The sequence below is a fragment of the Cherax quadricarinatus genome, chromosome 7 (genome assembly GCF_038502225.1).
Source record: "Cherax quadricarinatus isolate ZL_2023a chromosome 7, ASM3850222v1, whole genome shotgun sequence".
NCBI lineage: Eukaryota > Metazoa > Arthropoda > Malacostraca > Decapoda > Parastacidae > Cherax > Cherax quadricarinatus.
This window is the reverse complement of record NC_091298.1, coordinates 52,244,109-52,316,197: the sequence shown is the minus strand read 5'-3', so window position 1 is coordinate 52,316,197 and position 72,089 is coordinate 52,244,109. Positions and strand designations below refer to the sequence as shown.

At 41.9% G+C, this 72,089-nt stretch overlaps 1 protein-coding gene across 3 annotated transcripts; it reads left to right on the top strand.

Annotated features, from left to right (window-relative positions):
• Positions 1-24,243: 24,243 nt before the first annotated feature.
• On the top strand, positions 24,244-60,732 carry LOC128689449 (arrestin domain-containing protein 17). Of its 3 annotated transcripts, XM_070082446.1 has the most exons (7): positions 24,244-24,500; positions 30,427-30,537; positions 39,551-39,762; positions 51,127-51,309; positions 52,773-52,952; positions 56,637-56,901; positions 56,960-60,729. In XM_070082446.1, exons 1-6 carry the CDS (start codon positions 24,386-24,388, stop codon positions 56,871-56,873), a joined length of 1,038 nt encoding a protein of 345 aa, XP_069938547.1. In that variant the 5' UTR covers positions 24,244-24,385; the 3' UTR covers positions 56,874-56,901; positions 56,960-60,729. The 3 variants fall into 3 exon arrangements, with proteins under 3 accessions (XP_069938547.1, XP_053633733.2, XP_069938549.1); XM_053777758.2 differs by having other exon boundaries at positions 56,637-60,729; XM_070082448.1 differs by lacking the exon at positions 24,244-24,500 and adding an exon at positions 29,995-30,118 and having other exon boundaries at positions 56,637-60,732.
• The last annotated feature ends 11,357 nt before the right edge of the window (positions 60,733-72,089 follow it).

Below are 72,089 nucleotides of genomic sequence, written 5' to 3'. Positions count from 1 at the left end.
CATTTGGTGGGGTATCTGAGCTTGGGATTTTATTGGCAAGGTTTTGTCCTATAGTGGAGAAGAAATCATTGAGTCTGTTTGCTGTTTCTGTTGGTGGGAGTTGGGGTTCATCTGATTTTGCTAATTTTATTTCGCTATTTCGTGATATCTTTTTTGTTCCCAGAATTTCTGATAGGGTTTTCCAGGTCTTTTTTATATCACCTCGTAAGTTGGATAATCTGTTCTCATAATACAATTTTTTTGCCCTTCTTATCAGGCTGGTTAGGATTGACGAGTAACGTTTTGTTTGGTCTCTGGTTATGTGACCCATTTTGTACTGTTTTTCAAATTGGTGTTTTGTATTTATGGATTTGAGAATGCTGGGTGTTAGCAGGGACTGTTCAGTCTCTTAGCTGTCATCTGTTTAGTTTTTTTAGGGCAGTGCTTGTTATAGAGGTATTGGGTCTTTTTTAGAAAATTATTAATACATTCGTCAATATCTGTATAGATTTCTAGCTCAGTGTGCCAATCAATGTTTGCTACTGCTGTTGTTAAGTTATTAATGGCTGCCTCATTGTGAAGTCTGAAGGTGACTTTAGTAGTGTCTTGGGGTAGTTTACCAAGAGTTGTTATGAGGAAAGTAGGGTAGTGGTCTGTGGTATTATCTGTAATTATGCCTGATTTTAAAGGGGATATGGTGTTGGTCCAGATGTGGTCAAGTAGGGAAACACTAGTCTCTGTAACTCTTGTAGGTTTTGTTACTGTTGGTAGTAACATACAGTTACTCATTGTGTTTGTGAATTCAGTAAATGCTATGAGGTCATCGTAATGCTTGCTTAAAGATCTGATATTGTAGTTAAAGATAGTTATGTTGTTGTTGGCACTGAGAAGTGCCTTTGATTGTTCTGCAGTGTAGTAATTACAGTAACTGTTTGATTCATTTAAGTCATTAAATAAGAGGTTGGTATCAGGATCAATGCTTGTAATCATAAGATTTGTAGTGAATCTATAGTTAGAATTAAGTATAAAACAAAGTAAATAGTCTTAAGCTAAAAAATAGCACCTGAATTATTTAACAAATGTAAAATAATGAGCTAAGGTAGTTTTTTTTTTTTAAGCTAAAATAAAGGAGACAATATAAAAGGGACTAATACAAATAAAGTGATGATCAAATAATGGAGCTTGGGAATATGATAGTAGGTAGTACTATAAAGGTAATTTTTTAAAGTTAGAATTATAGTATAAAATTATAATATAAAAGGGACTAATATAGGTTGTGGTGAACAATAAAGTGGTAATCAAATAAATGTGCTTTGGAATATAATGGCAAAATTGTGAACTTATTCTACTTTAGCACCTGAGAATAGCACCTTGATTATTTTAACAATTGTGAATATATAAACTAGGGTAGTTATATAAAGCTAAAATAAAGGAGAAAATATATAAGGGACTAAAATTAAGTAATGGTAAACAAAGTTAAATGGACAGATGGTAAGGATTATAATATAAACTTATAATATAAAAATACAATTTGAAATGGTACTTGCAATTGCACTAGAGTCTGGTATAGGTTGTTGACAAGATCAAGATTATAACTAGATTTAAATTGACAAAATAAAATTCACAATTAAAGTACCAAAAGAATAATAGTAAAAAAATAACAATGGTAATGTCTTGGTTATAATATGATAGTAAGATGGTAGACAGGTACACAGGTACAAAGGATAATATAAAGGTTGGGGTTGAATATACAAACTTGAAAATTTGGCAACAAAATGTTATGGGAAGTATAAGATAATGTTTAATGTACAAAAGTAAAATTGACTGGTAGTAAATATGGTGTTTAATAAAATTTTAGTAAGTAATAATGATTACAAAAAAGTGAAAAAGTAATGTTTATTTCATTCAATATTGCACTGGTAGTTATACTTGGTTATATGGCAGTACAAGGTAATTAAGAGTAATCTAAGATAGTAAATGTAGTATTAAAACAGGTAAAGGTAATTAGACAAGTAATGGTTATTAAATGTCAAAAATGTTAAGAGTAAATTGAAATTTTAGTAAAAATGATAATTATTAATTTTAGTAAGTAATATCAATTGATAGTATTTAAAAAAATATGAGGTAGTAATATGAACAGAGAAAGTATCAATTCAGCTAATGTTTAAGCGAACAATAGTAAATAACAAAATCACATAAGGTGACTTATGCTTACTAGTAAAATCACAAAATGAGGTAGTTGATTATTTAATTACTAAGAGATTGCACATTGAAATTTGAACAATAATGGAGCAAAACATACACTACACTACGTAGGCTTTTAAGTTGGACATTGTTTAGTTATTCTCTGTAAGATTAGTATCCCTGAGAAATCGTGATAGATCATTCTCGTTCGTGATTGTGTACAGTTGACCTACATTTGTTTTCCTAACAAGAATTTTCCCATCCCGTGTGAAGCATTGGTGTATTGTGTCGTTATTCTCCCGCTTAAGTTTTCTGACTCTATACAGGAGGTTCTGACGTTTTTTGGTAAGACACTCGTTTATGTATACCTCTTTCTTTACTCTAATAGATGCAATAATTAAGTCTTTTTTCCTGTCATGTGAGTGGAATCTAAGCATAACACTTTTTCTACCATGGGATCCTAGTAACCTGGCTTCTTTTATTTCAGACTCTGGTACAATAACATTTGTTTGGTCCTTTATGATCTGCAGAGTAATTTCTTTACTGTTTGTTTGGTTCATATCACTGGGAAAAAGTGGACTGTTAACTATTACTGCGTCCGATAGTTTATCTTGTTCAGTTTTATCTTCTTGGAGAGCAAACTAGTCACTGAACTGGTTATCTAAGTTGTTCTTCCAGTCTTTTACTGCTTCTTCAACCTTTGTATTAAGAGATATTATTTGTTGGGTATGGCTGTCTATGACTGTCTGGATGGTCTTGCCACAGTTTGTCATTCCTGGTGTTGATAACTTTTGTTCAAGACTGAGGATTTTGTAATAAAGTTGGTAGAATTACCGACAATATGTAAAGTAAAAGGACACAAGTGCAACTAATGTGACATTTATTGTGGCAACGTTTCGCTCTCCAGGAGCTTTATCAAGCCATTACAAACAATACATGGACACAGAGGGTATATAAAGGCTCAGAGTGAGGTGAATACTAGTGAGGTACCATTTCGATGTTCACTAGTGGTAGTAGTAGTAGTAGTAGTAGTAGTAGTGGTAGTGACAAAAGTAATACAATATGGTAGAGCAATTAATTCGTACATGAGTAGAAGGATATAAAAGCTATTACTTGGGTAACATAAAAATAGGTTGGACAAATATATAAACTGGAATGAGGCAGCTTGTTTCAGTGTTCACTCTCTGTGCTTTGTGTAGTATAACAGGAGAGACTATGTGATGGCAGGGTTTACTGTTTTCAGGAGGATTCTTGCTAAGACTTCGGAGATGGTGAAGCTGCCGTTGTTTTGTTTGATTGTATTCGAAACAGCGATCAGTGCTGATTCGAGGCACTTGCGTCTGCGGAAATTAGTTTCTTTGATCACTAATTGGGCGTCTCTGAATTTCATGAGATGATTGGTGGAATTTCGGTGTTGTACACAGGCGTTGTTCAGGTTATCATTCCTACATGCGTAAATGTGTTCATTGAGGCGGGTGTCGAGGTTTCTGGCTGTTTCACCTACGTAAATCTTGTCACAGCCTCCACAGGGTATAGTGTAAACTCCTGCATTGACTGGTTCGTGGTGCTTGGATTTTGTCCTGGTTATATCCTTTATTGAAGTGCTAGAAGCGATGGCGACTCTGGTGTTAGCTTGTGAAAGTGCTTTTGAGACGTTCAGTGCAACCTGACTGTTGGGAAGAATTATAACTTTGCTGGGAGTGGTGTTGATGCGTGGAGAATTTATGATCTGAAGAGCTCTTTTCTTGCAGTCTTTGATGAAAAAAGAAGGAAAATGTAACTTATACATGGAACACCTAGAGTCCGAACACTTCGCCAACATCATCCCTTCAAGCGTCACTTGGTTACGTTACGTGGACGATGTCCTCGTAATAACTCCAAAACGTTTTGATGTACGGGATCTTCAGGCAAGGCTCAACGCAGTTGAACCGGCGATCCAGTTTACACTAGAAGAAGAGCCCAATGACAAGCTACCTTTCCTCGACGTCCTCATTCACAAAGTAGACAACAACCTAAGATTTCAAGTTTATCGGAAACCCACCAATAAAAATGATCTCACACACTTCTATTCCAGTCAAGATACCAAGACCAAAAGAGGCATCATCATCGGGTTTTTCCTAAGAGCATACCGAATTTGTAGTCCTGAGTTTCTTGACGAGGAGTGTACATACATTCACCAAACATTCACAGAGTTACATTTTCCTTCTTTTTTCATCAAAGACTGCAAGAAAAGAGCTCTTCAGATCATAAATTCTCCACGCATCAACACCACTCCCAGCAAAGTTATAATTCTTCCCAACAGTCAGGTTGCACTGAACGTCTCAAAAGCACTTTCACAAGCTAACACCAGAGTCGCCATCGCTTCTAGCACTTCAATAAAGGATATAACCAGGACAAAATCCAAGCACCACGAACCAGTCAATGCAGGAGTTTACACTATACCCTGTGGAGGCTGTGACAAGATTTACGTAGGTGAAACAGCCAGAAACCTCGACACCCGCCTCAATGAACACATTTACGCATGTAGGAACGATAACCTGAACAACGCCTGTGTACAACACCGAAATTCCACCAATCATCTCATGAAATTCAGAGACGCCCAATTAGTGATCAAAGAAACTAATTTCCGCAGACGCAAGTGCCTCGAATCAGCACTGATCGCTGTTTCGAATACAATCAAAAAAAAAACAACGGCAGCTTCACCATCTCCGAAGTCTTAGCAAGAATCCTCCTGAAAACAGTAAACCCTGCCATCACATAGTCTCTCCTGTTATACTACATAAAGCACAGAGAGTGAACACTGAAACAAGCTGCCTCATTCCAGTTTATATATTTGTCCAACCTATTTTTATGTTACCCAAGTAATAGCTTTTATATCCTTTTACTCATGTATGAATTAATCGCTCTACCATATTGTATTACTTTTGTCACTACCACTACTACTACTACTACTACTACTACTACTACTACTACTACCACTAGTGAACATCGAAATGGTACCTCACTAGTATTCACCTCACTCTGAGCCTTTATATACCCTCTGTGTCCATGTATTGTTTGTAATGGCTTGATAAAGCTCCTGGAGAGCGAAACGTTGCCACAATAAATGTCACATTAGTTGCACTTGTGTCCTTTTACTTTACATACTGAGGATTTTGTTCTCGAGTTGTGTCATCCTGGTGTCTTGTTTTGTTAGCGTCTCTCGAAGATTCATATTTTCAATAGCTAAGTTGGAGATGCATGTCTTTAGGGTATCTGGATCGTTGGTCATACCTGAGAGACTACTTGGTAGGTTGAATCCGGGGAAGAGAGGGGAGGATGGGCTGGTGGCAGCCATGTTTGTTGTTATTGTTGTGGTGTCGCCTTGAGTTGTGGTGAGTGGGGTGGTTGCTGGGCCGGCGTCCTCCTGACTACATTTGTTGAATAGTTGATTTTTCGGTGTTTTCTTGCTGGCCTTGGTGCTGTTTCCTCTTAGATTGCGCCTCATAATACTACAGGAATTGTTGTAGTTAAGAAGAAGTTGTAGTATACAAAGCTTAGGGTTACGTTGTTCGGCTGGCAGCGGGGTGTTGCTTTCGGTTTGTGTGCAGTCTTCCTTTGATCTCTATTATTTTCGATTTGTAGGTTTCACTGTTGGTAATCTTTGGTCATTCTGGGTGCTACGTTGGGTAGTGCAGTTTTGATTGTAACTAGGTCATCATAGGAGCATTGGTAGCTCTGGTAGTTGGAGAAAAGTACGGAGCTTGGAAGTCGCTGCTGCCGCTGCCGCTGATTTCTTTCCTCATTTCTTTCCTCAAAGTCTGCCAGAGAGTTAGCACCCTTGGACTTTTCTTCTCTCAGAGAAGAACAGTATAATGTGCCTTTTACACTTCAAGAACTGGAGGCAACACTCTCAGCTTGCCGATCATCGGCAGCTGGGCCCGACGACATTCATATTCGTATGCTACAACATTTACATCAGTCAGCCCTTGCAGTCCTATTACGCCTTTACAATCTTATTTGGTCACAAGGAGTTCTTCCACAGCTGTGGAAATCCGCCATTGTTCTCCCTTTCCGCAAACCAGGCACTACAGGACATGAAACCTCCCACTATCGTCCCATTGCTCTTACCAGTGCAGTTTGCAAAGTAATGGAACGCCTAGTAAATAGACGTTTAGTGTGGTATTTAGAGACACATAGCAGTCTCTCCACTCGTCAATATGGCTTTCGTAAGGGACGTTCTACCATAGACCCCTTACTACGCTTGGATACGTATGTTCGTAATGCCTTTGCGAATAACCACTCAGTTATTGCCATATTTTTTGACCTTGAGAAGGCATATGACACAACTTGGAGGTATAATATTTTAGCCCAAGCCCACTCCTTAGGCCTTTGAGGCAATCTACCATCCTTCCTTAAGAACTTTTTAACTGACAGGCATTTCCGTGTTTGGGTTAATAATGTGCTCTCCCCGGACTTTATCCAAGCTGAAGGTGTCCCCCAGGGATGTGTTCTGAGCACAACACTTTTTCTCCTTGCTATTAATGATTTGGCCTCGAGTCTTCCATCAAATATTTGGTCATTACTCTATGTTGATGACTTCGCTATTGCCTGTGCAGGCGCTGACTGTCACCTCATTACAGTTTCTCTCCAACATGCAGTCGACCGTGTTTCCAATTGGGCCACCACACGCGGGTTTAAATTTTCCAGCACTAAAACCCACCAAATTACTTTCACTAGACGCTCTGTCATCTCCGATCATCCTTTGTACCTCTATGGCTCCCGTATCCCTGAACGTGATACAGTCAAGTTTCTGGGCCTCCTCTTTGATCGTAGGTTATCCTGGAAACCTCACATTACCTCTCTGAAGGCAACTTGTCACAGCCGGCTGAACCTTCTTAAAACCCTTGCTCATCTTTCATTGGGAGCTGATCGTCGAACCCTCCTCCGCCTACATTCCACCCTTATTTTATCGAAACTTGATTATGGTGACCAGATCTATTCAGCGGCATCTCCTGCTACTCTCTCTAGCCTTAACCCCATTCATCACCAAGGATTACGTTTATGCCTTGGTGCTTTTCGCTCTTCCCCTGTCGAGAGCCTCTATACAGAAGCGAACGTTTCATCCTTATCCGATCGCCGTGATGCCCATTGCCTGCGCTACTATGTATGCTCTCATGATCTCCGCAATCCTTCCATTTATAGAATGGTTACTGATATTAGTAGACATTCTTTATTTGTTCGCCGCCCCTGTTTACTCCGTCCCTTCTCTCTTCGCCTTCATTCGCTCTTGTCTTCTCTTCAACTACCACCTTTCTATGTACATGTAGCATCTCACTTTTCCCTACCCCCCTGGGAAGTTCCAGCTGTTCGAGTCTGTTCTTTCTCCCTCCCTTGCTCGAAAGCCCAACTGTCTACGGTCGCTTCCCGCTCTCTTTTTCTTGACCACTTTCACTCTCATTCTCATGCCATTGCTGTGTACACAGATGGCTCTAAGTCTTCTGACGGCGTAGGATTCGCAGCAGTGTTTCCGGACAGCGTCGTACAAGGGCATTTACTATCTTCGGCTAGTATTTTTACTGCTGAATTGTATGCCATCCGTACAGCACTTATCCGTATTGCATTTATGCCTGTGTCATCATTTGTGGTTGTCTCAGACTCCCTTAGTGCTTTACAGGCTATACAAAAATTTGATACACCTCACCCCTTAGTCCTCCGTATCCAACTTTGGCTACGCCGCATCTTTACCAAGCATAAAGATATTGTTTTTTGTTGGGTCCCTGGTCATGTTGACATACAGGGCAATGAACAGGCAGACACTGCTGCGCGGTCAGCAGTACATGACCTACCAGTTTCTTATAGAGGTATTCCATTTACGGACTATTTTGCTGCAATATCTTCCCACCTTCACACCCGTTGGCAACAACATTGGTCTACTATGCTCGGCAACAAACTTCAATCTATTAAACCGAGTATAGGTTACTGGCCGTCATCTTATCACCAGTGTCGAGGTTGGGAGACTACTCTCTCCCGTCTTCGCATTGGCCATACTCGTCTTACTCATGGATATCTCATGGAGAGGCATCCTGCTCCTCTCTGTGAGAATTGCCAAGCTCCATTATCAGTCAGCCACATTCTGTTGGACTGCCCACTTTATCAACGAGCACGCAGAATTTACCTCTGTCGTCGTCTTCGCTCCGCTACTCTCTCTTTACCTTCCCTTCTCGCTGATGGACCCACCTTTCATCCGGACTCTCTCATTGACTTTTTGACAACAACTGACTTACTTCACAAATTCTGATACCTTCAGCCTTTTCTACTTCAATCTCTTGCTACCCTCTACCCCCGTACTGTCCCCTGCCCCGCTGTTTTCTGTAACCTGCTGATCATCCCTCCTCCCTTCTGCCATCCAATACCCTCGCTTCCTTCCCTACCCTGCAGCGCTGTATAGCCCTTGTGGCTTAGCGCTTCTTTTTGATTATAATAATAATAATACGGTGGTCCCGTAAATCACGTTCCCTCACTCTCCACCAGGAACAGTTACGACACTTCCTATTATGAAATGAGGCCTATATTAATCCTTAGGCCGCCGTGAACGCCAATTTCCTGGTTCCATGCTTTCCCAGCCTCCTCACTACATTCAAAACACTCCCGCCTCTCGTGCCCCAGTTCGACCTATACCCCCGCACGTCTGCGCATGCACAGCGGGAACCCAGTTGGTTCCATTCAAAATACAAATACATTTTGACCCAAATCAACACATTAAACACTTAATAGGCACTATAGATGCAGAAATTAAATTTCCACACCTAGTATATCCCATGTAAGGAGGTACTTTGATGCTGGTGAGTGTTCTTGATCCAAGGAATTGGATTTGTCCTTCCATCAAACCTGAATACTTTCCATTCCTCAGGTGTTATATGACCTGTACAGGTTTAGCACTTCCCATTTCAAAATACATAACAGGTATGATAGGCCTTAAGCATAGATTGTAAACCCAGTTCCCTACAAGTTTAGCACTCCCCATATTAATAATGTAAACCCAGTAGGTGACCAGTTGAGTAGGTGGGGGGAAAGGAACGCACGCATGTGTGAGCATGCACACACGGTCCCAGGAGCTGTGAATCGATCCCTGCAAGCACATATAGGAGAGTCTCTCACCCCTCAAGGGAGGTTCCTTGATGCTGGTAAGGGGCTCTTGATCTAGGGAATTGGATCTGTGCTCCGGTTCTCTGAATTGAGACTGAATACCTTCCATCCCCCCCAACATGCGCTGTTAAATCCTACGGGTTTAGCGCTTCCCCATAATTATAATAATCTCTTTCTCTGTATTTACATGAAAATGTATTTACATTCGGATTATTAACCCTGAAGAGTTAGTAACCCAGGATTACCCAACAGAGCCTGCAAGGTGGCTTGTTCTTATTGTAGTTACAAGTCCCCCCCCCCCTCAGGATGCAACCCACAACAGATGACTAGCTCTAAGGTATATACTGACTGCTAAATAAAAAGGAGTAGTAGTAGTAGTAACTTGTATAAAAATTACCCTAGAATAATTAGCAAAATAGATGTCGCCTACAACTGTGTTTGTGAGTTGCTAGCTGGTGTTGCTGAAGTTAAGGCAGACAATGAGGATATCCTCAAGCACCTGAAGCTCGACGAATCATTTACTTCTTTATAGCCCTCAAGGGAGGTGCCTTGATGCTGGTGAGGGGCTCTTGATCTAGGGAATTTGATCTGTGCTCCAGTTCTCTGAATTGAGACTGAATATCTTCCATCCCCTCCCCACGTGCGCTTCTACAATCCTACGGGTTTAGCGCTCTCCCATGATTATATATATATATATATATATATATATATATATATATATATATATATATATATATATATATATATATATATATATATATAATGAGGATATCGTCAATTTACACAGGCCAAAATAGCAAGTCCACCAGGCCTGAACCCTTTCAGAGGATGCCTTGATGTGCAGGTGAAACTCTTGATCCAAGGATGTACATGCACCCATCCCTTCCTTGGATCAAACCCTATTGCGTCGCATTCCCCAGGAGCTGTACGACTCTTACGTGTTATCACTTCCCAATGAATACAATGTGAGTGGGAAGGAAATGGGAGATATTGTGAGTGGACGAGGTGGTGGGAATATTGTATGATAACAGTAAAGGTATATAATACCGACAAACTAATAAATACAAAACGAGTGCGATAACTTCGCATCTTTATTCTGACGACGTTTCGCCAACCAGTAAATTTATCAATTTAATACAGAGGTAAGTGAAGGTGTAGAAACTGGAGTCAATAGAAGACGAAGTTATCAGTGCCCTTCCTCAGCCTATATGAAAGTGTTTCACCACTGTAGTGGTGACCATCATCTTGCATATTCTTCAGATTCATGAAGACTACGTAAGATGAAAATTACACATGTGCAACATCTGGGTATCTTTATTGTAGACGTTTCGCCATCCAGTGGCTTAAAAACACCTTCATCTAGGCTAAGGGATTGATTACATCGTCTTACATTGACCAATTTAAGATAAGATTTTGTTCGGATTTTTAACCCAGAAGGTTAGCCAATCATAACCCAGTAACTCGCTGTGTTATCGGGAACTGTCTTATTTCCACTGGAGTCTTTTAATCATGTCCCCAAGGATGTGACCCCACGAAAGTCGACTAATATCCAGGTACTTAATTACTGCTAGGTGGACAGGGACAACAAGTGTAAGGAAACATGCACAACGTCTTCACCCGGCCGGGGATTGAACCAAGGACACTCAGTATGTAAGCTGGGGTCTGATGGACCCTTTGTGACCTTTGTTGCGCTACCGCTCACAGGATAAGTATGGGGTGCACCATGAACTAGCAGTTCAGGCGACACAACTAAACTGTGGTGGTGGTGGTGATAACAGATTCACAAAGCACCTTCAATTACCTCTGTATTGAACTGATAAAGCCATTGGATGAGGAAACATCTTCAGAATTATGATACCCGGAGATACTGTCAGTGGGCGAGGAAGTGTTGATGGATATTGTGAATGATTTTGTTTTTTTAATAAAAGTATGGTTTAGCGCTTCTTTTTATTATAATAATTTAATAAAAGTAGATACATTAGCAGTGTGTTGCAAGTACTTAAATGAAATTAGTGGGGACCAGGATCAGTTTTAGGCCCATCGTTGTTTATAATTTATATTAATGACCTTGGCGAGGAAATAGCAAATAGTATGAGCAGATTTGCTGAGAACACAAAAACTCAATCAATACCTGACCAGCCGGGTTGTGGGTCGTATGTTAGTGACTCACGAAATCGTAATGACACGATTGCAAACAAACCATACCCCGGCTGGGATTGAACCCGCGGTCAGTCTCTCAAAACGGGCTGGAGTTTTGAGACTCTCTGACCGCGGGTTCAATCCCAGCCGGGGTATGGTTCGTATGTTGGTATACGTGCGGCCAGCAGTAACATCCTCATTGATCAGACCCTGATCCACTGGGAGGCCTGGTCATGAACCGGGCCGCGGGGGCATTGACCCCTCGAGATACCCTCCAGGTATACTCCAGGAAGTGGATACCACTGAACTTTTAAAGATTTAGACATGGTAATGTCGTGGTTAGAAAAATAACTGCTGCCTGGTGGCTAAAGCTCCCGCTTCACACACGGAGGGCCCGGGTTCGATTCCCGGCGGGTGGAAACATTTCGACACATTTCCTTACACCTGTTGTCCTGTTCACCTAGCAGCAAATAGGTACCTGGGTGTTAGTCGACTGGTGTGGGTCGCATCCTGGGGGACAAGATTAAGGACCCCAATGGAAGTAAGTTAGACAGTCCTCGATGACGAACTGACTTTCTTGGGTTATCCTGGGTGGCTAACCCTCCGGGGTTAAAAATCCGAACGAAATCTTATCTTATCAGCTTAGTGTAGATAAATGCAATCCTTTTGATCAGGAATGTAAAAAATCCTAGCACTTATAAACTAAATAATACCGAGCTTGACCAGAAAGAATGTGAAAATGATTTGGGAATCATACTAAGAAGTAATCTGAAGCCAAGACCGCAGTGACTAATTTTGCTGTCTTCAAGGCTCTGGCCCCTCAAGGAAGGTTCCTTGATGTTGGTGAGGGGCTCTTGATTTAGGGAATTGGATCTGTGCTCCAGTTCCCCGAATTAAGCCTGAATGCCTTCCACATCTCCCCCCCCAGGCGCTGTATAATCCTCCGGGTTTAGCGCTTCCCCCTTGATTATTATAATAATAATTCAAGGCTTTGGACAGGCACCTAAAATCAGTACCAGACCAGCCGGGCTGTGGTTCCTACGTCGGTTTACGTGCGGCCAACAGTAACAGCCTGGTTGATAAGGCCTTGATCCACCATGAGGCCTAGTCACAGACTGGACCGTGGGGGCATTGACCCCCGGAACCCTCTCCAGGTATAAGGCTAACATTATTTGGATTTATAGCTGGAAATATATAGTGATAAAAGACACATGTACAATTCAAGACAGTGAGGAAACGCTCTGCCACAAGTCCCTGGACCCATTACATACCTCTGTAATCTGTATATACCTTTGTAACTTGTCATGATTGTGACCAGACCTACTTGGAGTTCATTACCTTTGTAAATTGAGTTCATTACCTTTGTAATTGTGAGTTCATTACCTCTGTAACTTGCTCAGCTATCAAAACTTTGGAGTCCAGTCCCTGGACCAATTATGTACCTCTGTAATATTTTGATTACCACCCACAGGACGGGTGGGGTGCATAATAAACATATTATACTAACACAAGTGACCGTCAGTCCTAATGACTGAGGAACTATGCACGAGTCTTTACATACTGCACGAGTGGAAACTTGAGCATGTTTCCTACACCTGCTGTCCCCTCTTCACCTAATAGTAAGTAGGTACCCGGGTGTTAGCCGAATGTCGTGGATAATATCCTGTGGGACGGTAGCAGGATGGCCGGTATTGTCCCGGCCCGGGTCTTTTACAGATGGTGACCCGGCGCCCTGGGGGGACGAGATTAAAAGGACCACGATGGAAATCAGTGACATTACACAAATAACCCGCACATGGGAGACATAAGCGTGTGACTTGTAAATGGTGCCAGTTGAACTGGAACGTCACCGTAAGCTCTCCACTGTGCTGGTTATTTGTGTATTGTTCCAAGTTACGGTATTGTGCCTTTTTGTTTTTTAGACAGACAGTCCTCGTTGACGTACTGACTTTCTTGGGTTATCCTGGGTGATTAAACCTCCGGGTTGAAAATCTAAGCAATATTTTATCTTGGATTTCTATCAAGAAATAAAAGCAATATACACCTGGAGTTTACCTGGAGAGAGTTTATGGGGTCAACGCCCCCGCGGCCCGGTCTGTGACCAGGCCTCCTGGTGGATCAGAGCCTGATCAACCAGGCTGTTGCTGCTGGCTGCACGCAAACCAACGTACGAGCCACAGCCCGGCTGATCAGGAACTGACTTTAGGTGCTTGTCCAGTGCCAGCTTGAAGACTGCCAGGGGTCTGTTGGTAATCCCTCTTATGTGTGCTGGGAGGCAGTTGAACAGTCTCGGGCCCCTGGCACTTATTGTATGGTCTCTTAACGTGCTAGTGACACCCCTGCTTTTCATTGGGGGGATGGTGCATCGTCTGCCAAGTCTTTTGCTTTCGTAGTGAGTGATTTTCGTGTGCAAGTTCGGTACTAGTCCCTCTAGGATTTTCCAGGTGTATATAATCATGTATCTCTCCCTCCTGCGTTCCAGGGAATACAGGTTTAGGAACCTCAAGCGCTCCCAATAATTGAGGTGTTTTATCTCCGTTATGCGCGCCGTGAATGTTCTCTGTACATTTTCTAGGTCGGCAATTTCACCTGCCTTGAAAGGTGCTGTTAGTGTGCAGCAATATTCCAGCCTAGATAGAACAAGTGACCTGAAGAGTGTCATCATGGGCTTGGCCTCCCTAGTTTTGAAGGTTCTCATTATCCATCCTGTCATTTTTCTACCAGATGCGATTGATACAATGTTATGGTCCTTGAAGGTAAGATCCTCCGACATGATCACTCCCAGGTCTTTGACGTTGGTGTTTCGCTCTATTTTGTGGCCAGAATTTGTTTTGTACTCTGATGAAGATTTAATTTCCTCATGTTTACCATATCTGAGTAATTGAAATTTCTCATCGTTGAACTTCATATTGTTTTCTGCAGCCCACTGAAAGATTTGGTTGATGTCCGCCTGGAGCTTTGCAGTGTCTGCAATGGAAGACACTGTCATGCAGATTCGGGTGTCATCTGCAAAGGAAGACACGGTGCTGTGGCTGACATCCTTGTCTATGTCGGATATGAGGATGAGGAACACCTGGAAAATCCTAGAGGGACTAGTACCGAACTTGCACACGAAAATCACTCACAACGAAAGCAAAAGACTTGGCAGACGATGCAACATCCCCCCAATGAAAAGCAGGGGTGTCACTAGCACGTTAAGAGATAATACAATAAGTGTCAGGGGCCCGAGACTGTTCAACTGCCTCCCAGCATACATAAGGGGAATTACCAATAGACCCCTGGCTGTCTTCAAGCTGGCACTGGACTAACACCTAAAGTCGGTACCTGGCCATCCGGGTTGTGGCTCGTACACAAATAACCCGCACATAAAAGACAGAAGCTTACGACGACGTTTCGGTCCGTCTTGGACCATTGACAAAGTCACACTGTGACTTTGTCAATGGTCCAAGACGGACCGAAACGTCGTCGTAAGCTTCTGTCTTTTATGTGCGGGTTATTTGTGTATCGTTCCAGTCACGGTATTGTGCCTTTTTGTTATTTATTTGTGGCTCGTACGTTGGTTTGCGTGCAGCCAGCAGTAACAGCCTGGTTGATCAGGCTCTGATCCACCAGAAGGCCTGGTCACAGACCGGGCCGCGGGGGCGTTGACCCCCGGAACTCTCTCCAGGTAAACTCCAAGTAATAGGAAGCCTGATTAGTGTGTGACTAGTTAATAGTCCAAATCGGAGCGATACGTCGGGAGTTTCTCCTATTACCTGGAGTTTACCTGGAGAGAGTTCCGGGGATCAACGCCCCCGCGGCCCGGTCTGTGACCAGGCCTCCTGGTGGATCAGAGCCTGATCAACCAGGCTGTTACTGCTGGCTGCACGCAATCTAAAGTACGAGCCACAGCCCGGCTGGTCAGGTACCGACTTTAGGTGCTTGTCTAGTGCCTGCTTGAAGACAGCCAGGGGTAATCCCCCTTATGTATGCTGGGAGGCAGTTGAACAGTCTCGGGCCCCTGACACTTATTGTATTGTCTCTTAACGTGCTAGTGACACCCCTGCTTTTCATCGGGGGGGCTGTTGCATCGTCTGCCAAGTCTTTTGCTTTCGTTGTGAGTGATTTTCGTGTGCAAGTTCGGTACTAGTCCCGGTGAGGGTTATTTGGTTATTTATATAGGGTCATACTGCAGCTGGGGGAAGGAAGGTGGTTGGCGAGGGCAGGGGTGGATGGTAGTTGACGGGGGTTGAGGTGGTGAGAGGGGAAGAGTAGTTGTTGGAGGGGGTAGTTGTGGTGGTGGGAGGGGGAGGGGTGGATGGCAGTTGATGGGCTGGTGATTGTGGGAGGGGGAAGGGGTGGATGGCAGTTTAGGGGCTGGTGATAGGGGGAGAGAGTAGTGGTTGGAGGGGGTAGTTGTGGTGGCGGGAGGGGGAAGGGGTGGATGGTTGTTGATGGGCTGGTGATGTTGGGAGAGAGTAGTGGTTGGAGGAGGTAGTTGTGGTGGTGGGCGGGGGAAGGGGTGGATGGCAGTTGTGTCATGTTGGGTTCGAAACGTGGATGGGGGTAAGAACACTCACGTAGGCTGGTTAGTACGTATAATTATAACGGAAAGTGTGGGAAGTACCATCAGCCGCCCTGCCTTTCTGCTCTCTATCTTAAGACTGACCCACAAGTGCCTAAGGGGTGAGCGGCGTTCAAAAACATGCTATGGTCAGCAGCAACGTGAATAACAGTCAGTGATTCACACACGGTTGGTAGTGATTCATCTACTGGTAACTGGTGCTACTGAGAGTTGATGGACTGGTGATGGTGGGAGGGGGAGGGAGTAGTGGGTGGAGGGGGTAGTCGTGGTGGTGGGCGGGGGAAAGGGTGGATGGCAGTTGATGGGCTGGTGATGGTAGGAGGGGAGAGGGTTGTGGTTGGAGTTGTTGCGGTGGTGGGAGGGGGAAGGGGTGGATGGCAGTTGAGGGGCTGGTGATAGGGGGAGAGAGTAGTGGTTGTTGTGGTGGCGGGAGGGGGAAGGGGTGGATGGTTGTTGATGGGCTGGTGATATTTGAGAGAGTAGTGGTTGGAGAAGGTAGTTGTGGTGCTGGGCGGGGGAAGGAGTGGATGGCAGTTGGACTGGTGATGGTGGGAGGGGGAGAGAGTAGTGGTTCCAGGGGGTAGTTGTGGGAGGGGGAAGGGGTGGATGGCAGTTGAGGGGCTGGTGATAGGGGGAGAGAGTAGTGGTTGGAGGGGGTAATTGTGGTGGTGGGAGGGGAAGAGGTGGATGGCAGTTGGACTGGTGATGGTGGGAGAGGGAGAGAGTAGTTGTTGGAGGTGGTAGTTGTGGTGGTGGGCGGGGAAGAGGTGGATGGCAGTTGGACTGGTGATGGTGGGAGAGGGAGAGAGTAGTTGTTGGAGGTGGTAGTTGTGGTGGTGGGAGGGGGAAGGGGTGGATGGCAGTTGAGCGGGGGAAGGGGTTGATGGGCTGGTGATGGAGGAAGGGGGAGAGAGTAGTGGTTGGAGAGGGTAATGGTGGTGGGAGAGAGTAGTGGTTGGAGAGGGTAGTGGTGGGAGGGGGAGAGAGTAGTGGTTGGAGGGGGGTAGTGGTGGTGGGAGGGGGAGAGAGTAGTGGTGGGAGGGGGAGAGAGTAGTGGTTGGAGGGGGTAGTGGTGGTTGGAGGTGGTAATGGTGGTGGGAGGGGGAGAGAGTAGTGGTTGGAGGGGGTAGTGGTGGTGGGAGGGGGAGAGAGTAGTGGTGGGAGGAGGTAGTGGTGGTGGGAGAGGGAGAGAGAAGTGGTGGGAGGGGGAGAGAGTAGTGGTTGGAGGGGGTAGTGGTGGGAGGGGAGAGAGTAGTGGTTGGAGGGGGTAGTGGTGGTGGGAGGGGGAGAGAGTAGTGGTTGGAGGGGGTAGTGGTGGTGGGAGGGGAGAGAGTAGTGGTTGGAGGGGGGTAGTGGTGGTGGGAGGGGGAGAGAGTAGTGGTTGGAGGGGGTAGTGGTGGTGGGAGGGGGAGAGAGTAGTGGTTGGAGGGGGTAGTGGTGGTGGGAGGGGGAGAGAGTAGTGGTTGGAGTGGGTAGTGGTTGTGGGAGGGGGAGAGAGTAGTGGTTGGAGGGGGTTGTGGTGGTGGGAGGGGGAGAGAGTAGTGGTTAGAGGGGGGTAGTGGTGGTGGGATTGGGAGAGAGTAGTGGTTGGAGGGGGTAGTGGTGGTGGGAGGGGGAGAGGGTAGTGGTGGTGGGAGGGGGAGAGAGTAGTGGTTGGAGGGGGTAGTGGTGGTGGGAGAGGGAGAGAGTAGTGGTTGGAGGGGGTAGTGGTGGTGGGAGGGTGAGAGAGTAGTGGTTGGAGGGGGTAGTGGTGGTGGGAGGGGAGAGAGTAGTGGTTGGAGGGGGTTGTGGTGGTGGGAGGGGGAGAGAGTAGTGGTTGGTGGGGGTTGTGGTGGTGGGAGGGTGAGAGAGTAGTGGTTGGTGGGGGTAGTGGTGGTGGGAGGGGAGAGAGTAGTGGTTGGAGGGGGTAGTGGTGGTGGGAGGGGGAGAGAGTAGTGGTTGGAGGGGGTAGTGGTGATGGGAGGGGGAGAGAGTAGTGGTTGGTGGGGGTCGTGGTGGGTGGGGGAGAGAGTAGTGGTTGGAGGGGGTTGTGGTGGTGGGAGGGGGAGAGAGTAGTGGTTGGAGGGGGGTAGTGGTGGTGGGATTGGGAGAGAGTAGTGGTTGGAGGGGGTAGTGGTGGTGGGAGGGGGAGAGGGTAGTGGTTGGAGGGGGTAGTGGTGGTGGGAGGGGGAGAGAGTAGTGGTTGGAGGGGGTAGTGGTGGTGGGAGGGGGAGAGAGTAGTGGTTGGAGGTGGTAGTGGTGGTGGGAGTGGGAGTGAGTAGTGGTGGGAGGGGGTAGTGGTGGTGGGAGGGGGAGAGAGTAGTGGTTGCAGGGGGTTGTGGTGGTGAGAGAGGGAGAGAGTAGTGGTTGGAGGGGGTAGTGGTGGTGGGAGGGGGAGAGAGTAGTGGTTGGAGGGGGTAGTGGTGGTGGGAAGGGGAGAGAGTATTGGTTGGTGGGGGTTGTGGTGGTGGGAGGGGGAGAGAGTAGTGGTTGGAGGGGGTAGTGGTGGTGGGAGGGGGAGAGAGTAGTGGTTGGAGGGGGTAGTGGTGGTGGGAGGGGGAGAGAGTAGTGGTTGGAGGGGGTAGTGGTGGTGGGAGGGGGATATTGGTTGGAGGGGGTAGTGGTGGTGGGAGGGGGAGAGAGTAGTGGTTGGAGGGGGTAGTGGTGGTGGGAGGGGGAGAGAGTAGTGGTTCGAGGGGGTTGTGGTGGTGGGAGGGGGAGAGAGTCGTGGTTGGAGGGGGTAGTGGTGGTGGGTGGGGGAGAGAGTAGTGGTTGGAGGGGGTAGTGGTGGTGGGAGGGGGAGAGAGTAGTGGTTGGAGGTGGTAGTGGTGGTGGGAGGGGGAGAGAGCAGTGGTTGGAGGGGGTAGTGGTGGGGGGAGGGGGAGAGAATAGTGGTTGGAGGGGGTAGTGGTGGGGGGAGGGGGAGAGTAGTGGTTGGAGGGGGTAGGGGGGGGGGGAGGGGGAGAGAGTAGTGGTTGGAGGTGGTAGTGGTGGTGGGAGGGGGAGAGAGTAGTGGTTGGAGGGGGTAGTGGTGGTGGGAGGGGGAGAGAGTAGTGGTTGGAGGGGGTAGTGGTGGTGGGAGGGGGAGAGAGTTGTGGTTGGAGGGGGTAGTGGTGGGGGGAGGGGGAGAGAGTAGTGGTTGGAGGGGGTAGTGGTGGTGGGAGGGGGAGAGAGTTGTGGTTGGAGGGGGTAGTGGTGGTGGGAGGGGGAGAGAGTAGTGTTTGGGGGGGTAGTGGTGGTGGGAGGGGGAGAGAGTAGTATTTCGGGGGGTAGTGGTGGTGGGAGGGGGAGAGAGTAGTGTTTGGTAAGTAAGTAAGTTTACTCTGGTATACACAAATACAGTTACATAAAATTATCATACATAGCAGCATATGTGTAGAGAACCTAGGATAACCCAAAAAAGTCAGACAGAGTGACTTACTTCCATTGGGGTCCTTTTACCTTATTATTATAGTATAAAGGTTATAATATTTTCTTATTATTCTACAATGAAGATAACATCTTATTATCATACTAAAAAGACTATCTGCTACACCAAGGTCATTAAGACTATCTACAATACGAGGGTCATTACAAGGAATAAGGTAAAATTTACAAGTATGTTAGCTAAAAAATAGAAAATCATTCCCCTTCCTTTCTGTAGCTACATTCATCAGACACCTTTTGGCACTCTTCTTGAACTGGTTCATGCTATGACTGGCTTTGACATGTGCGGGCAGTCTGTTCCATTCCTTTATTGCTGTACAATAAAAGGTGTTTGAAGCGTGGCCACTGACTGTGGGTACTACAAAGTTGTGCTCTCTCCCCCTAGTACTATGATTGCTTTGGTTCCCAACCTTGACAAAATTGACAGCAAGATATTCTGGACATTGTTTGTGAGCAATTTTATAAACATGATTTAGCTTCAGTTGTTTTACTCTGTCTTCAACATTTAGCATATCCAACTGCTGTAATTCATCCTGGCCTACATGTTCTCTTGGTCCCAGCCCCAGGATGAATCTTACGATTTTGTTCTGGGTGATTTGCAGTCTATCTTTCAGTTTTTTTGTCAAGGGGGGGGTAGTGGTGGTGGGAGGGGGAGAGAGTAGTGTTTGGGGGGGTAGTGGTGGTGGGAGGGGGAGAGAGTAGTGGTTGGGGGGGTAGTGGTGGTGGGAGGGGGAGAGAGCAGTGTTTGGGGGGTAGTGGTGGTGGGAGGGGGAGAGAGTAGTGTTTGGAGGGGGTAGTGGTGGTGGGAGGGGGAGAGAGTAGTGGTTGGAGGGGGTAGTGGTGATGGGAGGGGGAGAGAGTAGTGGTTGGAGGGGGTAGTGGTGGTGGGAGGGGGAGAGAGTAGTGGTTGGTGGGGGTTGTGGTGGTGGGAGGGGGAGAGAGTAGTGGTTGGAGGGGGGTAGTGGTGGTGGGATTGGGAGAGAGTAGTGGTTGGAGGGGGTTAGTGGTGGTGGGAGGGGGAGAGGGTAGTGGTTGGAGGGGGTAGTGGTGGTGGGAGGGGGAGAGAGTAGTGGTTGGAGGGGGTAGTGGTGGTGGGAGGGGGAGAGAGTAGTGGTTGGAAGGGGTAGTGGTGGTGGGAAGGGGTGATAGTAGTGGTTGGAGGGGGTAGTGGTGGTGGGAGGGGGAGAGAGTAGTGGTTGGAGGGGGTTGTGGTGGTGAGAGAGGGAGAGAGTAGTGGTTGGAGGGGGTAGTGGTGGTGGGAGGGGGAGAGAGTAGTGGTTGGAGGGGGTAGTGGTGGTGGGAAGGGGTGATAGTATTGGTTGGAGGGGGTTGTGGTGGTGGGAGGGGGAGTGTGTAGTGGTTGGAGGGGGTAGTTGTGGTGGGAGGGGGAGAGAGTAGTGGTTGGAGGGGGTAGTGGTGGTGGGAGGGGGAGAGAGTAGTGGTTGGAGGGGGTAGTGGTGGTGGGAGGGGGATATTGGTGGGTGGGGGTAGTGGTGGTGGGAGGGGGAGAGAGTAGTGGTTGGAGGGGGTAGTGGTGGTGGGAGGGGGAGAGGGTAGTGGTTGGAGGGGGTAGTGGTGGTGGGAGGGGGAGAGAGTAGTGGTTGGAGGGGGTAGTGGTGGTGGGAGGGGGAGAGAGTAGTGGTTGGAAGGGGTAGTGGTGGTGGGAGGGGGAGAGAGTAGTGGTTGGAGGGGGTAGTGGTGGTGGGAGGGGGAGAGAGTAGTGGTTGCAGGGGGTTGTGGTGGTGAGAGAGGGAGAGAGTAGTGGTTGGAGGGGGTAGTGGTGGTGGGAGGGGGAGAGAGTTGTGGTTGGAGGGGGTTGTGGTGGTGGGAGGGGGAGAGAGTATTGGTTGGAGGGGGTTGTGGTGGTGGGAGGGGGAGAGAGTAGTGGTTGGAGGGGGTAGTGGTGGTGGGAGGGGGAGAGAGTAGTGGTTGGAGGGGGTAGTGGTGGTGGGAGGGGGAGAGAGAAGTGGTTGGAGGGGGTAGTGGTGGTGGGAGGGGGATATTGGTTGGAGGGGGTAGTGGTGGTGGGAGGGGGAGAGAGTAGTGGTTGGAGGGGGTAGTGGTGGTGGGAGGGGGAGAGAGTAGTGGTTGGAGGGGGTTGTGGTGGTGGGAGGGGGAGAGAGTAGTGGTTGGAGGGGGTTGTGGTGGTGGGTGGGGGAGAGTGTTGTGGTTGGTGGGGGTAGTGGTGGTGGGTGGGGGAGAGAGTAGTGGTTGGAGGGGGTTGTGGTGGTGGGAGGGGGAGAGAGCAGTGGTTGGAGGGGGTAGTGGTGGGGGGAGGGGGAGAGAATAGTGGTTGGAGGGGGTAGTGGTGGGGGGAGGGGGAGAGTAGTGGTTGGAGGGGGTAGTGGTGGTGGGAGGGGGAGAGAGTAGTGGTTGGAGGTGGTAGTGGTGGTGGGAGGGGGAGAGAGTAGTGGTTGGAGGGGGTAGTGGTGGTGGGAGGGGGAGAGAGCAGTGGTTGGAGGGGGTAGTGGTGGTGGGAGGGGGAGAGAGTTGTGGTTGGAAGGGGTAGTGGTGGTGGGAGGGGGAGAGAGTAGTGGTTGGAGGGGGTAGTGGTGGTGGGAGGGGGAGAGAGTTGTGGTTGGAGGGGGGTAGTGGTGGTGGGAGGGGGAGAGAGTAGTGTTTGGGGGGGTAGTGGTGGTGGGAGGGGGAGAGAGTAGTATTTCGGGGGGTAGTGGTGGTGGGAGGGGGAGAGAGTAGTGTTTGGTAAGTAAGTAAGTTTACTCAGGTATACACAAATACAGTTACATAAAATTATCATACATAGCAGCATATGTGTAGAGAACCTAGGATAACCCAAAAAAGTCAGACAGAGTGACTTACTTCCATTGGGGTCCTTTTACCTTATTATTATAGTATAAAGGTTATAATATTTTCTTATTATTCTACAATGAAGATAACATCTTATTATCATACTAAAAAGACTATCTGCTACACCAAGGTCATTAAGACTATCTACAATACGAGGGTCATTACAAGGAATAAGGTAAAATTTACACGTATGTTAGCTAAAAAATAGAAAATCATTCCCCTTCCTTTCTGTAGCTACATTCATCAGACACCTTTTGGCACTCTTCTTGAACTGGTTCATGCTATGACTGGCTTTGACATGTGCGGGCAGTCTGTTCCATTCCTTTATTGCTGTACAATAAAAGGTGTTTGAAGCGTGGCCACTGACTGTGGGTACTACAAAGTTGTGCTCTCTCCCCCTAGTACTATGATTGCTTTGGTTCCCAACCTTGACAAAATTGACAGCAAGATATTCTGGACATTGTTTGTGAGCAATTTTATAAACATGATTTAGCTTCAGTTGTTTTACTCTGTCTTCAACATTTAGCATATCCAACTGCTGTAATTCATCCTGGCCTACATGTTCTCTTGGTCCCAGCCCCAGGATGAATCTTACGATTTTGTTCTGGGTGATTTGCAGTCTATCTTTCAGTTTTTTTGTCAAGGGGGGGGGTAGTGGTGGTGGGAGGGGGAGAGAGTAGTGTTTGGGGGGGTAGTGGTGGTGGGAGGGGGAGAGAGTAGTGGTTGGGGGGGTAGTGGTGGTGGGAGGGGGAGAGAGCAGTGTTTGGGGGTAGTGGTGGTGGGAGGGGGAGAGAGTAGTGTTTGGAGGGGGTAGTGGTGGTGGGAGGGGGAGAGAGTAGTGGTTGGGGGGGTAGTGGTGGTGGGAGGGGGAGAGAGTAGTGTCTGGGGGGGTAGTGGTGGTGGGAGGGGGAGAGAGTAGTGTATGGGGGGTAGTGGTGGTGGGAGGGGGAGAGAGTAGTGTTTGGGGGGGTAGTGGTGGTGGGAGGGGGAGAGAGTAGTGGTTGGGGGGTAGTGGTGGTGGGAGGGGGAGAGAGCAGTGTTTGGGGGGTAGTGGTGGTGGGAGGGGGAGAGAGTAGTGTTTGGAGGGGGTAGTGGTGGTGGGAGGGGGAGAGAGTAGTGGTTGGGGGGGTAGTGGTGGTGGGAGGGGGAGAGAGTTGTGTCTGGGGGGGTAGTGGTGGTGGGAGGGGGAGAGAGTAGTGGTTGGGGGGGGGTAGTGGTGGTGGGAGGGGGAGAGAGTAGTGTTTGGGGGGGTAGTGGTGGTGGGAGGGGGAGAGAGTAGTGTTTGGGGGGGTAGTGGTGGTGGGAGGGGGAGAGAGTAGTGTTTGGGGGGGGTAGTGGTGGTGGGAGGGGGAGAGAGTAGTGTTTGGGGGGGTAGTGGTGGTGGGAGGGGGAGAGAGTAGTGTTTGGGGGGTAGTGGTGGTGGGAGGGGGGAGAGAGTAGTGTTTGGGGGGGTAGTGGTGGTGGGAGGGGGAGAGAGTAGTGTTTGGGGGGGTAGTGGTGGTGGGAGGGGGAGAGAGTAGTGTTTGGGAGGGGTTGTGGTGGTGGGAGGGGGAGAGAGTAGTGTTTGGGGGGGTGGTGGTGGTGGGAGGGGGAGAGAGTAGTGTTTGGGGGGGTAGTGGTGGTGGGAGGGGGAGAGAGTAGTGTTTGGGGGGGTAGTGGTGGTGGGAGGGGGAGAGAGTAGTGTTTGGGGGGGTAGTGGTGGTGGGAGGGGGAGAGAGTAGTGTTTGGGGGGGTTGTGGTGGTGGGAGGGGGAGAGAGTAGTGTTTGGGGGGGGTAGTGGTGGTGGGAGGGGGAGAGAGTAGTGGTTGGAGGGGGTAGTGGTGGTGGGAGGGGGAGAGAGTAGTGTTTGGGGGGGGTAGTGGTGGTGGGAGGGGGAGAGAGTAGTGTTTGGGGGGGTTGTGGTGGTGGGAGGGGGAGAGAGTAGTGTTTGGGGGGGTAGTGGTGGTGGGAGGGGGAGAGAGTAGTGGTTGGAGGGGGTAGTGGTGGTGGGAGGGGGAGAGAGTAGTGTTTGGGGGGGGTAGTGGTGGTGGGTGTCAACAAAGATCATCTGGTTCTGGTGGGGTGTCACTGCTAACACACGAGGAGCCGCTGCTGCTGCCGCTGCTGGTGCCGCCGCCGCTGCTTCTGCTGCTGGTGCTGCCGCCGCTGCTGCTGCTGCCATCATCTTGCTTCATCCTGATGGGCATTAACAAGTTTGATGTGGTGTTAGAGCCTCAGCAACAAGCTTACACCAGCGGGCAGGATGTGGTGGGCAGGGTCCTGATCAGGGCAGACAGTCTCACCTCATGTCGAGGTAAATACAACCTCCTTAAGACGCTATGTGTATCTATATACATTACGAGTAATTTAATGTCTGTTCTTGATGTAACTGGCCGGTGGTTAGTAACATTATTGACCTTAACAAAGATATATTAACAAGGTCAGCCGTTATTTATGTTCCTGGCTATTATTACGTTCTTCAGGTTGCAGAATGGACCATCAAATATTATTTTACCAGCTTGTCATTAGCACTTCTGATTATTATATTAATAATAATAATAGAAACTTGCCGTACTTCAACAATAATGTATATTAGTAAAAAAGTGTTTGTATTATTTTCTTTTGTTTTCTGCTCTGCCATTAACAAAGAAATTTTGGCATGGGCATTAATAGCTTAAAATTCATTCTGAATTATCTTTTACAGAATTAATAACTGACATATCTCATATAGTAAATATATTTGGAATTTGTTAAATTATGTATATGGCATCTTTCAGTTTTTTTTTTAAAATCTGTGATGATTCCTGGTCTTTTCTTTGTCTCAAAAGAGATGATGTAAATTTTGTAAATTTCTTCAGTATGAAGTTAGTGTCTACTTTTTTGTGTTTCTTAGTAGCTCTTATTCTTAGCATTTCTTTATAATTAAGGTTTAGTTTAAGACCCCAATGGAAATAAGTCACTGTCTTTTTTATGTCATATGACCAGAATCTTCACTAAGACATGGATGGGGGTCACTGATGCCACTACAAAGATTGTCTGGTAGTCTTGGTAATCCAATATCTGTATGAAGAAGACACATATGTAACGGTGGCCTATGGCCTGGTAAGCAATGCTCTCGCTTCACACTCTGAGTGTCCGTGGTTTCGATCCTTGGCAAGAGTAGAAACATTGTGCATGTTTCCTTACACCTGTTGTCCCATTCACCTAACAAGTGGGTACCTGGGTGTTAGTCCACTGACGTGGGTACCTGGGTGTTAGTCCACTGACGTGGGTACCTGGGTGTTAGTCCACTGACGTGGGTCACATCCTGGGGTACAAGATTGAGGACCCCAATGGAAATATGCATGCACTGCCTTTCTTGGGTTATCCTGGGTGGCTAACCCTCCAAGGTTAAAAATCCAAACAAAATCTTATTTCTTATCTTAAATGATTGAATTGAAGCTCCTAGTCAATGAAAATCTAATAAACAGGTTCCCTATACATTGTATCTGCCTTCTTTATACATGTATATTTAATATGTACATTGTGTGATATAAATTCCAGCACCTCTTGATTGTTCCCATCATTCAGAAAGCTTACCTACTTCATTTCAGATGTCTTCTTCAGTGCCCTGATATGGTATCCTCTTTGATGATCTTAACATTAATATAGACTTTCTCTTAATCTTCTTGACTGGCACTGATTTCCAAAGTCAGGTGTGATTCCCCTCTCATTTCCTGCCAATGCCTTCTCAACTCCTTCATTTCTTCTCCTCTTCCATCTGTTTCACTAATGTTGTGTGGTGCTGAATGACTCTTAAGAGTTTAGTGCTTTCCATATAAGAGCATAATTCTCTGAGTGGGTTGTCATATGAAACAGACCTGTTAATTGAAGGGTTTGTTTTCACATGCTTTGCAGTGCCTCAAAGCCTAGACAACAAAAATTGTATACAGTATAATAATAGATTGTCCTAGTTCTAGCCTAACATATGTTATTCTCTGTTTATGTAATTAACTGCAAGGACAACATATGTCTGGCAGTGCAGGACATATCCTCACTGCTTAAATAATTGGTAACCCCCCACACACTCACTAAGCTGGGTAATCAACCCCCCACACACTAAGCTGGGTAATCAACCCCCACACACTCACTAAGCTGGGTAATCAACCCCCCACACACTCACTAAGCTTGTTAATCAACCCCCCACACACTCACTAAGCTTGTTAATCAACCCCCCACACACTCACTAAGCTGGGTAATCAACCCCCCACACACTCACTAAGCTGGGTAATCAACCCCCCACACACTCACTAAGCTGGGTAATCAACCCCCCACACACTCACTAAGCTGGGTAATCAACCCCCCACACACTCACTAAGCTGGGTAATCAACCCCCACACACTCACTAAGCTGGGTAATCAACCCCCCACACACTCACTAAGCTGGGTAATCAACCCCCCACACACTCACTAAGCTGGGTAATCAACCCCCCACACACTCACTAAGCTGGGTAATCAACCCCCACACACTAAGCTGGGTAATCATTGTCATGTGGCATGAAGAGTCTCGGGAGAAATTTTCCAATTTCTCCTGATAAAAAAAAAAAAAAAAAATCCTCTTTCTTCTCTTAACCATTTTACAGTTAAGACCCCTGATCTCAACCTTGCTCTCAGGGTCAAAGAGTTTAAAAAATATATATATTTTATTTTGTGAAATGATAGAGAATCATTTTCTGAAAGTAATGAAACCAAAAGTATGAAATTTGATGGAAAAGGTTCAGAATTACTCTCGCAAAGTTAGTGGCCTTGATTATATTTACGCATCAGTGATTTTTGCCCACTTTGCACCCTATTTTTGTCCGATTTCGTTGTTCTAGACAACCACACTCATAACTATTTTGCTAGTATTCCGTCTGTTGATTGAGTATAAGAAACCACTCATTCACTTATGTCATCTAACTAGTAAAGTGATCAGAAATTGGTAAGCTGGCCACTTTCACACAAAAAGTTGCCAATTTGAAAATAAGGTCCAGAATAAACAATGTATACATTCCTAGTACAAAAAAACATTTCCTTTGTTCCTTAGTCATGTCTCCAGGCCCCTATTATATTACACTTGCTTTCCATTTTTAATTTTTACTCGCACAAAAAATAAAAGATTTACTGTTATGTAGAATACTGCATTTATTGTAATAATTGTATAAATAATGTCAGTGCATTCCTAAATGTGTATTAGACTGGTATGCTGGACTTGTGTTGGACAAGTGATGTCATTTGTGTACTCTGGAATATTGGCAAAAATCGAACATTTCTGCTACTTTGAGTCACTTTCAAGGTACTTTGTCTTAAAACCAATCAAAATCATCTCTATTTCTGTAATATCTATCTTCCATTCTATCAAATGAGACCAAGAATCAGAGAATACAACTATAAAAACCGTATGAAAATGCACTGCAAGTCACTATTTTAAACAAAGAACACGGTCGCAGTTTTTTCTCATGCACTGCATGCTGCAGGATTTTTTTTTTTTATCTGGTGCACACTTACTGCATAGACCCATTCTCTCATATCTAGATGCAGATTTACTGCACACAGCTTATCTGAGTGGTGTTGTACTACAGGACCGACACTGGCTTCAGAGCTGTTATACTATAATGGGACCAAAACGGAAAGAGTTAATAGGAGAGCTTTATCTAGCATACCATATGAATATCATATGCTCAGCTTATCAAAAAATCATTTATATTTTTGAATAATAACAGTTTCCCAGATTGCAGTGGTATTGGTACAAGTGGTAGCTGCTATATACAGCATGTTTTGTCAAGCACTTAAATAATATATAAATGAAATGTAGGTAAATCAATTAGTCATATAAGAACCTTGCTGGGGGAAGTGTGCACTGGTGAGTATCCTGTATATTTTCGTGTTTCAGGTTACTTCATGGACTTGTATATAGTAAAATCTATGAAAACTCTATGCAAATAGAAAGTGCCAAAAAAATATAGAAGACTTGATCAAAGAAAACATGTGTATTATATACAGTGGAACCTCAAAAATCGAACTTAATCCGTTCCAGGAGCTAGTTCTAAATTCGAAAAGTCTGAAATTTGAAGCAATATTTCCCATAAGAAATAATGGAAATACAATTAATCCGTTCCAGAAACCCAAAAATATTCACACAAAAAACACATTTTATAGAGATTAATTACAGTTTTACATACAACAAATACTATAGTTTTTAATTATGTATAGTAGTGCATATAAAATAACATTTTTTACTTACCTTTATTGAAGATTGGTGATGGCATCTGGAAGATAAGGAGGAGGAGAGAGGGAGTTGGGGTTAGTGTTTGGAAGGAGAATTCCCCTCCATGAGGACTTCAGGTAAAGCCCTCTCTCGGGTTACTTCCCTTCTCTGTCTTTTAATGCCACTAGGACCAGGTTGAGAGTCACTGGACCTCTGTCTCACAAAATAATTGTCCACAGTCCTCGGTTTCTGGCGCCTCTTTAACATTTCCCTAAAATGGGACATGGTTCTATCACTGAACTTGTTGCAAAGATGGTTTGTTTCAGCTTGCTCAGGGTGGTACTTCTGCACAAACATTTGGACATCATTCCACTTGGCACAGATCTCCTTAATCTTTGAAGAAGGCACTTCATCCACTTCCTATATTAACACCTTTCGCAACATCAGCTTCCTTGATTTGTTCTTTCTTTGACAGGATAGAACCGATGGTCGACTTGTTTTTCCCATGCATCCTGGCAAGCTCAACAAGCCTCACACCACTCTCATACTTCTGTATTATTTCCTTCTTCACATCTATGGTGTTTCTCACTTTCTTTACCACTAGCAAGTTTCTTTGGGCCCATGGCAGCTTATTTCACAGTCCCACAAGCACTAAACACAACAAAATAATCGTAAAATGCATGAATGAGAGCGCAGGTTAGTGTTCACTCAAGCATAAACAAAGCTAGACTGCTCACAGCGCCTGCGCGGACAGAGCGGGCGGCAGACAGGTCCCGTACCCGGCAGTCCGAAAATAGGGGCGCGTTCGATAATAGGGACACAGTTTGTCCGAAAAAATGGTCCTATCTGCGAAACGTTCGATATGTGATACGTTCGATTTTTGAGGTTCCACTGTATATAGTACATTAATAAATGAATTCAAAACAAAAAAAAAAAAAAACATTTTTCTTCATACTGCTTTAACATCTGAATATGCAGTACTACTAAGCTTTTTCCTAGGTAGTAGGTTGGTAGACAGCAACCACCCAGGGAGGTACTACCGTCCTGCCAAGTGAGTGTAAAACGAAAGCCTGTAATTGTTTTACATGATGGTAGGATTGCTGGTGTCCATTTTTCTGTCTCATGAACATGCAAGATTTCAGGTACGTCTTGCTACTTCTACTTACACTTAGGTCACACTACACATATATGTACAAGCATATATGTACACACCCCTCTGGGTTTTCTTCTATTTTGTTTCTAGTTCTTGTTCTTGTTTATTTCCTCTTATCTCCATGGGGAAGTGGAACAGAATTCTTCCTCCGTAAGCCATGCGTGTTGTAAGAGGCGACTAAAATGCCGGGAGCAAGGGGCTAGTAACCCCTTCTGCTGTATATATTACTAAATGTAAAAGGAGAAACTTTTGTTTTTCCTTTTGGGCCACCCCGCCTCGATGGGATACGGCCGGTGTGTTGAAAGAAAGAAAGAAAGACTAAGCTTTTTTTTTTTCTTTCCATATTTCACACATTTTATACCCGTGCATTCATGGGGATAAAAAAACAAGATGTTACATCAATAAAAATAGTGGAGCATCACAGATCAACCAGGCTGTGACGAATATGTGGAGCTGCGGGCCACCAGCAGCAACAGCCTGGTTGACTAGACTATTGCCAGACAAGCCTGGCCCATGGCTGGGCTCCAGGAGTAGACTCTCGAAATTCATCAAAGGTATATCAGGTGCAATGATTGGCAGGGTTTATAAGTAGTACTCTATCCCTGTCTTTTATCCCTTACATTTCTGCAATGCAATCTTGTCCTTGTATGTTTTTTTTTTTTTTTTTTTTTTTCATGATACAGTAATTTTGTTTTCAGTTCCTGTCCTATCTTCAGCATCTTAATATGCACTGCTTGTGTTCTATTTTAAAAATCTTGAATATGTACAAATTACAGTACATATATAGACTTATTACTGTACATTACAGTACATAAAAATATATTTTAAACATGTTAATTTAGTTTTAAAATTATATTTTCAGCTATCTTGGTGAAGTCCAAAGGGTTCGCAAGAGTCGAGTGGGGAAATGAGTATCCCAAGAACAGTGAAGAGGTTTATTTTGAAAATATTGTGACTGTTTGGTCTGGCACCAGTAAGTATTGTTCACACAAAACATGTAAGAGGCAACATTAATAACGGCTTCATTCTTGATCTGCTTTATAAAGCATGTAGATTATTAATTAGCAAATTGTGATGTAGGTTTTGCAGTGACTTGCCATATAAATATACAGATTTAATAAGTAGTTTTTTGTAGCTTTGAAACCCATTGCAGTCTCATGTGACTTTGAGCAAATATAATTTAATGGTAAGTCTTACTATCTTTGCATGATAAATTTTCAAAAATATTTGTTTTTCAATATCTTACAACTGATCAGAATACTCCATAAAAGTTTTCTTACATACCATATTTAGATAAAACTTGTTTTTAAGTCAAATTGGACTGTACATCTTTTTTTTTTTTCTTTAAGCTTGTCAGGGTAATAATTATTTTAACTTTACGTATAACTAGTAGCAATATATGAAATCTGTGCAAATATTTTGGTGTACAGCTTCACAGTACAGCATACATGTTCCATTTGTCATTTTCTTTTTAGCATTAATTAAAAAAATATGTTAGTAGTAGCTCACATTTTTATCATATTTCTACTACAAAGCAAATTTTTAAATATGCTACTGTATCTGAAAATTAATATACGTTCTGGCATTAAATTATTAATTGTACCATTTGATGGCTGTTTGAGTAGCATGGTGTAAACCTCATTTCTGCATGGGCTACTAAAGTTGTAAGGAATGCTTTTTAACCTGTTATTTTACACAATAGCATAAGAAAATTAGTTATAATTTGAGTATTTCAGTAAAACGTAATGCTGACAAGTCGACCCGTTGAACATTCCAGTGTTTCTTGCCATCATAATTCAGGGTAGGAACATTATTGTAATTTTTGTTATACTTGGAGCTACAGCTTGTGCTTTTCTCTACCCATTGTAATCTAGTCATAGTACTAATTATCTGTTCTTCACATGCATGTCATTTTAAAGTGTACATCAAAAAGCTTGCTTCTATGTTTCTTCTCTTGTATTCCAATAGGGACCAACCTTGTATAAAAATTTAAGATGGGCTCTTGATACGCAAATAATTCATGCATAGAAAGGAGCTTACGACGATATTTCAGTCCAACTTGGACCATTTACAAAGTTAGTGTGACTTTGTAAATGGTCCAAGTCAGACCAAAATGTTGTAAGTTTCTCTCTCCTTTGTGCAGGTTATTTGTGTGTTGTTCCAGTTACAGAACAAGGGCTTCTGATTTTAATGGCTTAATTTCCATATAGGCCTAGTTTATTGCACTGCAACAAGTTACATCTATCACAGTTATCTAGCCATGATATTTTAAGTATCGGGTTTACCAGACTTTTTCATACAAGCCTTTGAGTTTCTTTACATTTCATTTTTTTTTTTTATGTATATGAATAAGAAACATTTGAGACTACTGAGATCTTTTAGTCCCCACCGATACCTTCATTTTTATTTAAATACTAAAGTGCAGGTAAGAAGTACAGTGCCTGCACTCTGAATGAGTGGTAGGGATGTTGCAGTTCAGATGGTTATCTGAACTGTGATGTCAGCACACTTCTGGCAACACAGCAGTTGAATGGATGGCATTGAGTTTGTTCACACATTTTAGGGTTACTCTTCCTTGGTGGGAGATGGTTGGCATGTTAAATTTTTTTATTGTACCTTGCTAGCCATCTGCCTCCAAAGCAGGGTGACCCACAGAAAAAAAAAAAACCACATTCTCCATCATGCATCCAGTCTCTGTTTTGCCAGAAATTGGCTGACATGACAATTCAGATTACCCTCCAACTGCAACATCTTCACCTCTCCTTTAGAGTACGTATATGGACTGTAATTCCTGCCTAAAGGTGTAAAGTCCAGCTAACTAGTTTCTCACCTCCCCCTTCCCCCAAATTCCTTCATAAATGTTATTTTGCTTACACAGCAACAGTACGTTAAATCATAAAAAAAACACGTTTCAATACTAACTCAAATTTGATGCACTAACACATGTTGCTGGCACTTGAAATCTCCATTACCCCCCTCCCTCCCCTTCTGGTATAATCCCTATGCCTCCTTACTTCGAACACTGATGTATACTCTGGTCATCTTATCTTGCTCCATACTTTCTAAATGCCCAAATCATTTCTACCCCTCCTCAGCCCTCATAATTATACATTTGGTAATCCCCACAGTCTTCTGATTGCTATTCTCTGAATTCTCTGCATAATATTCACACCACACATTCCCTTCAAACCTAACATCTCCACTGCCTCCAGCCTCCTCCTCACTGCAACATTTAAAGCCCATGTCTCACACCCATACAAGTCTTGGTACCCATTTTTCTCCTTAGATAAAGTTGTTTGTCTGCACAGGAGGCAATGACGAAGGTAACCAGTTTGTGAGGCCTCACTCTCGTTTATTCTATGGTCACTTCATCTTTTGTGGACCCATCTGCCATCAAGTCCACTCCCAGATATCTGAATACATTTACTTTCTCCATAATCCCTCCATCCAGCCTGATATTGAGTCTTCCATTATCTAGATATTTTTGTTACTCTTATCACCTTTCCCTTTCCTATGCTCATTTTTAATTTTGTCTTGCATACCATACCAAATTCATCCACCAACCATTGCAACTTTTCTTCGGTATCTCTCCTCAACACCCTGGCATTCATGTCTTTGGCAGCCCCATCTATAAATGTTAAACAACTATGGTAAGATCACACATCCTTGTCTGAAGCCTACTATTACAAGAAGGTAATCATCATCTCTTCTGCATACCCTAACCTGAGTCTCATTATCCACATAACTCTGTACTGCCTTTAGTAACCTAGTACCTATTCTATACATATACAGCATCTACCACGTTGTTCCCTGTCCACTCTATCTTAAGCCTTTTCTAAATCCATAAACGCAACAAAAAGTTCCATTCCTTTATCAAAGTATTGCTCATTTGTGTACATCACTGCAGGCAGATGGATAAACTTCTGCATATCACAGCTACTATGGATAGCTGCATATAGTATACTGTAGTCAGTAATAGCATATCTCATTCAGTCTATATCCTTCTCTCTGTAATTTTTATGGATTATGCTCCATTAAACTACCTACTTATTAATTCTCTGTAATGCACTGCAAGTTTTGGTAGGAAGGGATTTATTTCCATGATGCAAAAACAATACTCTACAGCAAGTGAGATTTTTGTAGCACTAATTGTTGTACTAGGTACTGTATATTTTTCTGCTTCTGCAGAAATCATGCCATTTATCATCAGGGATTGTGGTTGTATCTTTGGGTTTAAAAATAGTACAGTGGAACCTCGGTTTTTGTATGCCCTAGTTTATATGTAAAACTATAGTTATTCTCTATTTCCCATAAGAAATAATGTAAATCCAATTAATCCATTCCAGACACCCAAAAATAGTAACAAAAAATACATTTTATAGAGAACTATAGTTTTACATACAAACTAGGGCATATGAAAACCAAGGTTCCACTGTATTTCTTTAAATCACAAACTTATAAAATATATTGTGAAACAGTTTGTAGTTTAGCTGCTGATAAATGTGATGAAAATAACAAAACCTAAATGTTAATAATATTGCATTTTTTAATAACAGCAACTTAAAAAAGTTATCAAGAATTGCACAAATACTTACAACCATATGTTTGGTATTATATGATATATAAATCTATAGGGGAAGGAAAGAGGGGTAGGGATCGTCCTCGAAAGGGTTGGAAAGAGGGGGTAAAGGAGGTTTTGTGGGTGAGGGGCTTGGACTTCCAGCAAGCGTGCGTGAGCGTGTTAGATAGGAGTGAATGGAGACGAATGATACTTGGGACCTGACGATCTGTTGGAGTGTGAGCAGGGTAATATTTAGTGAAGGGATTCAGGGAAACCGGTTATTTTCATATAGTCGGACTTGAGTCCTGGAAATGGGAAGTACAATGCCTGCACTTTAAAGGAGGGGTTTGGGATATTGGCAGTTTGGAGGGATATGTTGTGTATCTCTATACATATATGCTTCTAAACTGTTATATTCTGAGCACCTCTGCAAAAGCAGTGATAATGTGTGAGTGTGGTGAAAGTGTTGAATGATGATGAAAGTATTTTCTTTTTGGGGATTTTCTTTCTTTTTTTTTGGGTCACCCTGCCTCGGTGGGAGACGGCCGACTTGTTGAAAAAAAAAAAAAAAAAAATCTGTAAGAAGAAAATTGTCAAAGTGGGAAGTCTGAATGTGCATGGATGTTGTGTAAATGATAAGAATGAGATGATTGTGGATGTTATGAATGAGAAGAAGCTGGATGTCCTGGCTTTAAGTGAAACAAAGCTGAAGGGGGTGGGAGAGTTTCAGTGGAGAGGAATAAATGAGATTAGGTCAGGGGTTTCAAATAGAGTTAGAGCTAAAGGAGTAGCAATAATGTTGAAGGATAAGTTATGGCAGGAAAAGAGGGACTACAAATGTATTAATTCAAGGATTATGTGGAGTAAAATAAAGGTTGGATGTGAAAAGTGGGTTATAGTAAGCGTATATGCACCTGGAGAAGAGAGAAGTGTAGAGGAGAGAGAGAGATTTTGGGAAATGTTGAGTGAATGTGTGGGGAGTTTTGAACCAAGTGTGAGAGTAATGGTGGTTGGGGATTTCAATGCTAAAGTGGGTAAAAATGTTGTGGAGGGAGTAGTAGGTAAATTTGGGGTGCCAGGGGCAAATGAATATGGGGAGCCTTTAATTGAGCTATGTGTAGAAAGAGGTTTGGTAATAAGTAATACATATTTTATGAAGGAGAGGATAAATAAATATATAAGGTATGATATAGCACGCAATGTAAGTAGTTTGTTAGATTATGTATTGGTGGATGAAGGTTGATGGGTAGGCTCCAGGATGTACACGTTTATAGAGGGGTATCTGATATATCGGATCATTGTTTAGATGTAGCTACAGTTAGAGTAAGAGGTAGATGGGAAAAGAGGAAAATGGTAACAACAAGCAAGAGGGAGGTGAAAGTGTATAAACTAAGGGAGGAGGAAGTTCGGGTGAGATATAAGCAACTATGGGCTGGTGCAAGTATGAATAGTGGGGGGGTTGAAGAGGGTTGGAATAGTTTTAAAAATGCAGTATTAGAATGTGGGGCAGAAGTTTGTGGTTATAGGAGAGTGGGTGCAGGAGGAATGAGGAGTGATTGGTGGAATGATGAAGTAAAGGGTGTGATAAAAGAGAAAAAGTTAGCTTATGAGAGGTTTTTACAAAGCAGAAGTGTTATAAGAAGAGTAGAGTATATGGAGAGTAAAAGAAAGGTGAAGAGAGTGGTGAGAGAGTGCAAAAGGAGAGCAGATGATTTTAATGAAAATAAGAAAAAAATTTGGAGTGAGTTAAACAAGTTAAGAAAGCCTAGAGAACGAATGGATTTGTCAGTTAAAAACAGAGTAGGGGAGTTAGTAGATGGGGAGATGGAGGTTTTGGGTAGATGGCGAGAATATTTTTAGGAACTTCTAAATGTCGACGAAGAAAGGGAAGCGGTAATTTCATGCACTGGCCAGGGAGGTATACCATCTTTTGGAGTGAAGAAGAATAGGATGTGAGAATGGGGGAGGTGCGTGAGGCATTACGTAGAATGAAAGGGGGTAAAGCAGATGGAACTGATGGGATCATGACAGAAATATTAAAACCAGGGGGGGATATAGTGTTGGAGTGGTTGGTACTTTTGTTTAATAAATGTGTGAAAGAGGGGAAGGTACCTAGGGATTGGCAGAGAGCATGTATAGTCCCTTTATATAAAGGGAAAGGGGATAAAAGAGATTGTAAAAATTATAGAGGAATAAGTTCACTGAGTATACCAGGAAAAGTGTACGGTAGGGTTATAATTGAAAGAATTAGAGGTAAGACAGAACGTAGGATTGCGGATGAGCAAGGAGGTTTCAGAATGGGTAGGGGATGTGTAGATCAAGTGTTTACATTGAAGCATAAATGTGAACAGTATTTAGATAAAGGTAGGGAAGTTTTTATTGCATTTATGGATTTAGAAAAGGCATATGATAGAGTGGATAGGGGAGCAATGTGGCAGATGTTGCAAGTATATGGAATAGGTAGTAAGTTACTAAATGCTGTAAAGAATTTTTATTAGGATAGTGAGGCTCAGGTTAGGGTGTGTAGAAGAAGAGGGAGATTACTTCCCAGTAAAAGTAGGTCTTAGACAGGGATGTGTAATGTCACTATGGTTGTTTAATATATTTATAGATGGGGTTGTAAAAGAAGTAAATGCTAGGGTGTTCGGGAGAGGGGTGGGATTAAATTATGGGGAATCAAATACAGAATGTGAATTGACACAGTTACTTTTTGCTGATGATACTGTGCTCATGGGAGATTCTAAAGAAAAATTGCAAAGGTTAGTGGATGAGTTTCGGAGTGTGTGTAAAGGTAGAAAGTTGAAAGTGAACATAGAAAAGAGTAAGGTGATGAGGGTATCAAATGATTTAGATAAAGAAAAATTGGATATCAAATTGGGGAGGAGGAGTATGGAAGAAGTGAATGTTTTCAGATACTTGGGAGTTGACGTGTCGGCAGATGGATTTATGAAGGATGAGGTTAATCATAGAATTGATGAGGGAAAAAAGGTGAGTGGTGCGTTGAGTTATATTTGGAGACAAAAAAACGTTATCTATGGAGGCAAAGAAGGGAATGTACGAAAGTATAGTAGTACCAACACTTATATGGGTGTGAAGCTTGGGTTGTGAATGCAGCAGTGAGGAGGCAGTTGGAGGCAGTGGAGATGTCTTGTCTAAGGGCAATGTGTGGTGTAAATATTATGCAGAAAATTCGGAGTGTGGAAATTAGGAGAAGGTGTGGAGTTAATAAAAGCATTAGTCAGAGGGCTGAAGAGGGGTTGTTGAGGTGGTTTGGTCATTTAGAGAGAATGGATCAAAGTAGAATGACATGGAGAGCGTATAAATCTGTAGGGGAAGGAAGGTGGGGTAGGGGTTGTCCTCAAAAAGGTTGGAGGGAGGGGGTAAAGGAGGTTTTGTGGGCGATGGGCCTGGACTTCCAGCAAGCGTGCGTGAGCGTGTTCGATAGGAGTGAATGGAGACAAATGGTATTTGGGACCTGACGATCTGTTGGAGTGTGAGCAGGGTAATATTTAGTGAAGGGATTCAAGGAAACCGGTTATTTTTATATAGCTGGACTTGAGTCCTGGAAATGGGAAGTACAATGCCTGCACTCTAAAGGAGAGGTTCAGGATATTGGCAGTTTGGAAGGATATGTTGTGTATCTTTATAGGTATATGCTTCTAAGCTGTTGTGTTCTGAGCACCTCTGCAAAAACAGTGATTATGTGTGAGTGAGGTGAAAGTGTTGAATGATGAAAGTATTTTCTTTTTGAGGATTTTTTCTTTTTTTGGGTCACCCTGCCTCGGTGAGAGACGACCGACTTGTTAAAAAAAAAAAAATCTGTAATTCACTCCATATTTCACTCCTGTCAACTTTCGTAATGCATTTAGCCATATTTACTCGAGTTTCATAGACACTTCTGTTTTCCAGCATTTTAACTGTGAACTGCATAATTAAAGAATCTGGTTCACCTGTTACACACTGAGTTTGTTGGTCATGTGTAAAGATTTTATTGGTTATGTATAATTGTTGCACTTACCATACATTGATTTGCAATACTGTATGTTCTTATTGATTTTTTGTTATGTCTTGCATTGTCAACAACCTAACTTGCCATATTTACACTTGCTTATTAACGTGCATTATTTAGGCTGTATGTAAACTATTGTTTCCAGATGTGAGTTTTTTGTATATAACAATTAGGCAAAATCAAGATTTAAATTTCCAATGTTAAAAGCAGGGGGGGATATAGTGTTGGAGTGGTTGGTATTTTTGTTTAATAAATGTATGAAAGAGGGGAAGGTACCTAGGGATTGGCAGAGAGCATGTATAGTCCCTTTATATAAAGGGAAGGGGGACAAAAGAGATTGTAAAAATTATAGAGGAATAAGTTTACTGAGTATACCAGGAAAAGTGTACGGTAGGGTTATAATTGAAAGAATTAGAGGTAAGACAGAATGTAGGATTGCGGATGAGCAAGGAGGTTTCAGAGTGGGTAGAGGATGTGTAGATCAAGTGTTTACATTGAAGCATATAAGTGAACAGTATTTAGATAAAGGTAGGGAAGTTTTTATTGCATTTATGGATTTAGAAAAGGCATATGATAGAGTGGATAGGGGAGCAATGTGGCAGATGTTGCAAGTATATGGAGTAGGTGGTAAATTACTAAGTGCTGTAAAGAGTTTTTATGAGGATAGTGAGGCTCAGGTTAGGGTGTGTAGAAGAAGAGGGAGACTACTTCCCAGTAAAAGTAGGTCTTAGACAGGGATGTGTAATGTCACCATTACACATCGGTTTTCTGAACCATTTATCTACAAATATTAATTCGGTTTTCGACCATTTCGGTTATCGGCCGACCTTCTGGAACGGAATACGGCCGATAACCGAGGGTCCACTGTACGTACTTCATTTTTTCACTGTAATGTACAGCCTCTCCTCACTTAACGACAGAATTCCTTTCTTAGACCACGTCAATAAACGAATTTGTCACTAAATGAAGAGCATACTAATGGTAGTGGGTTTGTGTCAGTCATCTCTGATATTGTTTTAATGTCACCTTTGCACCATTGATAATGCTTCTGGTTTATTTTTAATTGTTTATACAGTAGTGTACGTACTGTATATTGTGATAATAAGTATAGAGGAAATCAGCTCTAATGTACATTATTTAGGTATGCATACTGGTCAGAGAGCTCGTCGTAAGTCAGAGTTGTCGGTAAATGAGTATGTCACTGAGTAGAGGCTGTATTATTATTCTGGTGACCCCCCTATAGATAATAGTTACTGTTACAGTTTTCAGAAAGATTTTATCTTGATTCCTTAAGAGACTATTGGTAGGCAATGGCTAGAAAAGTTTAGTGTTTATTTGCATCTCATTCTTTTGTAGGAACTGTTTTTTCTCTTCCTTGTTGTGGGTGCAGTATCCTGATGCATTTTTTCTCAACAGGTCATGGCGAAAACCTCCCAGCGGGAGAATATTGTTTTCCATTTCAGTTCAAGTTGCCCCCAAAAATACCCAGAAGCTTTGAAGGAACATACGGTCACATTCGTTATGTAATTGAAGCCAAGGCAGAAATTCCTTGGGGAACGGATCAGCTTTCCAGTGTCTTTTTCAATGTCGAGTGTAAATATGATCTGAACGAAATTGAAAAATCTTCTGTAAGTTTGTCTCTATTTATATCTGATTGTTAACCTTCATAATTTTGAGTGGGGAACCACTCAATTATGAAACACAGATGAAAGAGATCCAGCTATTTCAGTCTCAGAGACTTTTAATCAGTTGGTCTAACCAAGGCCAAAATATACATATTCTTTCTTATCTGTGTTTCAGAATTCTATCCTTGTTTTTCAGTTTACCTTGATCATTCTTAATGATATTTTAATCAAAATATTTTTTTTTTAACATGTTGGCTGTCTTCCGCCAAGACAAAGTGACCCAAAAAGAAACACTCATCTTTCACACTTAATAACTGTCTTTGCAGAGGCACCCAGATATGATGGTTCAGATATCATTCCAAACAGCCAGTATCCCCAACCCCTCCTTTTTACTTCCCGCCTCCAGGACTTGGGTCCGGCTAACCAGTTTCCTGAATCCCTTCACAAAATATTATCCTGTTCACACTCCAACAGCTTGTCAAGCTCCAAAAATCATTCATCTCCATTCACTCCTATCTAACATGCTCACATATGCCTACTGTATGTCCAAGACCCTTGCAAACAGAACCTCTTTCACCCCCTCCCTTCATCCTTTTCCAGGATGACCCCTACCCCTCCTCCCCTCCACTACAGATTTATACATTCTCCAAGTCTTCCTATTTTGCTCTATCCTCTCTAAATGACCAAACCATTTCAACAACCCCTTCTCAACCCTCTGAATAATACTTTTAGTAGCTTCACACCTTATTTCTACACTATGAATTCTCTCCATAATATTTATACCACACGTTGCCCTCACTGTAACATTTACAACCCATGCTTCACATCCATGTAAGAGTGGTGATACCACTATACTCTCACACATTCCCTTCTGTGCCTCCATGGATAATATTATCTGTCTCCACAGATATCTCAATGCACCAACCACCTTTTTGCCTCCATCAGTTCAGTGGTTTTACTTTGTTCATTATAAAAATATCTGAACACATTCACTTCTTCCATACTCCCTCTCTTCAATGTGATATCCAAGTTTTCTTTACCTAACTCATTTGCTGCCCTCATCACCTTACTCTTATCTATGTTCACTTTAACTTTCTTCCTTTACACACCCTCCTAAACTCATCCACCAACATTTGCAGCTTCTCTTTAGAATCTCCCAAAGGCACAGTATCATCATCAAAAAGTAACTGTGTCAACTCTCATTTTGTGTTTGATTCCCATTATTTTAATCCCACCCCTCTCTCCAACACTAACATTTATTTCTTTTCAACCCCATCTATAAATGTTAGATAACCATGGTGACATTACATATCCTGTCTAAGGCCTACTTTACTGGAAATAAATCTCCCTCAATGCAAACACTTGGTCTACACATCCCCCCATTCTAAAGCCTTGTTCATCTATGATCTCATTTCTGTCTTCATCTAATTCTTTCCAATAATAACCCTACCATACACTTTACCTGGTATACTCTGTAAACTTGTTCCCATAATTCTTTACATTCTCATCCTTCCTTTATATTAAGGGATTATACACATACACACACTGCCAGTCCCTTAGGTACTTCCTCTTCATTTATTGAACAAAAGTACCAAATAACCCAAAACTATATCCTACCTGCTTAACATTTCTGTCATGATCCCATCAGTTCCAATTGCTTTACCCCCCTTTCATTCTACGTGAGTGTTCCTCTGCATCTCCCCACTTGCATCCGCTTCTTGTCACCCTAAAAGACATTTTATACTCCTGGCCACATGAAATTACTGCCTCCTCTCTTCATCAACATTTAACAGTTCCTCAAAAAAATATTCCTGGCACCTTCCCACACTCTCCATCTCCCATCTACTACTTCTGTTTTCTTTAACTGTCAGATCCATTTGCTCCAAGGCTTTCGTGAACTCGTTTATTTTATTTTTTTTATTAACACATCGGCCGTTTCCCACCAAGGAAGGGTGGCCCAAAAAGAAAAAAACTTTCGCCATCATTCACTCTATCACTGTCTTGCCAGAAGGGTGCTTTACACTACAGTTTTTAAACTGCAACATTTACACCCTCCCTTCAGAGTGCAGGCACTATTTCCTATCTCTGACTCAAGTCCGCCTGCTGTTTCTGAAACCCTTCATAAATGTTACTTTGCTCACTCCAACAGCACGCCAAGTATTAAATCATTTGTCCCATTCACTCCTATCAAACACGCTCACGATGCCTGCTGGAAGTCCGCCCTCACACACAAACTACCCCCTCCTCCAACCTTTCCCAGGGCCGACCCTACCCCGCCTTCCCTTCCACTACAGACTGATACACTCTGAAGTCATTCTGTTTCGCCTCCATTCTCTCACATGTCCGAACTACCTCAACAACCCTTCCTCAGCTCCCTCTCTGGACAACAGTTGTATCTCGCACTCTCCTAATCTCCAAACTAATAATTCTCTGCATTATATCTATACCAGCCACATTGCCCCCTAGACATGACATCTCCACTGCCTCCAGCAAATCTGTTGTCAGACACTGCAACTTTGGGATCTTAATACTTAGGAATCTCTTTGCTTGCCAATTCTGGGCACGCATCCATTTGAATATTGAACAAATGTAACACCATAATTGCTGCAATCTTCTCCTGCCATACGTTTATAAGGTTGCCTTCCCGCTGATATGCCGATTCCATTCAAGATGGACTGAACACATCGACTAAGGTTGAGGGACTGATTACCTCGCCTCCCGCCTTTCAAGTTTCCCACGTATGGATCGATGAAGCCACTGGTGTGGCGAACAAGCTTCTAATAAAGATACCCAAGAGCGTACATGTGTCTAATTTATCAACATGTCGGTTCTCTGAACCATTCATCACAAATCTGGTTGAGACACTGCAACTTCTTGGGATTCAATACTTAGGAATTCTTCATTGCCTAATTTTTTGGCACGAATTTCATCAACATTGAACAAATGCGACAGGACCCATGACTGTTGCACCTCTCCTACACGGTTTATAAGCTGCTTCTCCGCTGATATGCCGATTCTATTGAAGATTGATGGACTGAACACATCGATCAAGGTTGAGGGACTGATTACCCCATTCTCCTCCTGTTCTTCAAGTTTCTCCTACGTATGGATTGATGAAGCCACTGTGTGGCGAAACGTTTCAATAAAGATACCCAAGAGTTGCACATGTGTCTAATTTATCATATTTGCAGGTTAAGGATTCCTAACTTGCCATAAGCTAAGAGCTACTCACATCAGCTCATTTGAAAGCATTTTTATTGTTATGAGATATGCAAGTAGAAACAGATGAAGTTGGAGCTATCTGTGGGCCAGCATTTTCATTTGATCAACTGACTTTATCTTATTGACATCATTATGTTGTATGAATGTGTTCCATACTGAGTCATCCTGGGTATATGATCTCAGATGGAGTGATGTTCTGGAGAAGGGTACAGCCAGAGTGAAGTTGCTGCTTCTGCCCGTCTTGTGGAATAAAGCTTGTTTCACGCTGTCCTCAAGGGATCCAAGTGGTACTTTTGACAATATTGGCCTTGTACATACAGTAAGGCCACCACATCCTCCTCCTATGTTGAAGGCTCTGCTGAAATGACAGATCTATCCAAGATGTGGTCCAGGCGATGAGACGCCTTGCTCTGTTCTCTACTTGTCACAGTCATGATGAGAGGTGGCAGGCAAACCAAGAAAGTGGAGCATACTCTCAGGTGTGAGCTGCATTTCTGTGCCTCTCGCATAAACCTTGTGCAACCCTCACTGTCAAGTAGATGCGAGATAATGCATGCATGCTGTAAGCTTCCTGGCTGCCTTGTTTGCAAGATTTACAACATGGGCCCTCTTCATGGTTAATGGGAGTCAAATTTCACCCCAAGATATCAACTTTTCTCCAGGTGCCAACACCTCCCATTCATCCTACTACTGCACCAGCATTACTAATGGCGGCGTCTAGAGACGACCATCATTTGTGTTTTCTCAGGTGCAAATACATTGCCATCTATTTCCCCAGCTGATATAGCTCTCAGCTGGTGATTGATGGTTAGAGCAGCTGCATTTCTTCTCTTGATAAGTGAATGTTGGGTGTACAGTCATCTGCACATGCATGTGATTCTGGGATGAGATGAAGAAGGTCGTTGAAGTAGATATTCCACAATGAATGGTCCCAGCACGCTCCTTGTGGAACACTTGCCCAATAGGATGGCTTGCTGATTTCCATTCCATTGAGAATTAGCACTTATAGATCTACCATGAAGGTAATCACTGAGGAGACATATATAGAACCTGCAATTCCCAGTGCTTGAAGTTTTGCTAAGAGGCCCTGGTGCCACACCTATCTAAAAGCGCCAGTTATGTCCAGTGCCACTCACATGCTGGATTTTGGATTCATCCAGTGACTGAGCTACTAGTGGAGAGGTTTGAATAACAGGACACTCTCTGTCTCTCTGCTTCCTCTCCATCTCTCTCTGTCTCTCTCTCTCTCTGTCTCTCTCTCTCTCTGTCTCTCTCTCTCTCTGCCCTCTCTCTCTCTGTCTCTCTCTCTGTCTCTCTCTCTGTCTCTCTCTCTGTCTCTCTCTCTTGTGCCCCCTCTCTGTCTCTCTCTCTCTCTCTCTGCCCTCTCTGTCTCTCTGTCTCTCTGTCTCTGTCTCTCTCTGTCTCTCTCTGTCTCTCTGTCTCTCTGTCTCTATCTCTCTCTCTCTCTCTCTCTCTCTCTCTCTCTCTCTCTCTATTCTTTTTTTACACAGGGTTTGACAAGGTTAAGGGTCCCCACATTTATTGACAAGCTATTTACAGGTTAAGGATTCCTAACTTTATTGGCAACATAAGAACATAAGAAAGGAGGAACACTGCAGGAGGCCTGCTGGCCCATACTAGGCAGGTCCTTTACAATTCATCCCACTAACAAACATTTGCCCAACCCAATTTTCAATGCCACCTAAGAAATAAGCCTGATGTGAAACCCACTCAAACTAACCTCCCACTCATGTACTTATCCAACCTAGATTTGAAACTACCCAAAGTCCCAGACCAATAACTCAACAAGGTAGACTGTTCCACTCATCAACTACCCATTTCCAAACTAAATACTTCCTATGTCCTTTCTAAATCTTAAACTTATTCAATTTAAATCCATTACTGCGGTTCTCTCTCTTGGAGAGACATCCTCAAGACCTCTATTAATATCCCCTTTATTAATACTTCCCATCTTCCATTTATACACTTCCATCAGGTCTCCTCATTCTCGCCTAACAAGTGAATGTAACTTAAGAGTCTTCAATCTTTCTTCACATAAGAAGATTTCTAATGCTATGTATTAATTTAGTCATCCACGCTGAATGTTTTCTAATCGAATTTATGTCCATTTTGTATCACGGAGACCAGAACTGAGTTACAATCTAGGTGAGGCCTACTAATGATGTATAAAGCTGCAGTATGACCTCTGACTTCTGTTGCCACACTTGGATATAAACTGCAATCTATTTGCCTTATTACGCACGCTAGGCATTGCTGTCTTGGCTTACAGCAGCGTCACCAAGTAACCCCAAGTCCTTTTTGCAATCTGTATGGCTAAGTTCTTAAGCATCATTTCCACCCTATAAGTACCAGGGCTATGGGCACTCCTGCTTCAGAACTCGCATTTATCTACATTGAACTGTACCCTAATTTTCTCTGACCAAGAATAGAGTTTGTTTAAATCTTCCTAGTTCCACATAACATCTACGCTTGAATCAATTATCCTACCTATCTTTGTGTCACTGTGAATTTGCTCATATCACTAGTAATTCCTCATCAAGATCATTGATATATATTATAAAACAATAAACGGGCTCCAAGACTGATCCCCTGTGGAACGCCACTGTTACAGATCCCCACTGGATTTCTAACCCTACGATGGACACTCTGCTTCCTGTCAGTGAGCCATGACTCCCATCCACGGCATATCTCTTCTCATTGCCAAGGAGCTGCCACTTCTTTAATAGTCTATGGTATGGAACTTATCAAAAGCCTCACTAAAATCTAAGTAAATAATATCACTCCTTATTGCGTCAATAGCCTCAAAAGCTTTACTGAAGAAAGTTAATAAATTAGCGGACAAGACCGGCCTCTTGTGAATCCATGCTGAGCATCATTAATCAAGCTTATGCTTATCGAGATGGTATTTCCTATAATCCCGCTATAATTGACTTGGTACGCTACAATTGAGGTCAGGCTTATTAAGGTAATTTGACGGTAAACGATCATCCTCTGTTTTAAAATAGGAGTTACATTAGCCATTCTCTCCATATCAGACACTACACCTGTTTGAAGAGATAAATTAAAAATGATAGTTAATGGTTCAGAGTCTCCATTTTGCATTCCTTAAGAACCTTGAAAAATCTCATCAGAAACCCGGCGACGATTTTGCTTCAGTCTGTCTATCTGCTTCACATAACCATCTCACTAGTGACTGTGATGTTACATAATTTATCTTTCTAGCCCACTGTAAAAATTAATTAATAGTCATTGTTAGTGTCTTCCTGTGTAAAAACTGAGAGAAATTATTTAAAATCAAGCACATTTCATCTTCTTTGTCAGTAAGGGTGCCCATAGTTATTTTTATGGGACCTATCTTATTTCTAATCTTCTTTGTTCTATAGACCCGGAAAAAACTTTTGGGTTAGTTTTAGAATCCCTAGCAACTTTAATTCATAGTCCCTTTAGCTTTTTCTTATCCTCTTTTTAATGTCCTCTAATACTACTGATCCACATGATGACCTCACCTCTTTTTGATACGCCTATAAATCTTATGTCTTCTGCAGATATTTATTTCATTATTCATCCATTTTAAATACTTGATCTAATTTCTTTATATGATAGCTCTTTGAGCAGCATGTATAGTGTTCAGAAAACTGTCATATTGATAGCCTCTCTTCGTTACCCCAGTCAACAGATGATAAGTGTCTCTAGTTTCCATCGAATTCGCTAAGCTAAAATTCGGGATCATACCGAAGTTATCGCTACATCGTACTTCCATTCAATGCTGTAATGCACTGATTTGTGGTCGCCAGCACCAGTTCCTGAAATTTAAATTATTACCAAGCGATTCATTTTGCTTCGCTAAGTAATCTGTCAAGTAGGTTATTTCTCAGAATACTGCAACTGTCGAAACAATCTAAGAATCCTGCCAAGAACTGTCACACCGCTCTTCGAAAGTATTTTTTTATTGTTAAGTGAGACATACAAGGCGAAACAGGATGAAGTTGAGCCTCTGTGGGCCAGCATTTTCATTTGATCAACTGATCTTTATCTCGCTGACATCATTATGCCGCATAAATGTGTTCCATAATTTAGCCATCCTGGGTATGCATCTCAGATGTATGGATGTTCTTGGAGAAGGGTACAGCCAGAGGAAGGTTACTTTCTGCCCGCCTTGTGGCATAAAAGCTTGTTTCACGCTGTCCTCGAAGTGATCCAAGGTGGTATTTTTGACAACATACTTTGTATATACAGTAAGGCCACCCACATCCTCCTGTGTTGAAGGCTCTGCTGAAATGACAGATGTATCCAGGATGAACCAGGAGAGACACACCTGGAGCGGCAGGCAGGAATGAGGAGGAGGCGGAGGAGGAGATGCAAACCCCTACTGTCGGCAGATGCCAGACACGGCGCCAACCGATGCCTTGTTTGCAAGATTTACAACATGGTTCTTCATGGTTAGTTTGGAGTCAGATTTCACCCAAGGATATCAACTTCTTCCTCCAGGTGCCAACACCCTCCCATTCATCTCACACTGCACCAGCATTACTGCTAATGGTGCCTAGATTTATCATCATTTGCATTTTCAGGTGCAAATGTTACTTGCCATCTATTTCCCCAAGCTGATATAGTTTCAGCTGGTGATTGATGTAGCTTAGAGCAGCTGGCATTTCTTCTCTTGGATAAGTGGGAATGTCAGTGTACAGTCATCTGCATATGCATGTGATTCTGGGATGAGATAAGAAGGTCGTTGGCGATATTCCATAACAATGGTCCCAGCATCCCCTGTGAACACTTGCCCCAATAGGATGTGTCTTGTTGATTCCGCTCCATTGAGAATCATACCTAGAGATCTACCATGAAGGTAACCCTCTGTCTCTCTGTCTGTGTCTCTGTCTCTGCCCTCTCTGGGTCTCTGTCTCTCTGTCTCTTTCTCTCTCTCTCTCTCTCTCTCTCTCTCTGTCTCTCTCTCTCTCTCTCTCTCTCTCTCTCTCTCTCTCTCTCTCTCTCTGTCTCTGTCTCTCTCTCTGTCTCTCTGTCTCTCTCTCTGTCTCTGTGTGTGTCTCTCTGTCTCTCTCTCTGTGTGTGTGTGTCTCTCTCTCTCTCTCTCTCTCTCTCTCTCTCTCTCTCTCTCTCTCTCTCTCTCTCTCTCTCTGTCTCTCTATCTCTCTCTCTCTCTCTGTCTCTGTCTCTGTCTGTCTCTCTCTCTCTCTCTCTCTCTCTCTCTCTTTCTCTTTCTCTTTCTCTCTCTCTCTCTCTCTCTCTCTCTCTCTCTCTCTTTCTTTCTCTCTCTTTCTTTCTCTCTTTCTCTCTCTCTCTTTCTCTCTCTCTCTTTCTCTCTCTCTTCTTTCTCTTTCTTTCTCTCTCTTCTTTCTCTCTTTCTTCTCTTTCTTTCTCTCTCTTCTGTCTCTTTCTTTCTCTTTCTTTCTCTTTCTTTCTCTCTCTTTCTTTCTCTCTCTCTCTTTCTTTCTCTCCTCTTTCTTTCTCTCTCTTTCTTCTCTCTCTCTCTCTCTCTCTCTCTCTCTCTCTCTCTCTCTCTCTCTCTCTCTCTCTCTCTCTCTCTCTCTCTCTCTCTCTCTCTCTCTCTCTCTCTCTCTCTCTCTTCTCTAGGTGCATAAACACTTACTGTAACCCACTTTCCACATCCAACCCTTATTTTACTCTACATAATCCTTAATTTATACATTTATATTCCCTCTTTTCCTGCCATAACTGATCCTTCAACATTATTACTACTCCTTCCTTAGCTCTAACTATTAGAAACCCCTGACCTATTCCCATTTATTTCTCTCAACTGAAACTTTCCTACCCCCTTCAGCTTTGTTTCACTTAGAACCAGGACATCCAGCTTCTTTTCATTCATAGCATTAACAATCTTTATTATCATCTACACTACATCCACGCACATTCAAACATCCCAACTTAAAGGTTTCCCATTGCTCTCGACATTTTAGTTGACTTTAACAATACGCATGACTTAGGGAGTAAAGATTTTTATTCCACTTTCCCAAACATATTTTGCAGTTTAGTGCAAGTAATGATTTCAGCATTTTATTCCACATAAAGTACTATACTGTACTACTTACCATTCTTATGTCTATTATGTGTATGTCCTCACGAGCTGTTGGAGTGTGAGCAGGGTAATATTTAGTGAAGGGATTCAGGGAAACCTGCTATTTTTATATAGCTGGACTTCAGTCCTGGAAATGGGAAGTACAATGCCTGCACTTTAACCCTTAAATGGTCCAAACGTATATATACGTTTTTTCAGCATCTGAAAGTATGTAAAAAAATGTAGATCTTCTTTTTTGTTTTACATTTGAAAACGTGTAAAAAAACTTTTATCTACATTTTTTTTTGTTATATTTGAAAATATGTAAAAAAAAGTAGATATACTTTTGTAGCACTACGAATTTGAACGTCGATCTGTTTGGACCGTTTAAGGGTTAAAGGAGGGGTTTGGGATATTGCCAGTTTGGAGGGGTATGTTATAGTATATCTTTATATGTGCTTCTAAACTGCTGTATCTGGGCACCTCTGCAAAGACAGTGATTATGTGTGAGTGAGGTGAGAGTGTTGAATGATGATAAAAGTATTTTCTTTTCGGGGATTTTCGTTCTTTTTGGGTCACCCTGTCTCAGTGGGAGACAGCCAGCTTGTTGGAAAAAAAAAAATTATGTATGTATGAGGAAGGAGGAGGATAAAATTTATTGTACATAAAAGGGCCCAAAATTTGGAAAACACTGCTGGGAATCTCCAGAACCAATGACTCTGTTAGCATTTTCAGAAATAATGTTAAAAAACACCATCTCCTTAACCTGCCCCAACCCATCATAAATATGTATGTAAAACTATACATACATTTGCTCAGTATCATGAACATGGGTAAAACATTGTTATCAATATACTACACTCTCAATATCTGTAATCCTCTCAAACGTTGATTAATCCATTGTGTCTGCTGTAGGCTAATAATCAAAGCTGTAATTCCTCTCTATCAAACTTATTAAAGCCATGTAGCATTAACTAATAGAATATTCAGTTCTCTTGTATTCATAATAAACACCAAAATTTAAAATTACACTCACCTAAGTGACCATATGTAAATAATTACTCATACTATTATTGCCTTATTAATCTTAAGTTAGTCTTAAGTCTGCTCAAAATGCTCTGCATGTAAAGGGGCTTTCGGCATGTACACCCAATTGTCATACTCCTTTGTACAAACATCTATCATGCTGAAATAATTTTTTTATTTTTATATGTTGAGGCAAAACAAGACTGTCACCTGTCTCGGCATTGTCAATGACAGAACAAAGCAAAGTGTGATGTTCATTAAAGTATACACTGAGATCTTTACAAAGAATGAAGTGCAAAAACAGGCTCTGTTTTAGCTTGTCTTGGTTCATCAGGAAGGTCCCAATGACTCCCCCCCCCCCCCAAAAAAAAAAAATGAGTAAATAAATAAAAGGTCCACTAATACAAATTAGCAAAGACAAACTGTCATAGGCAGTAATTGATTTTTTTTTCCATTGTGGTGTGTACTTAAGTACATACTTTGGAGCAAGAAGAGCTACTTTCCACTGTAGTGGGTCATAATTTCAGTAGAGGGAAATATCAGTTCTCATGCAGCACACTTTTGTATTCTGCAATTGGCCTAAAAGTTGGTTACATTTATATTTATTGTACTACAAAGGAACAAAAAAGAGACCATGTTTTTGGAAATATTTGAATAATTAAGAATTATTTTGAGCACCTCTAGTACCCAGGTGGTCCCTTTCATCCCATAACCCTTACATTCATTCTAGTACCACTTGCTTCCCTGCCTATAAGTAGATATACTGTATCCCCTGGTATGATAAAGCTCAGCACTAAACAGTCATTGGAATAAATCCTTGCTCTGCATACTCTCCTTACTGTACTTAGCAACACCATTTACCAGTCGACCATTCTGACTGTAAACACGTGGCAGTCTCTTCACTTACGAGATAGCCATGTCTGCATGAAGACTTAATGCGTATGTATTTAAAGTGTTTATTGTATAGGTGGCTTAATCTGTATTTATTTTAACCTATCTCCATAAACAGTTAACTTGCATAAAACATTAGGTTTTAATACTGTAATTTCTTTTGTTACCAACAGGACTCCCTCTTGTTCCACAAGGAAGAGAATGTATGTTGTTGTTTCTGTGAGCAAGGGCCAGTCATCATATCCTTATGTACTGAGAAAACTGGCTACATACCTGGGGAGTATGTGCTGCTGACAGGAGAAGTAACTAACCGTGCTGGCTGGCACATAGAATCAGCTGAGATTACTTTACATGAAGTGAGTCTACAGGTGCTGCTCTTGTTTGCAGTGGCCTTAATATATTGTAGTTGGTAAAGTGAGTTTCAGCTCTTTCTTATGACTGGTGATAAAACTTGTCTCTTCTTTGTCATGTAAAGGCTTTGAAATATTTGCTGTTCTTCATCTTTCATTCTTTATAAAACTTTGGGAAATACGGATTATCCAAAGCACTGTACCACACTTGACCCTTTCAGTCTCAACCTGCAAAATTATAAACTAACATGGAGCAGCTTCTCTCATAGATTCACCTATGTTGTTGTAAATGGTTTAACTTGTCTTTCTCCATTGATTCTGATATTCAGTTTGTTTATAGCATTATTAATGATCATCGCAGTACATATGACCACTATGCACTAATCTTCATACCTCATTCAGGTCCCTTCTATAGCTCTTATTGGTGTACGTTACAAACCCATTCTTATGGCTGTATTTGACCATCACTCTATGATGACCTTGTTACTTTAGCAAATTCATTTGTACTAAAACAATTATTACCTATTGCATCACAGTACACTAAAAAAATAATTTTACTGTGAAGAATCCTAATTGCTTATCAATATCTTTGGCATTACAGCTCTTACTGTTTGTTAGTAAACCTCACACTTTTCTTATTGACAGAAGCCTCCGATTCCCCTTCTCACCCCTCCTCACACACAAAAAAAAAAAAAGATAATTTTCTTCCAGTTCAAAGTTATAATATTTTGCTTATCAGTTTTTGCAGCTCTACAAAAGTCTGATTTACCAATGACATGAATGTTCTATTATCTGGGGAAGCCTTAATACAAGGATTCTTGATACAGTTTATAAGAAACCAATTAGCATCATCAGTATATTTAACTCGTAAACGGTCCAAGCAGATCTACGTTCACATGCGTAGTGCTCCAAAGGTAGATCTAAGTTTTTTTTACATATTTTCAAATATAACAAAAAAAAACGTAGATCTAAGCTTTTTTACACGTTTTTAAATGTAAAAAAAGAAAAAGATCTACTTTTTTACATACTTGCAAATGTTGAAAAAACGTATATATACGTTTGGACCGTTTCCGGGTTAATGTCATATCTTGATCCATTACATACAATACCTTTCCTGTGTTACTGCTTCTGTGGATTTGACAGGACACATTACATTTGCTTAAAAGTTCTGTATGCTGCTTTTGTATGAATGTGCAGAAGGAATGAGGATTACCTTATTGGTTATGTATATGTTATTTAATGACAGGAAACTTATACTTTGATTTAAAATTTGATTATATCCAAGCTTTGCTTAATTGTTACATGATCATTATTTATTAGTTTGTCACACACCTTTTTTTTAAGAGTTTTTCTTTCTTCTGTATAGAAATAAATAATTTTTAAGCTTCTGATTTTCATAATTGCATATACAATACTACTGCCATATTTTAATTTGTTGTTGAAAGTGGTATTTGTTTTTTTTATGTTAGACTGTCAAGTACAAGATAAAAGAGAATACTAAAGTGAAGAAGGAAAGGCTGCAGAGAGTAGAGCGTCCAGGGATCCTCTCAGGGCAGACAGATATTTGGCTCTCAGTCCCAATTCACATTCCTGACAGTGCTGTTTGTCTCCAGTATTGCAGCATAATGACTGCCATATATGATGTGACGGTAATGTATTTGCTATTCTTTTTACAAGAATGATTAGGTAAAGAGGGTACACAAAGACATAAGTGACTTTGTGTGTTCTCTGATGATTTCTCATAGCAGTTTTATATGAAATAAACATTTTGATAGTGCTCAGTAAGCTATTTAATGTATATGAAGGTGGATAATGCAAGATGAATTTATCATATTGATGTTGGTAGAATTACTGACAGTACGTGAAGTAAAAGGACACAAGTGCAACTAATGTGACATTTTATTGTGGCAATGTTTTGCTCCCCAGGCTCTTCATCCAGCCATTACAAACAATATATATCCTCTGTGTCCATGTATTGTTTGTAACGGCTTGATAAAGCTCCTGGAGAGTGAAACGTTGCCACAATAAAAAGTCACAGTAGTTGCACTTGTGTCCTTTTACTTCACGTACTGTCAGTAATTCTACCAACATCAATACGATAAATTCATCTTGCATTATCCACCTTCATATACATTAAATAGCTTCACCTTCACTGTACAGTAGCTGTAGCTATAAGTAAGATAAATAAAAAGTGCTTAGATAAAAGTAAGGATATGTTTGTTGCATTGATGGATTTGGAAATGGCATATAATAGGGCAGTCAGGGAAGCAGTTTGGAAGGTGATGCAAATGTACAGGTGCTCCTTAACTTACGATGGGGTTACGTTCTGATGAACCCATCATAAATTGAAAATATCGTAAGTCGAATATGAATAGTGGGATGTTTGAATGTGCGTGGATGTTGTGCAAATGCTAAGAAAGAGATGATTGTGGATGTTATGAATGTGAAGAAGCTGGATGTCCTGGCTCTAAGTGAAACAAAGCTGAAGGGGATGGGAGAGTTTCAGTGGGAGGAAATAAATGGGATTAGGTCAGGGATTTCAAATAGTTAGAGCTAAAGGAGAAGTAGCAATAATGTTGAAGGATAAGTTATGGCAGGAAAAGAGGGAATATAAATGTATTATTTCAAGAATTACGTGGAGTAAATTAAGGGTTGGATCTGAAAAGTGGGTTATAGTAAGCATTTATGCACCTGGAGAGAAGAGAAGTGTAGAGGAGAGAGAGAGAGATTTTGGGAAATGTTGAGCGAGTGCATGGGAAGTTTTGATCCAAGTGTGAGAGTACTTGTGGTTGGCGATTTCAATGCTAAAGTGGGTAAAAATTTTGTGGAGGGAGTAGTAGGTAAATTTGGGGTGCCAGGGGTAAATGAAAATGGGAAGCCTTTAATCTTTAATTAAGCTATGTGTAGAAAGAGGTTTGCTAATAAGCAATACATATTTTATGAAAAAGAGGATAAATAAGTATACAAGGTATGATGTAGCACGTAATGAAAGTAGTTTGTTAGAGTGTGTATTTATGGATAAAAGGTTAATGGGTAGGCTCCAGGATGTACATGTTTATAGAGGGGCAACTGATATATCGGATCATTATTTAGTTGTAGCTACAGTTAGAGTAAGAGGTAGATGGGACAAGAGGAAGGTGGCAACAATAAGTAAGAGGGGGTAGACTTCAGGATGTACATGTTTATAGAGGGGCAACTGATATATCAGATCATTATGTAGTTGTAGCTACAGTTAGCGCAAGAGGTAGATGGGACAAAAGGAAAATAGCAACAACAGGTAAGAGAGAGGTGAAAGTGTATAAACTGAGGGAGGAGGAAGTTAGGGTGAGATATAAGCAACTATTGGCAGAAAGGTGGGCTAGTGCAAGTATGAGTAGTGGGGGGAGGGAGTTGAAGAGGGTTGGAATAGTTTTAAAAATGCACTATTACAATGTGGGGCAGAAGTTTGTGGCTATAGGAGGGTGGGTGCAGATGGAATGATGTAAAGGGTGTGATAAAACAGAAAAAGGTAGCTTATGAGAGGTTTTTACAAAGCAGAAGTGTTACAAGAAGAGCAGAGTATATGGAGAGTAAAAGAAAGGTGAAAAGAGTGGCGAGAGAGTGCAAAAGGAGAGCAGATGATAGTGGAAGAGGCACTGTCAAGAAATTTTAATGAAAACAAGAAAAAATTTTGGAGTGAGATAAACAAGTTAAGAAAGCCTAGGGAATTAATGCATTTGTCACTTAAAAACAGAGTAGAGGAGTTAGTAGATGGGGAGCTGGAGGCATTGGGTAGATGGCGGGAATATTTTGAGGAACTTTTAAATGTTGATGAAGAAAGGGAGGCGGTAATTTCATGCACTAGCCAGAGAGGTAGTATAACATCTTTTAGGAGTGAAGAAGAGCAGGATGTGAGTGTGGGGAGGTGCATGAGGCATTATGTAGAATGAAAGGGGGTAAAGCAGCTGGAACTGACGGGATCATGACAGAAATGTTAAAAGCAGGGGGAGGGGGATATAGTGTTGGAGTGGTTGGTATTTTTGTTTAATAAATGTATGAAAGCAAGATTTCAGGTACGTCTTGCTACTTCTACTTGCACTTAGGTCGCACTACACATACATGTACAAGCATATATATACACAGGGAAGTTTTCATTGCATTTATGGATTTAGAAAAGGCATATGATAGAGTGGATAGGGGAGCAATGTGGTAGATGTTGCAAGTATATGGAATAGGTAGTAAGTTACTAAATGCCCCTCTGGGTTTTCTTCTATTTTCTTTCTAGTTCTTGTTCATTTCCTCATCTCTATGGGGAAGTGGAACAGAATTCTTCCTCCGTAAGCCATGCGTGTCGTAAGAGGCGACTAAAATGCTGGGAGCACTTTCACCTCACTCACACATAATTACTGTTTTTGCAGAGGTGCTCAGAACATAACAGTTTAGAAGCATATATGTATAAAGATACACAGCATATCCCTCCAGACTGCTTATGTCCCGAAACCCCTCCTTTACAGTGCAGGCATTGTACTTCCCATTTCCAGGACTCAAGTCCAGCTATATAAAAATAACCGATTTCCCTGAATCCCTTCACTAAATATTACCCTGCTCACACTCCAACAGATCGTCAGGTCCCAAATACAGTTCGTCTCCATTCACTCCTATCGAACACGCTCATGCACGCCTGCTGGAAGTCCAAGCCCCTCGCCCACAAAACCTCCCTTACCCCTTCCTTCGAACCTCTTCGAGGATGACCCCTACCCCGCCTTCCTTCCCCTACAGATTTAAATGCTCTCCATGTCATTCTACTTTGATCCATTCTCTCTAAATGGCCAAACCACCTCAACAACCCCTCTTTAGCCCTCTGACTAATACTTTTATTAACTCCACACCTCCTAATTTCCACACCGAATTTTCTGCGCCTTTGCAAAAACAATGATTATGTATGAGTGAGGTGAAAGTGTTGAATGATGATGAAAATATTTTCTTTTTGGGGATTTTCTTAATTTTTGGGTCGCCCTGCCTCGATGGGGGGCGGCATGGTTTTTTAATATTGTAGTGAGGAGGAGTCTGGAGGAAGTGGTGGTGGTGTGTTTGAGATCAGTGTGGCATGTGAATATTACGAAGAGAATAACGAGGGAAGAAATTGGAAGTCGGTTTGATGATGTGAACAGGGAAAAGAGAGTTCATGAGATAGCCCTGTCATTTAAAAAGGATGAAGTCATGTTGAACAAGAGGGTGTTTAAATATGGGGCAAATGGAAAAAAATGTGAAAAAGCTACTTAAAAATAATTTGATATTAAAAATTTTGCTTATTGGATTACATTTCTTAATATATTTTATTGTTTCCCTAACAGATAACGTTTTCCATGGGTTTCTGCTCTGAGGCCAGCATAAGACGGAGCATCACCATAGGTAGTGTTCCTGTTGGTAAGGTGACTATGGCAGTGGAAGGAGCACCTGCAAGTCCCACTGTACCAGTGCCATCTGCACCGCCACTGTATAGCACTTTAAACACACCAAACCATGAGGTAGTGCCCATTCTACACCAACCAAAGAGCTCCTCAGACCTTGATAAACAAGAAGAGGTTTAGGGACAACTAGAAAAGAAGGTTGGGGAGGGTCAGGAAGTTGAGGGAGGGTCAAAAGAAAGGGTTAAGATATATAGGGAAGGGGGGAGAATGAAGTTTAGGGAGGTCCAAGAAGAAACTTAGGGTATCAAGAAAGGCTAGGAAGCATCAAGAAGTGGTTTGAGTATAATCAGCAATTTTAGAGAGGGCCGATAAGATAGTTAAGGAGGGTCAAGAAATTTAGGGAGGTCAAGGAAGAAGGGTTGGACGGTAAAGAAGTTTAAGATGGTCAAGGAGTTTAGGGAGGGTCGAGAAGAAATTCAGGGAGGGTGAAATAGTAGTTTAGGGAGGGCCAAGAAGAAATTTAGGGAGGGCCAAGAAGAAATTTAGGGAGGGCCAAGAAGAAATTTAGGAAGAGCCAAGAAGAAATTTAGGAAGAGCCAAGAAGAAATTTAGGGAGGGCCAAGAAGAAATTTAGGGAGAGCCAAGAAGAAATTTAGGGAGGGCCAAGAAGAAATTTTAGGGAGGGTCAAGAAGATATTTTAGGGAGGGAAATGAAGAAATATTAGGGAGGGCCAAGAAGAAATGTAGGAAGGATCAAGAAGTAGGGTCACAAAGTAGTCAGTACATTTCGTAATGCTCAGAAATTTCCCCTTTTTCGGAAAATCTTTTATAACATAAGTACAGTAATCTCGCATCATCAAAATACTCTTAGATATATACTCTTAATACACATCGTGTCAATTTACTCGTTAGTTTCACGACTTAAAAATTTATATTTTCATGATAGTTAAGTCTGGTTTTATACGTTCAAAACTGTTAATACATAACCATATAATGTAGTTTATATAACATTATTTAACAGTAAACCACCATAGTGTGTGTCATTGTTTCCTGAATCTCAGTATACTCTTATATTACTGATACTGGCAAAAATTCACAAATATATTACAGTATACAGTAGATGAAACACTTGGCTGATAATCCATTAGACTCTTATAACCTAAGATTTTCCTGGCAGTTTTCTGTTCTCTATTTTAATATTACTTTTTATGCAGAATTTTTGAGGCTCTAATCTATTTCATGTAGCTACTGAAGATAGCAGACGTTCTCCTTACAAGTGCTAAATATAACAAATCAAATACAGTGCCCTGTATGTCACTTGTGTTGGTTTTCAAACTCAACACTTGATCATACAAAATTAGTATTTTAACCCCTTTGCTACGTACACAGTAGGATGAAAATGTTACTCTGGGTAGCCATTGTATATTTTCTTAGTTACAATACATAATTTTTCTTTTCATATGTAAATATATAAAAATAATTATTTTTTAAAAATAAATGTGGATTGAACATGATAAATTTTATATTTCTTAGATACTTTGATGATTATATCATGAGGGACCATGAAATATAAACAAGATTTGACACAAAAGACAAGGCAAATAACCAAGCCTTAGGATAGATAGACCCTTAAGGGGTTAGCACTTGGTTATGATTATAATAGTAATAATTGGGATAGGAAGAGATGACAAATTAAACCACTGAGTTATTGTATAGGGAGATAGCAAGGAAATATTTGTATCATATACTTGTATAAGTATATTATTATTTTTTTTTTTTTTTTTTTTTTCAACAAGTCGGCCGTCTCCCACCGAGGCAGGGTGACCCAAAAAAGAAAGAAAATCCCCAAAAAGAAAATACTTTCATCATCATTCAACACTTTCACCACACTCGCACATTATCACTGTTTTTGCAGAGGTGCTCAGAATACAACAGTCTAGAAGCATACACATATAAAGATACACAACATATCCCTCCAAACTGCCAATATCCCAAACCCCTCCTTTAAAGTGCAGGCATTGTACTTCCCATTTCCAGGACTCAAGTCCGACTATATGAAAATAACCGGTTTCCCTGAATCCCTTCACTAAATATTACCCTGCTCACACTCCAACAGATCGTCAGGTCCCAAGTACCATTCGTCTCCATTCACTCCTATCTAACACGCTCACGCACGCTTGCTGGAAATCCAAGCCCCTTACCCACAAAACCTCCTTTACCCCCTCTCTCCAACCCTTTCGAGGACGACCCCTACCCCGCCTTCCTTCCCCTATAGATTTATATGCTTTCCATGTCATTCTACTGTGATCCATTCTCTCTAAATGACCAAACCACCTCAACAACCCCTCTTCTGCCCTCTGACTAATACTTTTATTAACTCCACACCTTCTCCTAATTTCCACACTCCGAATTTTTTGCATAATATTTACACCACACATTGCCCTTAGACAGGACATCTCCGCTGCCTCCAACCGTCTCCTTGCTGCTGCATTTACCACCCAAGCTTCACACCCATATAAGAGTGTTGGTACTACTATACTTTCATACATTCCCTTCTTTGCCTCCATAGATAACGTTTTTTGACTCCACATATACCTCAACGCACCACTCACCTTTTTTCCCTCATCAATTCTATGATTAACCTCATCCTTCATAAATCCATCCGCCGACACGTCAACTCCCAAGTATCTGAAAACATTCACTTCTTCCATACTCCTCCTCCCCAATTTGATATCCAATTTTTCTTTATCTAAATCATTTGACACCCTCATCACCTTACTCTTTTCTATGTTCACTTTCAACTTTCTACCTTTACACACATTCCCAAACTCATCCACTAACCTTTGCAATTTTTCTTTAGAATCTCCCATAAGCACAGTATCATCAGCAAAAAGTAACTGTGTCAATTCCCATTTTGAATTTGATTCCCCATAATTTAATCCCACCCCTCTCCCAAACACCCTAGCATTTACTTCCTTTACAACCCCATCTATAAATATATTAAACAACCATGGTGACATTACACATCCCTGTCTAAGACCTACTTTTACCGGGAAGTAGTCTCCCTCTCTTCTACACACCCTAACCTGAGCCTCACTATCCTCATAAAAACTCTTTACAGCATTTAATAACTTACCACCTATTCCATATACTTGCAACATCTGCCACATTGCTCCTCTATCCACTCTATCATATGCCTTTTCTAAATCCATAAATGCAATAAAAACCTCCCTATCTTTATCTAAATACTGTTCACATATATGCTTCAATGTAAACACCTGATCTACACATCCCCTACCCACTCTAAAACCTCCTTGCTCATCCGCAATCCTACATTCTGTCTTACCTCTAATTTTTTTTTTTTTTTTTTTTTTTCAACAAGTCGGTCGTCTCCCACCGAGGCAGGGTGACCCACAAAAAAGAAAGAAAATCCCCAAAAAGAAAATACTTTCATCATCATTCAACACTTTCACCACACTCACACATTATCACTGCTTTTGCAGAGGTGCTCAGAATATAACAGTTTAGAAGCATATACGTATAGAGATACACAACATATCCCTCCAAACTGCCAATATCCCAAACCCCTCCTTTAAAGTGCAGGCATTGTACTTCCCATTTCCAGGACTCAAGTCCGACTATATGAAAATAACCGGTTTCCCTGAATCCCTTCACTAAATATTACCCTGCTCACACTCCAACAGATCGTCAGGTCCCAAGTATCATTCGTCTCCATTCACTCCTATCTAACACGCTCATGCACGCTTGCTGGAAGTCCAAGCCCCTCACCCACAAAACCTCCTTTACCCCCTCTTTCCAACCCTTTCGAGGACGACCCCTACCCCTCTTTCCTTCCCCTATAGATTTATATGCTTTCCATGTCATTCTACTTTGATCCATTCTCTCTAAATGACCAAACCACCTCAACAACCCCTCTTCTGCCCTCTGACTAATGCTTTTATTAACTCCACACCTTCTCCTAATTTCCACACTCCGAATTTTCTGCATAATATTTACACCACACATTGCCCTTAGACAGGACATCTCCACTGCCTCCAACCGTCTCCTCGCTGCTGCATTTACCACCCAAGCTTCACATCCATATAAGAGTGTTGGTACTACTATACTTTCATACATTCCCTTCTTTGCCTCCATAGATAACGTTTTTTGACTCCACATATACCTCAACGCACCACTCACCTTTTTTCCCTCATCAATTCTATGATTCACCTCATCCTTCATAAATCCATCCGCTGACACGTCAACTCCCAAGTATCTGAAAACATTCACTTCTTCCATACTCCTCCTCCCCAATTTGATATCCAATTTTTCTTTATCTAAATCATTTGATACCCTCATCACCTTACTCTTTTCTATGTTCACTTTCAACTTTCTACCTTTACACACATTCTCAAACTCATCCACTAACCTTTGCAATTTTTCTTTAGAATCTCCCATAAGCACAGTATCATCAGCAAAAAGTAACTGTGTCAATTCCCATTTTGAATTTGATTCCCCATAATTTAATCCCACCCCTCTCCCGAACACCCTAGCATTTACTTCTTTTACAACCCCATCTATAAATATATTAAACAACCATGGTGACATTACACATCCCTGTCTAAGACCTACTTTTACCGGGAAGTATTCTCCCTCTCTTCTACACACCCTAACCTGAGCCTCACTATCCTCATAAAAGCTCTTTACAGCATTTAGTAACTTACCACCTATTCCATAAACTTGCAACATCTGCCACATTGCTCCTCTATCCACTCTATCATATGCCTTTTCTAAATCCATAAATGCAATAAAAACTTCCCTACCTTTATCTAAGTACTGTTCACATATATGCTTCAATGTAAACACTTGATCTACACATCCCCTACCCACTCTGAAACCTCCTTGTTCGTCCGCAATTCTACATTCTGTCTTACCTCTAATTCTTTCAATTATAACCCTACCGTATACTTTTCCTGGTATACTCAGTAAACTTATTCCTCTATAATTTTTACAATCTCTTTTGTCCCCTTTCCCTTTATATAAAGGGACTATACATGCTCTCCGCCAATCCCTAGGTACCTTCCCCTCTTTCATACATTTATTAAACAAAAGTACCAACCACTCCAACACTATATCCCCCCCTGCTTTTAACATTTCTGTCATGATCCCATCAGTTCCAGCTGCTTTACCCCCTTTCATTCTACGTAATGCCTCACGTACCTCCACCACACTTACAGTCTGCTCTTCTTCACTCCTAAAAGATGGTATACCTCCCTGGCCAGTGCATGAAATTACCGCCTCCCTTTCTTCCTTAACATTTAAAAGTTCCTCAAAATATTCTCGCCATCTACCTAATACCTCCCTCTCCCCATCTACTAACTCCCCTACTCTGTTTTTAACTGACAAATCCATACTTTCCCTAGGCTTTCTTAACTTGTTTAACTCACTCCAAAATTTTTTCTTATTTTCATTAAAATTTCTTGACAGTGCCTCTCCCACTCTTTCATCTGCTCTCCTTTTGCACTCTCTCACCACTCTCTTCACCTTTCTTTTACTCTCCATATACTCTGCTCTTCTTATAACACTTCTGCTTTGTAAAAACCTCTCGTAAGCTACCTTTTTCTCTTTTATCACACCCTTTACTTCATCATTCCACCAATCACTCCTCTTTCCTCCTGCCCCCACCCTCTAATTCTTTCAATTATAACCCTACCGTACACTTTTCCTGGTATACTCAGTAAGCTTATTCCTCTATAATTTTTACAGTCTCTTTTGTCCCCTTTCCCTTTATATAAAGGGACTATACATGCTCTCTGCCAATCCCTAGGTACCTTCCCCTCTTTCATACATTTATTAAACAAAAGTACCAACCACTCCAACACTATATCCCCCCCTGCTTTTAACATTTCTGTCATGATCCCATCAGTTCCAGCTGCTTTACCCCCTTTCATTTTACGTAATGCCTCACGTACCTCCCCCACACTTACATTCTGCTCTTCTTCACTCCTAAAAGATGGTATACCTCCCTGACCAGTGCATGAAATTACTGCCTCTGTTTCTTCCTTAACATTTAAAAGTTCCTCAAAATATTCTCGCCATCTACCCAATACCTCCATCTCCCCATCTACTAACTCCCCTACTCTGTTTTTAACTGACAAATCCATATTTTCCCTAGGCTTTCTTAACTTGTTTAACTCGCTCCAAAATTTTTTCTTATTTTCATTAAAATTTCTTGACAGTGCCTCTCCCACTCTATCATCTGCTCTCCTTTTGCACTCTCTCACCACTCTCTTTACCTTTCTTTTACTCTCCATATACTCTGCTCTTCTTATAACACTTCTGCTTTGTAAAAACCTCTCATAAGCTACCTTTTTCTCTTTTATCACACCCTTTACTTCATCATTCCACCAATCACTCCTCTTTCCTCCTGCCCCCACCCTCCTATAACCACAAACTTCTGCCCCACATTCTAATACTGCATTTTTAAAACTATTCCAACCCTCTTCAACCCCCCCACTACTCATCTTTGCACTAGCCCACCTTTCTGCCAATAGTCGCTTATATCTCACCCGAACTTCCTCCTCCCTTAGTTTATACACTTTCACCTCCCTCTTACTTGTTGTTGCCACCTTCCTCTTTTCCCATCTACCTCTTACTCTAACTGTAGCTACAACTAAATAATGATCCGATATATCAGTTGCCCCTCTATAAACATGTACATCCTGGAGCCTACCCATCAACCTTTTATCCACCAATACATAATCTAATAAACTACTTTCATTACGTGCTACATCATACCTTGTATATTTATTTATCCTCTTTTTCATAAAATATGTATTACTTATTACCAAATTTCTTTCTACACATAGCTCAATTAAAGGCTCCCCATTTACATTTACCCCTGGCACCCCAAATTTACCTACTACTCCCTCCATAACATTTTTACCCACTTTAGCATTAAAATCCCCAACCACCATTACTCTCACACTTGATTCAAAACTCCCCACGCATTCACTCAACATTTCCCAAAATCTCTCTCTCTCCTCTACACTTCTCTCTTCTCCAGGTGCATACACGCTTATTATAACCCACTTTTCACATCCAATCTTTATTTTGCTCCACATAATCCTTGAATTAATACATTTATAGTCCCTCTTTTCCTGCCATAGCTTATCCTTCAACATTATTGCTACTCCTTCTTTAGCTCTAACTCTATTTGAAACCCCTGACCTAATCCCATTTATTCCTCTCCACTGAAACTCTCCCACCCCCTTCAGCTTTGTTTCACTTAAAGCCAGGACATCCAGCTTTTTCTCATTCATAACATCCACAATCATCTCTTTCTTATCATCTGCACAACATCCACGCACATTCAGACTTCCCACTTTGACAATTTTCTTCTTCTTATTCTTTTTAGTAATCTTTACAGGAAAAGGGGTTACTAGCCCATTGTTCCCGGCATTTTAGTTGACTTTTATTGCTGTTATTACTTTTTAAACACATCAGCCATCTCCCACTGAAGCAGGATGACGCAAATAAAGAAGAAACACAAGTTTTTCTTTTTTACATTTAATAATTTATACAGGAGAAGAGGTTACTAGCCCCTTGCTCCTGGCCTTTTAGTCACCTCTCATGACATGCATGACTTGTGGAGGAAGGATTCTTCTCCACTTCCTCATGGAAGTGGTGGTTGTTTTTTTATTATTATTAGAGATGACAAGTTTAGTAATTGAGCCTTGGGATAGGGAGAGATGGCAAGGTAAATAACTAAGCCCAGGGATAGAGATGATTAGGGATAATAGCATAGATCCTAAATTTTTCTGAAACTACAGAATTGATTGCCTCTTAGTTTCTGTTTTGACCTTGATAACTGTTACTTTTTCTTAGAAGTTCAGAACATGACTTAAATACAAATCCAACTTTCATACACAAATAACCTGTACATGGGAGAAAGAAACCTAAGAAGTGTGTTAATGTGTGACTAGTTAATGGTTCAAGTTGGACTGAAATGTCCTCATAAGTTTCTTAATCCTGTGTGCAAGTTGTTTGCGTATTGTTCCAGTCATGATATTGTGCCTTCTTGTTCTTTTTTTTTTTTTTATCTTTAATGTCAGTATTGTGTGTGAAAATACAGTATTGAGCATTATGGATACAGTTCATTAAAGTAGCAAAGGGGTTAAATGATTTTACTAAAAACACATTTGCAGTTGCTAAGTGTTCATGTGAAAGTTTTGCAGTTTGGAAGTTTAATAGAATTTTGAACTTATTTTTTGGGTATGCATTGGTATTATTGAGGTTGCCAGTGTAAAATGTTTTTTGCATGCATGTTATTTAGTTGTTCATTTTATCAACACCATGTAGTAAACCTTCATCTGTATTTAGTACATGTAACATTATCATGTAAAATTTGTCATTATTCACACTGAATTACTGGTTTTCATTTGTTTGCATTCCATTTGTCAGAATTTCCTACAAACAATATAATTAATGCTGAGTTTATCCCTGTACACTATAACTACTGAAGAATGAGATACTTGTGCAGCATTGAGAAATCTTTATTGAGGAAACTTTTCACCAACCAGTATCTTGTTCAGTCCAGTACAGAGATAAACGGTAAAAGATGAGGAGGAGAATGAGGTAATCAGTCCCTCAGCCTGGAGTTGATGTGTTCAGTCCATAAGTGAGTGACAAAATGTTTCTTCAATAAAGATTTCCAAATATTGCACAAGTGTCTCATTCTTTAACTTGTCGGTTTTCTAAACCATTACATCATACTATAACTACTGCACATTTCTGCACACTCATGAATCTCTGCACCCTCCATATGCATTAGTATGCAGTTGCCTGTGTGTAGCACTCTTGCACCACCTCACTGTGTATATCATATAATTGGTCTCTTCCTTCACAGTTTTCACAATGTTTCTAAGTGTCACATGTAGTCTCGTGCAGGATTTTGTAAATTTCTTGCTCACGTAATATTTTATATAAGGACCCTAGATCTACCTCGTGTTGCATGTTTTGAGAGGTCATTATTTTTGTTTTGTATTCAAGTACAAGCCCTTCACTGCCTTGTAAAATGTGTGATGGATGCTCATGTTCAAATATTTGATATTTCATAGTTAATTATAGATTAGACAACCATACTGATGTGGAAAAAGACACTATGTATAGTTCAGGGCATTTATTAGAGGAAAAGTTTTGCCAAGAGTGGCTTCTTCAGGACTAAGAACCCACTTGTGGCAAAACTTTTTGTCTAATAAATGTCCTGAACCGTACATAAGTGTCTTTCTCCATATCTTGATCAGTATCACCATACCATTTTTCAACCATATTGATTATAATGGCTTGGAATTTTTGGTTAGGTTAATCTTAGACATTTAACTTTTCTTTTTTATTGTATTTTGGGCAGCTCAAGGTAAAGTGAACAGCTTTAAAATGTACAAAAAAATATTATTTATGGTGCATTGTACATGTAAGTAATATTAGCACATGTACATGGTCATGTTAGTATTGCATTTATGAAAGTCAATCGATAACAAAATAATCGAATCTCAAAATGTGCTAATAATATCATGCCATTATTTTTTAGTAGTTTAGTCATTGTACCTCAGTACAGTATTGTATGAAAGTATTATTTCCAATTAATATATTTTCTATAATACCCATTGTAATACAGGTATAGTTAATTGATACAAAACTTTGCCCTCATATAATGTAACTGGAATGTATGTTTTGATACTAAGCATTACAGTTTTGCACAAATGCATTTAATTTAGTGTTAAATGTGGTATACAATAATTTTGTAAACTGCAAGTCTGGTGATATGACAGCCAGAATGGAATTAAAAGTACATTTAAGTTTTTTCATATTTTTTTAAGTATTCTTCTCCTTATATGCATTAATTGATCTAACTAATAAGTCATAATTAAATCTAGTAGTAGTTAAGAGGACCAGAGCTATGATTGTGGTCTGTCTTCAGTAATTAATTCATGAGAGAACAGTATGGCAGGTGCTGCCAGTGCATGACACAGGTAGTACGTTTACTAAAAGCAATTAAGAGGTTTTTATGTAAAGATTGAGGCTCAGGTTAGGGTAAGTAGGAGAGAAGGGAACTATTTTCCAGGACCTCATCACTGTATGTATATTCATAAATTTTTCAATTAACCGGCCACATCCCATCGAGGCAGGGTGACCTGAAAAGAAAAACGAAAGTTTCGTTTTTTAAATTTAGTAATGTATACAGAAGAAGGGGTTACTCGCCTCATGCTTCTGGCATTTTAGTCTCCTCTTATGACATGCATGGCTTATGGAGGAAGAATTCTGTTCATTTCCCCATGGAAATAAGAGGAAATAAATGAACAAGAACTAGACAAGGATGTGTGATGTCACCATGGTTGTTCAATATATTTATTGATGGGGTTGTAAGAGAAGTGAAGCTGCGGTGGGAGTGGGAGTGGGAGTTGTCACACTTGCTCTTTGCTGATGACACTGTGCTTTTGGGAGATTCTGAAGAGAAGTTGCAGAGGTTGGTGGATGAGTTTGGTAGGGTATGTAAAAGAAGAAAATTAAAAGTGAATATAGGAAAGAGTAAGGTGATGAGGATAAAAAAAATTAGGTAATGAAAGATTGGGTATCAGATTGGAGGAGGTGAATGTATACAGATATTTAGGAGTGGACGTGTTGGCAGATGGGTCTATGAAAGATGAGGTGAATAATAGGATTGACGAGGGGAAAAAAGTGAGTGGTGCACTTAGGAGTTTGTGGAGACAAAGAACTTTGTCCATGGAAGCAAAGAGGGGAAATGTATGAGAGTATGGTTATACCAATGCTCTATGGGTGTGTGAATTATGGGTGGTGAATGTTGCATCAAGGAGAAGGCTGGAGGCAGTGGAGATGTCGTGTCTGTGGGCAGTGTGTGGTGTGAATATAATGCTGGGAATTCGTAGTTTGGAAATTAGGAGGAGGTGTGGGATTATCAGAACTATTATCCAGAGCGCTGAGGAGGAGTTGTTGAAGTGGTTCAGACATGTAGAGAAGATGGAGCAAAATAGAATGACTTCGAGAGTGTATAAATCTGTAGTGGAGGGAAGGCGGGGTAGGGGTCGGCCTAGAAAAGGTTGGAGGGAGGGGGTAAAGGAGGTTTTGTGTGCAAGGGGCTTGGACTTCCAGCAAGCATGCGTGAACATGTTAGATAGGAGCGAATGAAAACAAATGCTTTTTAGGACTTGATGTGCTGTTGGAGTGTGAGCAAGGTAACATTTATGAAGGAATTCAGGGAAACTGGCAGGCTGGACTTGAGTCCTGGAGATGGGAAGTACAGTGTCTGCACTCTGAAGGAGGGGTGTTAATATTGCAGTTTTATAACTGTAGTGTAGGCATGCCTCTGGCAAGGCAGTGATGGAATGAATGATGGTGAAAGTTTTTCTTTTCTGGTCCACCCCACCTTGGTAGGAAATGGCCAATGTCTTAATAATAAAAAAATAAAGAACTATTAATAGAAAAAAAAATGGAGGGTGTGTGGGTGTGGGTGGGTGTGTACTCACCTATTTGTGGTTGCAGGGGTCGAGTCTTAGCTCCTGGCCCTGCCTCTTCACCGGTTGCTACTGGGTCCCCTCTCTCCGTTCCACGAGCTTTATCAAACCTCGTCTTAAAACTATGTATGGTCCCCGCCTCCACTACATCACTTTCTAGGCTATTCCACTGCCTGACAACTCTATGACTGAAGAAATACTTCCTAACATCCCTTTGACTCATCTGAGTCTTCAACTTCCAATTGTGACCTCTTGTTTCTGTGTCCCCTCCCTGGAACATCCTGTCTTTGTTCACCTTGTCTATTCCGCGCAGTATTTTATATGTCGTTATCATGTCTCCCCTGACCCTCCTGTCCTCCAGTGTCGTCAGGCCGATTTCCCTTAACCCCTTCAGGGTCCAAGGCCCAGATCTGAAGTGGTGCCCCAGTGTCCAAGAATTTTCAAAAAAAAAAAATTTGTTATTTTTTCTTATGAAATGGTAGAGAATCTTTTTGTGAAGGTAATAAAATGAAAAGTACGAAATTTGATGGAAAATTGACGAAATTGTGCTCTCGTGAATTTTGATGTGTCAGCGATATTTACGAATCGGCGATTTTGCCGACTTTGACTCCCATTTTAGGCCAATTACATTATTCCAGTCAACCAAATTCTTAGCTATTTCACTAGTATTACTTCTATTCTATCGATTGAGCACAAGAAATCGCCAAGTCAACTGTTTCAACTACAAAATAAAGTGATTGGAAATTGTTAATTTGGCCAATTTAACACAAAGTTCAAAATATTCCAATTTCAAAATAGGGTCCAGAATAAACAATGTAGGTATTCCTGGAACTAAACTAACATTTCCTCTGTTCATTAGTTACATTTTCAGGCTTTACAAATAAATTCCATTTTGATTTTTTATTCACATAATGAATTTTTATTCACACCAAAAAACAGAAGATTTACTGTTATGCAATACTGTAATAATTGTATAAATATCATCACCCTATTTGCGAATGTATATTAGACCCACCAGCTGGCGTGTATTAGACGTGGGAGGTCGTTTGTTTACTCTTGAATATCGGCAAAAATTTAACATTTCCGATACTTTGAGCTCAGTTTCAAGCCATTTCCAATGCTAAAACCAATCAAAATCATCTCTATTTCTGTAATATGTCTTCCATTCTATCAAATGAGACCAAGAAATAGCAAATACAACTATAAAAAACATACGGAAAAACACTGCACAAATTCGCTGTTTTAATTGAAAAATCATGATTTCAGTTTTTTTCTATTATTATACACAGTGTGTTGCAGGATCTGTTTTATGTGGTGCACACATACCACATAGATGTATTCTCTCATATCTACGCCCATATGTACCACTCACAGTTTATCAGAGTGAGCTGAGCTCATGACGTAGATCTACGGTTTGGACCCTGAACGTAAAGCCATAGATCTACGGGACGGACCTTGAAAGGGTTAACCTTTCTTCATAGGACATTCCCCTTAGCTCTGGAACTAACCTTGTCGCAAACCTTTGCACTTTCTCTAATTTCTTGACGTGCTTGATCAAGTGCGGGTTCCAAACAGGTGGGTGGGTGGGTGAGTGGGTGTGTGGGTGGGTGGGTGTGTGGGTGGGTGTGTGTGTGGGTGTGTGTGTGTGGGTGGGTGTGTGTGTGGGTGGGTGTGTGTGTGGGTGGGTGTGTGTGGGTGTGTGTGTGTGTGTGTGGGTGTGTGTGTGGGTATGGGTGTGTGTGTGTGTGGGTGTGTGTGTGTGTGTGTGGTACTTGCACATCTGTGATGTGGTCCACGCTAACTTCAGTATCAACAGGTAGCGACCTCAGTTCATGAACGGGGTTGGGGGTTCAATCCCCAGGCCACTGGAAATGATGAGTATGTTTTCTTGCAACTGCTACCCCTGTTCACCTGGCAAAAAAAAAAAAATCCGAACCACACAATAGAGAAAAACTTATGTGAAAGACTAAGGAATGATAATGTCAGAAAATCTCGCTTGCAAAGATCACAATGTGTCTTATTACATCTACACCCCTCAAGGAAGGTTCCTTGATGTTGGTGAGGGCCTCTTGATGTAAGAAATTGGATCTGTGTGCCAGTTCCCTGAATTAAGCCTGAATACCTTCCACATCCCCCCACAGGCACTGTATAATCCAATGGGTTTAGTGCTTCCCCCTTGATTATAATAATAATATCACATCTACTAGGAAAATGATAGGTTGGATAATGAGAACTTTCTAAACAAGGGATGCCAAGTCAATGATTCTCTTTAAATAGCTTGTACTCTCTAAGCTGGAATACTGCTGTACATTACTGGCCACCTCCACACCCCCCCCCCCTCCTCAAGGGAGGTTCCTTGATGATGGTGAAAGGCTCTTGATCAAGGGAATTAATCTGTGCTCTAATTCCTTGAATTAAGCCTGAATGCCTTCCACCCCCCTCCCACACACACAGGCGCTTTACCCTATAGGTTTAGTGTTCCATGATGACACCAAAGGTCCCTTTCAAAGAAGGCAAAATTGTAGATCTGGAGAATATAGAGAGAGCTTTTACTGCATGCATAAGTACAATAAAATATTTCAGGTGAAATACATCATAATCCTAGAGAGACTAGTCTCAAATCTGCACAAGGAAATCACTCCCTGCAACAGCAAGACTCGGCAGGCAGTGCAGCATCCCCAGTGAAAAGCTGGGGTGCCGTGAGTATGGTTAAAGATAATATAGTAAGTGTCAGGGACCCAAGACTGTTTCAACTACCTCCCAGCATAAATAAGGAGGATTACCAATAGACCCCTGGCTGTCTTCAACAGGCACCTGATAAGCCGGGCTGTGGGTCGTATGTCAGTTTGCATGCGGCCAGCAGTAACAGCCTGGTTGATCAAGCCCTGATCCACCACGAGGCATGGTCATGGGCTGGGCTGCGGGAACGTTAACCCCTGGAACACCCTCCAGGTATACCCTCGGGTTTAGAGCCTAATTTGATAATGTATTACTAAGGTATTCTTGACTAGCGGAAAGCAAGTAGCATGCAGATGTGGTGACCCTCGTAAGTTTATTCAGTTACTAGTACACTTTAATAGAGCCGACACAGGACTCACAGCAGTGGTCATAAGTTGGAGAAATTCAGATTCAGAAAGGATATAAGAAAGCACTAGTTTGGTAATAGAGTTGTGGAAGAGTGGAACAAACGTTGTGTAGTTTTAAAAATAGGTTAGATAAGTGTATGTGAGTGGGTATGGGCGGGTGGGAGTTGGCCCTGACTAGCTTGTGCTAATAGGTCTGATGCCGTGCTCCTTCCTTAAGTGGATGTGACCTGACTTGACTAGTGCAACATCTGGTTATCTTTATTGTAGACGTTTCGCCATCCAGTGGCTTTATCAATACAGATTCTTGGACATAATTAGAAAACAGAAGAATTATATACAAAAGATGAGGTAATTAGTCCCTCAGCCTTGGAGGTGGTGTTTACAGCACCATGTTTGTTGTACAGCCACGGTGCTGTAAATACCACCTCCAAGGCTGAGGGACTGATTACCTCTTCTTTTGTATATAGTTCTTCTGTTTTCTAATTATGTCCAAGAATCTGTATTGATAAAGCCACTGGATGGCGAAACGTCTACAATTAAGATAACCAGATGTTGCACAAGTGTCTTAACTTTCATCTTGTCGGTACATATTGTATACCTGTCTTGCATGACTTGACTAGGTTGAGTCACTGCTAATCAACAGGATATTGCATATTCTCGAGACCGCTGTAACACGATGTCAACAGGTCCTTCTCTAACCCAACCTGTCTCACCACATTAGTTCCACTACTACTAGTACTACTGTAGATGCATGGTTCAAAGAACCGACACGTTGTTAA

Bases quoted from the DNA above. Each gene is read 5' to 3' on its own strand.
- LOC128689449 (XM_070082446.1), top strand. From the start codon at position 24,386: ATGGGCATTAACAAGTTTGATGTGGTGTTAGAGCCTCAGCAACAAGCT. The intron at 24,501-30,426 runs GTAAATACAACC...TTATATTTTCAG, and splicing joins CAGTCTCACCTCATGTCGAG to CTATCTTGGTGAAGTCCAAA. The intron at 30,538-39,550 runs GTAAGTATTGTT...TTTTCTCAACAG, and splicing joins GACTGTTTGGTCTGGCACCA to GTCATGGCGAAAACCTCCCA.